Source organism: Nicotiana sylvestris, chromosome 1 (genome assembly GCF_000393655.2).
Source record: "Nicotiana sylvestris chromosome 1, ASM39365v2, whole genome shotgun sequence".
NCBI lineage: Eukaryota > Viridiplantae > Streptophyta > Magnoliopsida > Solanales > Solanaceae > Nicotiana > Nicotiana sylvestris.
In genome coordinates, this window is record NC_091057.1 from 144,915,106 (window position 1) to 144,978,845 (window position 63,740).

Here is a 63,740-nt window from a genome sequence, read left to right on the forward strand (position 1 = left end):
AAGCCTATGCCAACGGGAAGGTTTACAAAGTGGCAGATATTGCTCACAGAATTCGACATCATTTATGTGACTCGAACTGCAATGAAGGCTCAAGCACTGGCCGATCATTTAGCCGAAAACCCGGTCGATGAGGAATATGAGCCGTTGAAAACTTATTTTCCTGACGAAGAAACAATGCATATCGACGAGGTGGAGCGAATTGAAAAGCCTAGCTGGAAACTTTTCTTTGATGGAGCCGCCAACATGAAAGGAGTCAGAATAGGAGCTGTAATCATTTCTGAAACAGGGTATCACTATCCTGTTACGGCTCAATTACGATTTTATTGCACCAATAATATGGCTGAATATGAAGCTTGCATTTTGGGGTTAAGGCTAGCCGCAGACATGGGTATCCGAGAAATCTTAGTCATGGGAGATTCGGATCTTTTGGTACATCAAATTCAAGGAGAATGGGAAACCCGAGACTTGAAGCTCATACCATACCGACAATGTCTACATGATCTTTGTCAGCGGTTTCAATCAGTGGAATTCCAACATATTCCAAGAATCCATAATGAGGTTGCCGATGCATTGGCTACCCTGGCATCAATGTTGCACCATCCGGACAAAGCTTATGTAGATCCAATACATATTCAAGTCCACAATCAGCACGCTTATTGCAATATGGTTGAAGAAGAATTTGATGGTGAACCATGGTTCCACGACATCAAGGAGTATATCAGGATGGGGATATATCCCGCACAAGCCACAGGAGATCAAAAGAGGACCATTAGGCGATTGGCAAATGGATTCTTCTTAAGCGGAGGAGTTTTGTATAAAAGAACACCAGATCTTGGATTATTAAGATGCATAGATGCCAGACAAGCTACAGCTGTCATGTCTGAAGTACATTCAGGAGTTTGCGGACCCCACATGAGTGGATATGTGTTGGCAAAGAAAATCCTCCGAGCTGGTTACTATTGGCTTACCATGGAGCGAGATTGTATCAGTTTTGTGCGCAAGTGTCATCAATGCCAAATACACGGAGATTTGATTCATTCTCCACCATCCGAGTTGCACACAATGTCGGCACCATGGCCCTTCGTTGCCTGGGGCATGGATGTGATTGGACCAATTGAGCCGGCAGCATCCAATGGGCACAGGTTCATTCTGGTAGCTATTGATTATTTTACCAAATGGGTTGAGGCCAAGACATTCAAATCAGTGACCAAGAAAGCTGTGGTCGATTTTGTCCACTCAAATATCATATGTCGATTCGGAATCCCGAAGGTGATCATCACAGATAACGGTGCTAATCTTAACAGCAACTTAATGAAGGAAGTATGTCAACAGTTTAAGATTACACATCGTAACTCTACCCCATATCGGCCCAAGGCGAATGGAGCAGTAGAAGCAGCCAACAAAAACATAAAGAAGATACTTCGGAAAATGATAGAAGGTTCAAAACAATGGCATGAAAAATTACCATTTGCATTATTGGGATACCGCACTACTGTTCGCACTTCAGTAGGAGCAACTCCTTATTTGTTGGTATATGGCACTGAAGCAGTAATTCCTGCAGAAGTTGAGATTCCTTCCCTTCGGATCATCGCCGAAGCAAAGATTGATGATGATGAATGGGTCAAAACCCGTCTGGAACAGTTAAACTTGATTGATGAAAAACGATTGGCCGCAGTATGTCATGGTCAATTATATCAAAGAAGAATAGAAAGAGCATACAACAAAAAGGTGCGTCCCCGGAAGTTTGAAGTAGGTCAGCATGTGCTGAAACGTATTCTTCCACATCAGGTCGAGGCAAAAGGCAAATTTGCCCCGAATTGGCAAGGACCATTCATTGTGACCAGAGTATTATCGAATGGTGCACTATGTTTAAAAGATATTGAAGGCAAATGCATAGATATGGCGATCAATTCTGACGCGGTAAAGAGATATTATGCATAAAATTTTTGAATGTTTGTATTTAGCATTATTTCGAAGATTGGAATGACAAAGGCAATTTATTCTGCTATCCAAACACTATACCCTTTTGTTTCCCCCCTTTGAGCCATACTTGTTTCTTTCCTACCCCCTCTTGGAAGCAATAAAAATATATATATATATAAATTTATATATAAAAAATCACTATCATGTAGTGAACTACGTTTGACCAGATTCCTCAAAGAAGGATACGTAGGCGCCTCACGGCTCGGTCATAGGGTGCACGATATACATAACGTGCACAAAAAGTTATGTCAAGCGACCCCAATCAAAAACTGGGGCAGAAATTGTATTGGAAATAAGAAAAAGGTTCCAAGAGTTGTAATTTTAAACCCATACCAGAACTGTTTAGCTGTTAATACCTTTTCCATTTCTAGCCCCATACCAGAAAGACCTTTCGACCAATCTTAGAAAAATGCTGAGTCAAGCAAATGAAGATGGTTCATAACACTCTGATACAAACAAGAAAAGAAAGTAAAAATGAGAGAGTCTTATAGGTGAAAACCCACACGGGCACCATGAGGCAACGGAAGTTGAGAGAAAAGTAAAATGAGAGAGTCTTATTGGTGAAAACCTTCATAGGCACCCTAAGGCGAAAAGGAAGTGAGAAATAAACAAATAAGGAAGGTTTATCGGTGAAAACTCTTTGAGACGTCGCAAGTCCAACAGGTCTGTGAAATGAAAAATGAAGTTGGGTTATGGAAATTTTGGCAAAAACAAAAATGAGACAATTGAAAGGAGATTGATTAAAAGACTGGGTTGATTAATCCGAAATGCATACCCTGATCATTGGTGCCAGTAACTCCAATCAGATAAGTTTTTATTCTTTCTCCAACAGTCATCCAAACTTGGATTTTTCTTTTCATTCTATAATTGTCGAAATCAGCGTATGTCGTTACTAATAATCTTACTTTTCTAAAAAGTTTTGAGATAAGTTTATTTCCAAACAAAGAAGAATGAATGTCAAGATATACTACCAAGATTCAAGGTCACAAAATACGGCCACGAAAGGTGGGAGATAAAAGATATGGGTATAAGAAAGGTGAAATCGAAAGTGGATCAGCAAAGTCAGAAGGGACATATGATTACAGTTAAAAGGGTTTGAAGGAAAACATACAGAGGGGAATCCTATAGTCAAGGATCAATTACAAGAACAAAACAGTCTTTTCAACCATTCCAAGGCAATAAAGAGAGATGAGGAGAAGCCTCACCATCGGCAAGAATGCCCCAGTTAACCACCCTACTTTAAACTGACGAAGTTTTCTTTGATTTAAAACAGGGGCAAATACAATATTTGTGTCAGGAAATACCTGGGATGAGAATTAAAGAAGTCAGGCGTCCACCTGGAGAATGAGGACAAAGAAAAGAAGAAGTCAGGCGTCCACCTGGAGAATGAGGATGAGAATTAAAGAAGTCAGGCGTCCACCTGGAGAATGAGGATGAAGAATTAAAGAAGTCAGGCGTCCACCTGGAGAATGAGGATGAGAATTAAAAGAAGTCAGGCGTCCACCTGGAGAATGAGGATGAGAATTAAAGAAGTCAGGCGTCCACCTGGAGAATGAGGATGAGAATTAAAGAAGTCAGGCGTCCACCTGGATAATGAGGATGAGAAAAGAAGAAGTCAGGCGTCCACCTGGAGAATGAGGATGAAGAAAAGAAGAAGTCAGGCGTCCACCTGGAGAATGAGGATGAAGAAAAGAAGAAGTCAGACGTCCACCTGGAGAATGAGGATAAGAATCAAAGAAGTCAGGCGTCCACCTGGAGAATGAGGATAAAGAATCAAAGAAGTCAGGCGTCCACCTGGAGAATGAGGATGAGAATTAAAGAAGTCAGGTGTCCACCTGGAGAATGAGGATGAAGAGTTAAAGAAGTCAGGCGTCCACCTGGAGAATGAGGATTAAAGAAGTCAGGCGTCCACCTGGAGAATGAGGATGAGAAAAAGAAGAAGTCAGGCGTCCACCTGGAGAATGAGGATGAAGAATTAAAGAAGTCAGGCGTCCACCTGGAGAATGAGGATGAAGAATTAAAGAAGTCAGGCGTCCACCTGGAGAATGAGGATTAAAGAAGTCAGGCGTCCACCTGGAGAATGAGGATGAGAAAAAGAAGAAGTCAGGCGTCCACCTGGAGAATGAGGATAAGAATTGAAGAAGTCAGGCGTCCACCTGGAGAATGAGGATGAAGAATTGAAGAAGTTAGGCGTCCACCTGGAAAATGAGGATAAAAATTAAAGAAATCAGGCGTCCACCTGGAGAATGAGGATGAGAATTAAAGAAGTCAGGCGTCCACCTGGAGAACGAGGACGAAGAAGTTAAAAATAAAGTCAGGCGTCCACCTGGAGAATGAGGATGAAGAAGTTAAAAAGAAGTCAGGCGTCCACCGGGAGAATGAGGATGAAGAAAGAAAAGAAGCAGTCAGGCACCCACCTGGAAAACGAGGGAATGCAATTGAAGTGTTGAAGTCAAAAGACCGTTCATATAAGAAAGGAGCACATTTAGAATCAATAAAGTAGAGGAGTCCAACAGAATCCCCAGCAAGAAACAACAAGAGTTCCAAAAGAAAATACGGGACGCAATGAAAAGGAATACGGAATAAGCCAAATGCCCAAGAGTCACCAAGATATCAAGACAACAAGAAACACAAGGGCATGATCTAGATAAGATTTTTATAATTCCTGTACCATAATCTAGTTTAGTTTTTTGTATTACCTTTGAAGTAAGGTGTAATAAGGAGGTCCGCAAGCAGTAAAAACGGCATGAAGCAGCAGTAACATCACAGTCCCACGGTAGTCCCAGCTACCCAAAATTCCTGAACTACATTGACCTGATTCCTTTATAGCCAAGGATATGTAGGAAACCTTTGAAGCAGAGGTTCGGTCAAATCTTTCTAAAAATTCTTCCCACGGAGTATTCGAACGGGCAAAAATCGCTCGTATCCGCTCACTTTATCTTTGCAAAAAAACTCTTCGAGTTTCCGCACAAAGAGGGGCAGCTGTGAGCACGTGATTTTTGCCTTACGAAAACTACTCCAAAATAAAATCAAAAAATAAAATAAATTTCTTTTACTGGATAATTTTTGAATTTGCGTGGTGTTAAATATTTGTGTTATGACCATAAATGTTTACTTTGTCATAAATAAAATGAAAAATAAAATAAAATACATGTTGCATGCATATAGGATTTAATTATGTATTTAAAAGATAATTTAAATAAAATCACAAAAATATGCAATAGTTCTATTTTAAATATTTCACTGTGTGATTAATGTTTTGTCTATGTATTAATAGGAAATTTATCTATGTATTAATCAGGCCCAAACCATTTTAACCCACCCCCACAGCCCAATCCAAAATAGCCCAGGTACCGGTCCAATTCAGCTACGCCAAACGACGTCGTTTGGTGATCATTCATCAAGGGTGGTTAGATTAGATCAATTCAACGGCTGAGATACACTACCCTTACCCGGAACCCTCTACCCGACCCATCGCCCCGACTCAGCCCGACCCTGGCATTAAACCAAACGACATCGTTTGGTTTAATGAACGAATCCTGGCCACTCATTCTGATTGATCTAATGGTCAAGATCAATCCACCCCTCCCCTATATAAGTTCCAGACCCCTACCCCGGCCCCCCTAACTAAACCCCCCTCTCTACTGTTCATCGTCACCTTCCTCAGCCCCCCCCCTTAACCTTAGCCGCCCTAAGACCCCAAAGCCTGAAACCCGGCGGCATCAACGCCGCCGGTCACCACCTTAACAACCTAGAACCCCCTGAACATCCTCTATCCAATTATGCTAGCCACTTGGCTCGAATCTGCTTGAAGGTTCTCGAATCTTCATTTGAAGATTCGAGCCGAGTTTAGATCTAAACCTAACAGCCCCAAATTGACACCATAGCTTCCCCTAACCACCCTGAGTATGGATCTATTGTTTGTTTGACTCGAATCAGTTCCAAGCTTCTCGAATCTTCTTTTGAAGATTCGGACCAAACAAGAACAAACTCAGATCTGTTTTAAGCTGACACCAAATGACCCCTAGGCTACCCTCACCCTTGTATCATGTTTGGTTCTCCTCGAATCTGACCAGAAATGGTTAAATCCCAAATCGAACTTTCAAGAACCCTAAAAATACCAAACTTTTGGATTCCGTTCAGATTGAATAAAGATTGAGGTTTAATCGACCTTAGTCGAAGTATTTTCAGTGGAAAATACTTCGACTAAGGTCTGTTTGATTTCAAACAAAATCCGAAGCCGAGTTGAGTTCGAGTCTGATTAAAATTCAGAGGTACTTTTCTATTTCTGTTTGCATATTCTGTATGTATTTTTGTTTGTTTTAATAACTTGTTAATTTTTTTTATATTTTTTGTTTTGATTAATTCTGTCATTTTGTCTCATGCCCGTCTATATGATCAAAATATGAAACTGTTTCTGTTGGTTGTGATTGTTCATAATGTAAGTAATCGACTCGATTAAGTTCGTCGATTAGTTATATTATGAATTCTCATTTATGATAATGCTAATAAAAACAGTCTGCTTCTATTGTTTTAGACTGATTATGGACAAATGTTGTAAATAGTCTACTGATTAATACTTGTCAATTAAATCATGTTTGTTTGCAAATCAGTAATTTCAAATGTATGATGTGTATATATTGTTTTCTGAACAGGGCATTGTCAGTATATTGACAATGCTCCTGTGTTTGTTTGATTTATTGTTCAAAGTTAAAGCTCAGTTACTGAACTCAGTGTAATATGTTGCTATGATGATTGGTTCTGAATTCAGTATGATTCTACCAATGTTTGATTGGATGTAATTGTGTTAGGAGTTACATTTTTAATCAGAATTCAGTCCAAACTTTAGGATTGGTTATAGCTGCTTAAACAGATTTTAAAATCTGTATTGTGAAATTCTGAATTTAAGACAGTAATAACATTAATTACAGTAGAAAATCTGGGACATTTTTGGACAGAATAGTGAGGGTAATATGATATAAAAGTGAGCTGATAGTGGAGTGATAATGGCTATTAGTTAATGAGTAATAATGGGGAACAAAGGGTAATGGGCTGCTTAAAATCAGGATAGGATCATTTAATGTATTAAAAAGTAGTTTGTAATGGAACTTTCTGTTTTAAAAGAAGAAAGGGGTCCAAGAAGCACTTAAAAAGCATAGGACCAGCCCTGTATAAATACAGGAGCTGGACAGCTTAATGGGGGGGACTGGAAGAGATTTTGAGAGATTTTAGGAGAGGAAAAAAAGAAAAAATCTGAAAAATAGAAGATTTTAAGAAAGAAAAAGAAAGGAGACTGAGAGTTTTTGAGAGAGAGAATTGGGACTGATTTAGGGCAGCTTAAAAGAAAGAGTTTTCAGACAGAAAAATTAGAAAGGAAGAAGAGAGAAAATCTGATTTGAAAAGGAAAGGGGCAGATTTTGAATACAGATTTGGAAGAAAGATTGAAATCAGATTTTGAGAGGGAGATCTTATCAGTTTTCATAGAAAGAAAGAAAAAACTGAAGCACAAAAATAGAATTCTGTCTCGAAAGTCAGGATTGAAGTTGATTCTGTGTTTAAAAATTGAAATTTTTTCAGTCTGTTTTGTTCTAAGTCTCAGAATCAGAAATATCATTCTTTTCATTAAATCTGTCCGGATTTGTTCAATATCGTTGTTCAGTTAAAAATCTGAAACTTCCTAAAAGTACTGTCACTGTGCATCTGGGTTCTTCGGGTCTTATTATTGCTCAAACCTGTGGAAAGACTGCTATTCCATTGATTTTGTTACTGCTGCTACTGCTGAAATTTACTCCTTCTACCTTCATTTTCAGGTACATATCCTTTTAAATTCTATGTTGGAAAGAGTTTCAGCATGACAGATAAATGAAGCTTGAATTGTAATAATGTCTGTTATTCATTTGAGCTCTTTAATTAAAAAATTCAGTTTTGTTTCTTGATCAAATAAGTAATATATGTTGATAGGATGACTGTAAGTTAAATGTCCTTTATTGAAAATTGTATAAGTGTTGTAATAAGGTTAATTTTCTAAGTTTTCATTAAAGTATAGTTATGATTGAATTGTTAAGGTAAGGAATATGGCAGAAAGTTGGTTATTAGTTAAGTCCTATGACATTGTTAGTCAGGTATAGAATATTCTGAAATATCAAGAAAATGTATGGTTATTGTAATTCGATTGTTTGGTTGTGGATTAAGGTCAGATGTTGTTAGTTGAATAAAGATTAGTATAAAATATCAAAAACCATATTGCTAGTTTATTCTAATACCTGATTTAGTTATGGATTGAATGGTGTGAGTTATACATTCATATATGGCGTAATAACAGGTATATATATAACCATTAAGGGATGATGAATTGATGTATCTCATTATGATGCTAAGAATATTATGAATGTTTAACTATGTTGTATGTAATACAATTCGAATTGAATCAATTTTCATAATAACTCTATTCTCATCAATTTGATCATTTATCGTTATAAATAAGCGGAGTAATCATAATTCTGGATCAAAAACAAGCGTGTGAGAAGGAGGTGATATGTATAAGAACAAATCACAACACTTTATATCAATGGTAAATAAAAGTAGAATTTGCATTAATTGAATAAAAATAAATAAAAATTGTTTAAAAATACTTCTTCCCTTCATAAATCATTTTGTGAGTAACATATGTCCCTCATCCTTTGGTATATGTATATATGTTGTATTTGTGAAGAATAGTATTAATCATGTTCTTATTCTTTATTTTGAATTTGAATAGTCTTGGATGAACATAATTAATACTCGGAAATTATAGTCAACGGGCAACACTTAATAAATTGTGAATTCTTTTAAGAATTTAAAGGCATCCCTTAAAATATGAATTTTACAGGAATTTCATACAAAAAATGTGTAGATATAATAAACAATTTTGTGGAAAATCCATAATATTATTACAAAGATTATGAGCAATTAGGGATGCGTTCACGTACCCTGATTATTTTTTTAAAAAAGCAAATTCGGATTATGCGTACGTGCAATTTCGAGCGAATATAAAAAAAAGGATTTTTCCAAGGATGTTATTAAGTTTATAAAACCCGAGATGTGCGGTTCACTATTTAAGAAAGACGAATATTCTTGATTCGACACAATTGCGAAAAATCATTTTTTTTATATATTATCAAGATTATCGTGTACACGTGCGCGTGACACAATTCCGCATTTTTATAATACGAATATACGTACGCGTAATTCGTCATAAACAATAAATAAAAACGTATTTAGTAAAATCAAGATGATTAAGCCAAGAATAAAAGCAGTTGAGCGACCGTGCTAGAACCACGGAATTCGGAAATGCCTAACACCTTCTTCCGGATTAACAGAATTCCTTACTCAGGATTTCTGGTTCGCAGAATAATAAACAGAGTCATATTCTCCTCGATTCAGGGATTAAAAACCGGTGACTTGGGACGCCTTAAAATTCCCAGGTGGCGACTCTGAAACAAACAAATAAATCCCGTTTCGACTGTCCTTTAATTGGAGAAACTCCCCACGCGCCCCGCGGGTGCGATAAAAAGGAGGTGCGACACCCGCCTGGAGAACAGAGGCTAAATTATTTTGAGAAAGTTGATGAAGTCAGGAGCCCGCCTGGAGAACGGAGTCTAAATTATTTTGAGAAAAGTTGTTGAAGTCAGGAGCCCGCCTGGAGAACGGAGACTAAATTATTTTGAGAAAAGTTGTTGAAGTCAGGAGCCCTCCTGGAGAATGGAGGCTGAATTAAATTTTGAGAAAAGTTGTTGAAGTCAGGAGCCCGCCTGGAGAATGGAGGCTGAACTAAATTTTGAGAAGTTGTTAAATTCAGGAGCCCGCCTGGAGAATGGAGGCTGAATTAAATTTTGAGAAAATTGATGAAGTCAGGAGCCCGCCTGTAGAACGGAGGTTGTTGTATGTCGAAGATGAAGAAGTCAGGAGCCCGCTTGTAGAACGGAGGTTGTCGTATGTCGAAGATGAAGAAGTCAGGAGCCCGCCTGTAGAATGGAGGCTGAATTAAATTTTGAGAAAATTGATGAAGTCAGGAGCCCGCCTGTAGAACGGAGGTTGTTGTATGTCGAAGATGAAGAAGTCAGGAGTCCGCCTGTAGAACAGAGGTTGTTATAAATTCAAGATGAAGAAGTCAGGAGACCGCCTGTAGAACGGAGGTTGTTATAAATTCAAGATGAAGAAGTCAGGAGCCCGCCTGTAGAATGGAGGCTGTTATATGTTGAAGATTGATGAAGTCAGGAGCCCGCCTGTAGAACGGAGGTTGTTAAATTCAAGATGATGAAGTCAGGAGCCTACCTGTAGAACGGAGGTTGCTATATATTGAAAATGAAGAAGTCAGGAGCCCGCATGTAGAACGGAGGTTGTTGTATGTCGAAGATGAAGAAGTCAGGAGCCCGCCTGTAGAACAGAGGTTGTTATAAATTCAAGATGAAGAAGTCAGGAGCCCGCCTGTAGAACGGAGGTTGTTATAAATTCAAGATGAAGAAGTCAGGAGCCCGCCTGTAGAATGGAGGTTGTTATATGTTGAAGATTGATGAAGTCAGGAGCCCGCCTGTAGAACGGAGGTTGTCATATGTTGAAGTTAAAGAAGTCAGGAGCGCGCCTGTAGAACAGAGGAATATCTTTCAAGAGCAAGCAGTAACCCACCGGAAGGCAGAAGGTTACAACAAAAATCCCCAGCAGAATGAAGAAAGCCGCATCCTCAGCGGACAGAACAAAATGATGAATACTGGTATTCGGAAAAGCAAAAGGCCAGTGTCATCACCAGCAATTGTCAGAAAAGAGAAGCACCGGAAGAAACACCAGCCGACAAGAAAGCAAGACAGCAAGAACAAGTTTGAAGATAGATAAGATCTTGTGATCCGTAGTCTAGTCTAGCATCTTGTTTTCTTTTTAGCACGGTGTAATAAGGAGACCGGTAGAGCAGCAGTAACAGCATACAACAGCAGTAGCAGCAAACATTACAGTCACATGGTAGTCCCAGCTACTGGAACTTCCCGAACTACATTAACCTGATTCCCTTTTAGCCAGGGATATGTAGGAGACCTTTGAAGCAAAGGTTCGGTTAAATCTTTTTTCAAAAAATGCTTCACACGGAGTACTCCAACAGGGAAAAAATCACTCGTATCCGCTCACTTTATCTTTGCGCGAAAGCTCTTTGTGCTTTCGGACAAAGAGGGGCAGCTGTGAGCACGTGATTTTTGCTTCACGGAAATTACTCCAAAGGAAATCAAAAAATAAAACAAAATCTATTCGGGTACAATTTTTGAGAATTTGCGTGACATTTTGATAATTGTTCTGTCCGTAAATGCTCACCTTGCTATAGTTGAAAATACAAAAATACGCGTGGCATGCATTTAGGAATTAATGGTACATTTAGGAATTAATTAACCATAATTTGGTTAAAAGAAATTCACGAAAATATGCATGTGTGTTTCTGTGCATTTTGTGATTTTAGTTTTAATTATAGGTATTAAATAATATATGTGTAATTTTGATTGTATAAATTATTTAGGATTTTTGTTTAAGGTTTGATAATTATAAGAAAAGAAAGAAAATGGTTGAAACAAAGGAAAATAGGGATTGGGCTACCCTAGGTGGACCCAAATTCAGGCCCAAAACAGCCCCATGCCCGGTCCAATTTGGTCAAGCTTCCTGACGCCTCAAACGGCGTCGTTTTGCTCCTTTTAATTAGAGCCGTTGGATTAAATCAATCCAATGGCCAGGATCTCATCTCCCTTACCCATTCCCTGAACCCGACCCGCTGCTTGGATTCGGACCGACCCCTGGCTAAAACCAAACGACGTCGTATTTCTTTATTTCCCTTAATCCTGGCCACTGATCTTAATTGATCCAACGGCCAGGACTAAACCCCTCACCCCGTATATAAGACCCAATCCATCACCCCACGCCCCAAACCAAACCCCCCCTCGCCTACTGTTCATCCTCGTCCCCAGAAACCCCCCCCAAACCCTAGCCGCCTTAGGATTCCCCCGCCCTAAACCCGGCCACCTAGACTCTGATGGCTGCCAAAACAACACCACTGAACCTACAAACCACCCTGAACACGAATCCCTGGTCACTTAACTTCAAATCATCTCCAGGGTTCTCGAATCTTCGATCAAAGATTCGAGCCAAAACCCTAAATCACCTAATGAGTCCCAAATTCACACCAGCCACTCCCCTGACATCCCTCATACCCTAATCAATGCTGGTTTCGTTCGAATCTAGGTAGAACTCTTCGAACCACAAATCTGAGCTCAAGAACCCTAAAAATCGAATCCATAGGGGTCTGTCCAAATCAACAAAAGCTCGGGGTCTAATAGACTTTTACCAAGGTGTTCTCAGGTGAGAACAGTTCGATTAAAGTCCATTCGACCCCGAAAATGGTCGATTCCAAGTTCGAGCCTGGGTCAGTTTTGATTTCAAATCCCCAAGGTAATTTCTGCCCTTTTCTTTTATTCTCTTGTGAATTCTATTTGTTTTTCATGATTAGTTTGGTTTGATTCTGATTTTCTGTCAAACTCTGTGTTTCCTGAGGTGATGTTTAGTTTGTTTTTGTGTTTTCATGATTACCTGCGGTCCATTATAGCTTGTATAGTCATGTAAATAAGTGTCGTCAATTAATTTGTTTGAAATTAGAGGAAAAGAGGACAGTAGCTCAGCAAAGTCTGTATGCCAACTTGTAATGAACCTGTTGAATATGTTCAGTTTTGTCTGTTGAACTAGGCTACTCATTCATTCAGTGACCTCCTGATCTTCATAGAAGCATGTTCATTAGTCATCACTGCTTTGAGCTTAGCTTGTATAGCCTGTTCATTAGACCTCCTGTTCTCAGTCTTTTGCATTGTTTGGCTGTGAGTTGGTCAGGATTGGCTCCCAATATGACCAACTCTTTCCATTTTGATTAGCACCTTTGTTTGATTTTGTTGAATCATTGGTTGAACTTAGGCAGAGAGTTGGGTATAGCTGTAGAAATCTAGCTGACCCACCTAAAACCAGTATCAAGTTTAAGTTGATTAGTTAGTAATCAGGGTTAAGCTAATAGCTAATAGTCAGTAAGTATTAGCTAAATTCAGAGGGGGGTTTATATACTAACTATTAAGAGTTAGGGTAATACAGTAATATGCAAGGGTTAAGGGTAATTTTGGCATTTGACAGAGTTTAATCAGGGATTAACTTAAGAACATGTCAAGTGGTATTTAAAATACTATTAATCTAATGACAATGGGGAACAAGACATAAGGGCATGGGTTTATTTGAATACTATAACCCCTCCCATGACTCTTGAGTAAAACAAATAGGATAGACATGGGGGACAACATAGTAGGGATCAATAAAGACATTTAGGCACGGAAGTTAAGGGGCATGGGCAGAGTTAAGTTCTGAAAGTATCAAGGCAGCCTAGTGCTTGCCAACTTTGCCTATAAATAGGCTCATTGAGAACAAATAAAGGGCTGGTCTTCCAACTTTGAGAGGTCAATTTAGTTTGAGAAGCATAGGCTGGTTTTTCTAATCCTAAGAGACCAGAGAGAGATTGAAAGAAGAAAAATCTGCTTTATTTTTACTGTTGGAATCAGTATTCACCTCTGTTACTGTTGCATTGAGAGTTGTGGAAATTTGCTGAAAGTCTGTTGGTCCATCTTCTATTGCAAACTCAAGTTTTGGTCATATTGTGGTGGTTTATATTGTTGTTGGGCATTTGGGTTGTATTCTTGAATTTTCTGGTGCATTTGGTGTTGCTGCGTGGCATTTTCTGAAGCTACTGTTGGGTTTTAATCTACTGTTGGGTTATTTTTGTTACTGTTGTGTTACTGCTGTCCGTTTGCTTGTTGCTGTTGTTATTACTGCCTTACTGCTACCCAGGTGTTGTTGCTGATCTTCTTCCTCTTCTTGTTCTTGTTTCCAATCTCAGGTACACAACTGATACACTGTCAATGTAGACTGAAAATTGAAACCTGAGTATAGAAATGAAGAGTTGAAGTGCCTCTTTCGAATTTGCTTTAGTTGTATATTGAATGTTAAGCTATGTATAATAGTTCATGTATTCCATTAGAATCATGTCTGGGTTTGTTTGGATGTTGTTTCAATGGGTAATTGTCTGGGCATAGCTGTCAATATAATTAGAGTTTGTTTGTCTCAGCATTTGGTCTAAAAGGCAAGAAATCCGAAATAATGTAGATCTCATGTTGATTTCAGTTTCAAGTTGAAAGTATGTCTCCATAGCTTTAGTATTGCAATAGTGAGTTGACAAAGTCATTAACGGTTTGCTTCGAGTGTCATATAATCAGATAGAAACATAGTATGAATTCACGCCCTTAAATTTATAGAATCCGTAGGCTTGACATACTTGTGGCGCGATTCAAGAAATGTAGAAAGGACAAGAACCTTAACCCAATGGGTTATTCAAGTTAACAAGCAAGTTAAGTAACTTTCGTAACCATTAGTAATTAAGGTTGGCTTAGCTTCAAGTAGTTGAAAACAATTAGTCCCAACGGTTCATTTCGGCTAACAATGTGGGTTCAAATTAGTTATAAGATACTTTGTCCCTTTTGAATGCGTATTGCCTGTCAATTCCGTATTTGGTTATAATTTCAGCTTCAGTTGTATCGGCTTATAGAATGAGGCATGAAACAACTTCCTTTCACGCAAAGTTTGATTGCAATTTTCTGGCTGCGTTTGCTTGAATCCGTGAAATAAATAACTGGTCTTTTCAAGCATGTAAATAAAGTAGGACCTTTTCTTCTTCTATTTAGAGACGGACGAAAAAAAATAATAAAAAATATATAGCTGCTTTAGGATATCCTTCTAAAATAAAAATGAGATAGCCTCGCCAAATAAAACGCACAGATTGCGGGGCCCTCACAAAAAATGTATGTTTGAATTAGAATTCGGGACAGGCCGTCTAGCGAATTTTACAGCCTTCCCCAAAGGTAACAATACGCTAGTCGCTTTAGGTACGATTTTAATAATGTACCTCCCTAAACTCGAGTGCGCATTTATGTGACTCAAATCCAAATCTCAACGACGTTGAAATGTCTTTAATCACGGGTGCATTGATTGTGACGTGGTTCGAGATGCATTTCCATGACGTTGCAAATTCTTTAAAAGAATGACGAATGAGATGAGCCTCGTTAAACAAAACGCATAAATTGCGGGTCCCTCGTTAAATGTATATATTAAAGTACTTAGTTTTCGGGACGGGCCGTTTAGCAAATTTCACGGCCTTCCCAGAATAATAACACGATAGTCTTTTTAGGCGCGTGTTTAATAATTTACTCTCTTAAACTTGGGTGTGCATTTCATGCGGCCCAAATCCAAATCCCAAAACATTGAATAAAAATGTGTTCCGGATTAGGGGTGCATTTCATGTGACGTAATCCAAAGACGTGTTTTAAACAATGTTCACATTCTTGTAAAAATAATAATAATAATTATGAAAGCGGTAAAAAGATAAAATTTGCACATAAGTTCATATTTGTATAAAATCAGATAATCAAGCCGAATATAACAGTTGAGCGACCGTGCTAGAACCACGGAACTCGGGAATGCCTAACACCTTCTCCCGGGTTAACAGAATTCCTTATCCGGATTTCTGGTGCGCAGACTGTAATATGGAGTCATTCTTTTCCTCGATTCGGGATTAAATTGGTGACTTGGGACACCCTAAATCTCCCAAGTGGCGACTCTGAAATAAATAAATAAATCCCATTTCGATTGTCCTTTAATTGGAAAAACTCCCTTCACCCCTCGCGGGGGCGGAAAAAGGAGGTGTGACAATATTCCAAAACTATATTTTGTGGTGTTTGGTTTCAGAACCAACGAAATTGCTATCGCATTTGATTTTCTTTTTCTTTTGTCAGCCTTTAGAAGAATCCTTTGCATTTCAACTAATGTCTTGCTCTTTTTTTCCATTCGCTAAACTATAGAATTTCAAAAATTTAGAAAGAGAAAGATAAAGTAAAATACTTACCTCAAATTCAGAATTTAATCATGACGGAAGTTCATGGAAGGTTATACTCAATTGGTTAGAGTCTCGTGTTATAACATACTACTTCATAAAACAATAAAGAAGAATATTGCTTTGAGAGAGAATAACAATGGAGATAGAATTCTTATTGCTTTGAGATGAGTTACGTACAATGGAATAGGGAAAAAGTGACTTAACCACTAAGTAACAAACCCTAAAATCTCTCTAAATATAGATATTCACCATAAATAAAATATTATTTATAACAGAATAGTTAATTTAGAGAATTTGAGTTAAAATTAGAAAGTAAAATCGTGAGAACCATGAAAAAATACTATACATAAAGGAAGAAAAATAAAATTGATTATAATGTAAATATATTATTTAATTTAGTGAAAAAAATTTATTCAATTAGCTCATTCAATTTTACGTCTACCAAATATTAAAAATTATTAAAATTTGATTTTTTATTAATAATTATATAAATATAAATTATGGAGTATATATTATAGCAGTGCTTCTTATATTTCAGGCCTTAATTATTCGGGGCCTAACGCAAGGGCGGCCCTTGTCTATATAAGTAGTACTAAATCATTCATTATCTTTCATAATCTTTAGCTATGGTGTTGGTTTACACTTCTCAGCCAGACCAAGTTACCGGGAATAATATGGCCTGCGGCGGCAGAAAGAGGAAGATTTCGATTACCACCTTTGATGCGAAAAAGGAGTTGGAAAAGGACGACAACAAAAAGCTTCGGGCAGCGATGCTTAAGCAACGCTATGCTGATATGATATTGAAATCTCAGCAACAAGTTGTTGGGAAAGAGTTGGAGGAAAAAGAGATATCGATGAAGAAGAACTTGTGGGAGAAGCAGTTCCAAGAAGCAATAGCAAAGTCTCAGCGGAAGAGAGAACGAATGGCGGCCCGGTTCGCTATTGAAAACATCAGAAGGACCGTCGACTTTGACGATAATCTGCAGGCTGAGAGAGATTTCTTGATCATGACCGGCGGCGCAACAAGTTATTGGTATCCTTTCTCTTTCTTACCTTGATTGTTATTCTTGCATGTTTTCTTTATGTGTTTTCTTGCATATGTTCTTAATTTGTGTTCTTCTAGTTCCTTTTTTATGTGTTTTTAGTTGCTCTTTGTCTGTTATTTTCGTTTCTTGCATTGTTTTTAGTTCTTAAATCATTCTTTTTTTCTAGATCGTTCATTCTGTGGTGTTTTTATGTGTTATCTTCAGTAGTCCATTTAATTCTTGCATATTTTTTTATGTACTTCGTAATTTCGGTTCATTTTTCAAATTCGTGCTTTAACTGTTTTCTTAGTAATTCCTTTCAAAGAAAGATAAAAAAAAAAAACAAAAAAAAAAGTTCTTTAATTGGTTTCTTGCTTTATGTGTTTTTAGTTGTGCTTATGTGTTTTCTTAGTAATTCGTTTCAAAGCATTAGAAGAAAAAAAAGACCAAAAAAAAAAGAAAAAGGAAAAGAAAAAAAAAGTACTACTTTAATTGGTTTCTTGCTTTATGTGTTTTTAGTTGTGCTTATGCTTTTTCTTAGTAATTCGTTTCAAAGCATTAGGAAAACAAAAAACAAAAAACAAAAAACAGAAAAAGAAAAAAAAAAGTACTACTTTAATTGGTTTCTTACTTTATGTGTTTTTAGTTGTGCTTATGTGTTTTCTTAGTAATTCATTTCAAAGCATTAGAAAAAAAAAAAACAGAAAAAGAAAAAAAAGTACTACTTTAATTGGTTACTTGCTTTATATGTTTTTAGTTGTGCTTATATGTTACTATATCTTTATGGCTTAGAGATATATACTTAAGATGTGATCAGTTTAGACGAGAGATTTTTAGGCTAATATGAAAAACTATCTGAGGGTGTTTAGATTGATGCTACACTAGTATAGGCTTAAAAAGAGTCTAGATAGATTTTTGATTTTTTGGGCTTTTGCCATGTTAAGATTAGATCTGTTTATATTAAGAATTCTCATAATCAGTTGGGTTGTCATCATGGAGCTGCATTAGAATAACTGTGTACTTTCGGGAAACATAATGCTTCTTATAATTTCTTAGGCTGTGATGTAACGAGATTAAAGAATCTGATGGGAATAGAAAAAATGGAGATTCTGATGGCTACTTTTAGCTATGGGCTGTAATGAATTAGGTTGAGCAATGAGGTTGTGTTGTTCTTGATGTTTGGTACATTTTAGCTTGGTGGAAGAATGATGATATGATAGAGCTTGTTTTAGGTTTGATACAGAGAATTCTACTTGGAGGTTGCAATTAAGGGCTTCAATCGATTTAACATAATTTTTGATGTCTTAGGCTTTTGATGCGCAACTTGTTTGGGACTGAGTCATAATTGTTATTGTTGTTTAGGCTTTTAATGATGTGTGATATGAGGTGACTAGGCATTTTGAAAATATGAGAGGTCTGAGGGTGTTTATTATTGATGGGCTGATTTTTTTGTTTGTGCTGATTTGGCCTATATCCTTACTGGTTTAATATTAGGATCTGCATGTCTTCTTGATGCTTTGAATTTCTAACTTTGGCTATGAGTTTCTAACTTTGGCTTTTAAGAGGGAATCTGCTATATGCCTACTGATTAATTGATTTTTTTTTACTGTTGGGTGCATTTATCTATTACATCTGAGGTTTTAGTCACACAGGTTGCTCTTGACTTGTTGAATTAACTGGAGATTTCTATGTCAAGCCTTCTTCTTTTTTCTGATTTTTGAGCAAAAGATGAACTTTCTTCAAACATCTACTTACATTTTAATTTCTTAATCTCAGTTTGTTCTATAGGAGTGCAGTGTATTCAGACGTGAACTCCTTTTTTTGTGTATGCTGGCGATCTGTTGGAGGTTATTACACACACTTTGCACTCTCTCAACCCCAAGTCTACGTGATGGTTTAGTGCTGCAATCGTTTTAGTCATTGACGTGGGTGAAGTAGAAATCTGCCCTGCTTTATTATCCGTTACAGTCTGAAGAAGGTTTTGGTTTTAGATTGGATGTTGGCGCCTCGTGATTGGATATAGAGTTGATAGTATAGATCAATAAATTGGCAAGGGACAGAAATGAGTGTATGTGATTGTGGTTCCCCAAGGGTCGTACGTGAGTAAGCCTTTTGGACCCTCACTAGACTGAATAAGGATGAGTCCCTGTTTTGGTTCGAGGGTGATGTATGCTGAAACAGCCATCTGCATTTGACTACGGTCTAACAAAATAATAAACGAATAAGGCAACTTTCTTACATGCATTGCCAACGGATTGAACTTGGACACACCATGTATATTATCTGGGACAATGGGATATGAGTCCACCACAACAGAGGCAGCGTATGAGCTAAAATGTTAAATCCATATCCGAATGCTAAGCCTTCTGCACCCATTCGTTCCTCCAATTACTTGAGGACTATATTTCTACTGTTAAACCAGGAACTTGGTTGCTTAATTGAAAGTCGACGATTGAGGCCTTTGAATGACTTTTTCAAAATATCCATTCTCACTCATAGCTGGGGCAGGTGATACCTAATTCACGTACATGTATTATACTTTAGCAGTACACTTTCATTGGACTTGATCCTCTTTTGCCCCCTCGCACATTCTGAAGACAGAGAACTAGCTACATTTCAGTTGATCCGGCCTGATCCAATGCCCTTCTATGGAACATCTGAGATTCTGAATATTTTTTTCAAGGAGTGCATACGTCTTTGCAAATCAAATCCAAATACATGAAGGCTTGTCACGTATGCTTCAATCTTTAGTTCAACTATTCAAGATGACCTGGTTGTGCTAAGGTGACTTGTCTATGATCGCAATGTGATGGAAAGTCATGCTGCTCCGAACCTCAAAAACAAAAAAAAATATTAAGTTTTTATCTCCGCCTGTGTTTGAGTTCTCGTGTAACACAGCCGGTCCCAAGCCCGGACAAAGGAGGAGGGTTTTATTGTCTTTTAGAAGTTACATCCTTCATAAATATGAACCAGGTAACCTGTAATGTTGTGGCCTGCTATACTGTTAGATGTTCAGAAAGTTTTTTGTCTGATCAATTTTTAATCTTGTTGCATACTGTTCAGGCTGAAAATTCTTGTGCAGGTATGCTTTTCTTCTTCCAGCTTCTCTACTTGTAGTTTTGGACAGAAGATAATGCTGAGTTGAGAAGTCATACAAATGCATATATACATGTGTTTTCCTATTTTATGTTTTATTTATTTTAACAGATAATAGTAAGAAGAAAACTTACTGATGTTGCTCAACTGTGTTAAAGCATGCCTACCTGGTGCCTTCCTTCTTACCCTTACAACAACAAAGCAGATGAGTTTTCTTGTTTGGAAACATCTCTTCAACTCTATTCCTCTGAATGAATTTTTGATGTTCTTACTTTCAGTAGATATCTGGTTAATAGTTGGTTTTGACCCTTTCTATTTCCTGTTATATCTTTAAACTGAGAATCATTCTTCTGCTATTTTTGATATTCTCTGTATCATGCTAATCTTTCCGACCTGTTACTTTCAGTCGGGGGTCTAACAATTCTCAACTTGGAAACTTAATAATGAGGCATGTTATACATTGGATGGCAGAGCCATGAAATGATCAGTTAAAGTAAACCACAGTGGCAGATCATGTTAAAAATCAACAGCTAAGAAGACTGATTAGTGAGACAGTGGAAGATTATGAATACAAAGGCTAGAAAAGGTCTAACTACGACACTTTAAGGTTAAACTGATTAACTTGTGTTAGTCGTAAGCACACCGTTAATGAAACAGTAGAAAGTAGAAGACTGAAAGAATACACTGTCTCAAGGATGTTAACAGAGCAGAAAAATGAGGCTTTGATTTATCTATCAACTCTTCCGACTTGTTCTTTAACTAAATGCCCTATATACTACCTCAAGCTTTATAACTTATGTTAGGCTTATACTTTGTGTTCGTTTAGGCTCAGCACTGAACAAGGATATATTTGGGACAATATACTACCATGCTTTAAAAGCTTGTATATGGAGTAAAACATGAAATAGAATTGTATTTTTTGGATAAATTCAACATCACTCAAGGATGAACTATGTACCAGCCTTCATGCTTCTGCTTTTCTATTCACACATAAGACATCCAAATTGCAAATCCTGCAAATGGAACTGCTCGGCTATTTACTATACAATAGAACTGCTTCTTGGTTTCCTTCACTCGTTCTGTTAATCTCAGAAAGTTAATTTCTTTTATACATCTCCATTCTGGCAACAAAATTGGCGTGCCTTCTAATCTAAAATGATTAGTCAAACATCTAAACTCCAATCAAACTTATGTTTTTTCTCCTTTTGGACATTCGCAAGTTCACAACAATATAGAGTTGCTTCAAAACGGTAAAATGGCCATAACTTTGTTTGGAAAACACACAACTATTTGGCGAAAAACCTTGTTTAAAAGTCCTCACATTCTACAATTTCTATAAAAGATTAACTGACAGAGTACAAAAGTATACTCCACAACCTTTTCCGATAGAAATTTATTCATGAACCAGCATGAAGTTCAAGTATTCTATTCAACATGGAAGTCTCCCAAAATTGTCTAAAATTAATAATTTAACTTGCATTGCCATTTTCCTCCCCTACTTAATAAAGTGGAATTCAGAACTTCCACAAATAAGAAAAATAATGCAAAGAGTAGAAGAATGAGAAGAAAAAAAAAATCTGAGACAAACTTAAAACTTGAAGGGCACACTGCGTACAGTATGGTGTGCTTCCAATAAAACTATATGCTAACATGGTTAGATTTTCAAGCTTCTTAATGTTGAACTAAGCACAGAGAGATTGCTGGGAGCTCTCTGCTTATAGTCTTTCTCCAATGCCATTGCGGACAAAGATTGCAGCTCTGAGCTCTCCTTGTCCTCCTTGCTTCGCCCTTTACTCAGCTGCGCAATGGCAGACGTACACTGGAAACAGCAATATATAAAGTGAGTTCTCCAAGACTGTGTATGATAAAAAAACAAGAACCTTCTTCGTTAACTAGTACGAGTAATTAACAGTTGATGAAGTTTTAAGAACTCTCAGTATTTAGAGAATTCAATTAATGTAAAGAACTAGCAAAAATGCAGGGTAAGGCTGCGTACAATAGACCCTTGTGGTCCGGCCCTTCTCCGGACCCCGCACATAGCGGGAGCTTAGTGCACCAGGTTGCCCTTTTCTTTAATTAATGTAAAGAACTAGGGACATACAGGACCGGAGTGCAATTCTGGACTCCCAAGTCGGAAAACAGCGTGCAGAGTGCAATGATGCCTAACGTCTTCGATTTTTTCTGTGATTTTTTTCCGGATAAGTAATTTCTTATTTATTTTTCCAAAAATCTAGAGCACTTTTATTTATTTCTTTACATCTAGAGCATTAACATATAAGAAAACTAGTAATCTTAATCAAGGACTATTTGATCAAATTTTAGAAAAAGAGAGACAAACAGAAAGACTGACCAAACATATGCCAAAAAGTGCTCTGGTACTCTTGCCACCAGTCAAGTCAATGGTAGATGCATAATATTTCTTTGCCATCTGAAGGTTTTCTAGTCCACCAAGTGTATAGAGCACCTGTTCCACCCAGAAAGAACGATGACGAGTGATTATTTCCGGCAACTATCAGAAAAATGGAACAGTAATTCCAGTCGACATTGGGGAAGCACGTTCTTCATGAAATCAGAAAATTAACATGCAACCCAAAACACACTTATTCTTTAACCCTGGAACCCAGTTGGTCCAAGAGAGCACGCAAGTAATATGAGCCAACGTTTCCCTTAAAAAATTACTGAAGCAGATATCAGAATCCTTTCCATTTTTAATCCATGAGAAAATACATTGAAGGTACTTTAAGTACTTCCTAGGTTCACCATTTACATCATATCAGCCTTTTCATCACTATTTTCCTCGATCTATAAGAACACCTTTCTCAGGTCTTACAAGATTCAGTAGCTAATCTATTACCTCACTATAGTTCTAAGCCAGGCATAGATACAGTTCACATAGAACCTGAACAGGAACTAATGCGGAAATCATCAGGCAATAATAACCACCAGCATCTTATAGCCTGTTTGGCCAAGTTTTTTTTTGGGCCAAAAGTGCTTTTTTTGGCCAAAAGCACTTTTGGCCAAAAATTGAGGTGTTTGGCCAAGCTTTTGGAAGGAAAAAAGTGCTTTTGAGGAGAAGCAGAAGCAGTTTTTGAGAAGCAGAAAAAAGTAGCTTCTCTCCGGAAGCACTTTTCTGAGAAGCACTTTTGAAAAAATACACTTAGAAGCAGTTTTCAAAAGCTTGGTCAAACACTAAATTACTGCTCAAAAGTGTTTTTCATATTAATTAGCCAAACACAAGCTGTTTCTTACCAAAAATACTTTTTTAAAAAGTACTTCTGAGAAAAGCACTTCTCAAAATAAGCTGATTTTAGAAGCTTGGCCAAACGGGCTATTAATGACCCACTCACCCCCAATCAAGAGTGACATACAACGAGGGTAATAAGTTCAGGTGCAAGCAGACAGGTACATCGTCCAGCTTCTTATTATTTCCTCTTTTTTCCTTTATTTTTTCTTTTCTTCTCCTTCAGATTTCTCTGAAGGATTTGGACCAAATCCACATTTTCCCTAATTAACTATCATATCTAAAGACTTGTCCATTTAATTTCAAAAACAGACGCCCTCAGCTTCTTCTATCAAAGAGTGGAGGTCTTAGGTATTTCTCTAACTAGAGAAAGATTCATTTTGTTCAATAAACTAGGTCCACATAACTGTCCCATGATAAAGCCACTTGTCCTGATATTTTTGTGCCTAAGCAAGCAAAAGGGAGGGAAACTAATCTTTCTTTCAGTGGGCAACCAAGAAGTTGGAATTTGAAATTAAAGTGAAGAACGAATCCGCTCCAGGGTTCGCAAGTCCAGAGTCAGCACAATGGGAAAATCTCTACAGAATCAGATTGAATTCTAGAAAATTCCTCCTCTCATCTTCTCCCTATTTCTACACATTGATAACTTCTTAAACTCCAAATATCACTTTGTTACTGATTTCTAGTAAACTTCTAACTAAGCAAAATAATGTGCTCTGACAGCTTCATTAGTTCATTACTGACAGAGAGAGACAGAGACAGAGAGACATGAAAGGGCAGCCCGGTGCACTAAGCCCCCGCTATGCGCGGGGTCCGGGGAAGGGCCGGACCACAAGGGTCTATTGTACGCAGCCTTACCTTACCCTGCATTTTAGCAAGAGGTTGTTTCCACGGCTCGAACAACTACTAGCCACACTGAACAGCTACTCCAGTAAGATTGGGAATTTGAAGAGCTAGTCAGACTACTAGCCACACTGAACGGCTACTCCAGTAACAACCTAGTATCAGACCAGCTCAGATGGGGGAATGCACATGCGGGAAGGTACTCCGTGAAAGCAGCCTACAAGTTATCAGAAGCTCAAAATGCAATCACCGACCACTGGCCTTGGAAGCTAATATGGAAAGTTAAACTGCCGCCTAAAGTTGCATGTTTCAACTGGACTGCTCTCCATGGATCATGTCTAACACAGGACAACTTAGTCAGAAGAAATTTTCAGATTGTCAATAGATGCTACATGTACCAGAGGAAGGCAGAATCACATAGCCATCTCTTCCTACACTGCCCAGTTGCAGCAGACCTCTGGAATATGTTTATTTCTCTTTTTGGACTCAGATGGGTCATGCCACATAACATCAGGGAGGCTTTTGAGAGTTGGAGCTTTTGGAAAGTTGACAGCACCATCAAGAAAGTATGGAAGATTGTTCCTGCTGCTATCTTTTGGAGTATCTGGAAGGAAAGGAATAGCAGATGTTTCGATGGACTATCAACTACTTTCCAATCTCTCAAAGCTAATTGTATTATGTTTTTATACACTTGGGTTTATTTATCCCCCATAGATTCCCCTGATAGTTATTTGAATTTTGTTAGCTCCTTAGTATTAGCCTGAACATCTGTATTGGAGCTGACATTATTCCTTTTTGCTATATCTCTTTTGTAACTATTATGCATCTTCTTGATGCCAGCAATGAAATTAATTACTTCATAAAAAAAGGGCTCGAACCCGTGACCTCTTGGTCACATGGCAAAGAGACATGGAGACATGGAGATAGAGAAACTGGTTGGACAGCAACCTAGATTCCCAAGCCTCCCTCTTGATAATAACTTTTGCATTTGGTAAAAATAGCTGCTAGAAAGACCAAATATGAATCAATCTACTTTTTTTTATCCACTGAACTAGGTGATAAATGAAGCTTCATGAGCAACTTACGCAAGAACAAATACCAATACCTCTCAAAAATGGATGCAAGCTCACAAGGATTGCAAGCTATTATTAAAGCACCTCTAATACAACAACAACAACAACAACAACAACAACATACCATACCCAGTAAAATCCCACTAGTGAGGTCGGGGAGGGTAGGATGTACGCAGACCTTACCCCTACCCCGGAAGGGTAGAGAGGTTGTTTCCGGGAGACGCTCGGCTCAACAAAAGAGTTAATAATTTCAGAAAAGAAACGAAATAAGAGATAGGTAACAACAAAAGAAGCAAGAGAAGTGATAATAATATCTTAAAATAAACCAAATATATTAAAGCACCTCTAATAGTTTTATTAAAAAGCAATGATAAAATATGACTTGAGAAGTCTCTTACATCAGCGTAGGCTAGGTGATATAAAGGAACTGTCGGCTGAGATAAGATCAGCTCCTCATAGCAGAAAGCTGATTGCTTGTACCTAGATATGATATGACAGACAAAACACTTTCACTTAGCTAGTTAGGGTAAACTGCAAAGCATGGATGAAACAGCAGCTAAAGAAGGTATCAATGGAATAGAGTTGCCTCCAAGCCATTAGTATTCCACTCTGAACACTAGAATAAAAAATCTTACATTTGCAGGGAAACATATATTTCAGCAAGCTCTCTCCAAGCTTCATGATCAGCCATGAATCTACCAAAACCACGAAGAAAAGAACAAGGATTAACGTCGCAACATATTTATTACTGTTAAGATGCGATGCATATTAGATTCTTCTTACAAGTCAAGATACTTGTTAAGCCAGTCAATTGCTGCTGACGTATTGCCTTGCGCCTTTGCCATGGCTGCCCTCCTCTTATGTACAACCTAAAGGATATCAATAAGATACAGAAAATATATGGCTTCAGCTTTGAATTATTCTTCTTCTTTTCCAAATTAAATGAATGTAATCACATATATTTCAGATGTTTTATGTCTATAGCACATTAAGTTAAAAACCATGTCAATAAAGTTAAAAATCACTTTTAAATTTTTTATTCACAAGATGCAGCTCTTTTATTATAACGGTGGTTTCCGGGCCAACTTAGAGTGCACCTTGACTATTCCACCAGGTACTCACCCACGTAACTTTGCCACCAAGACGTAAGACAGATGGGAAGAAATCGCCTAGTGTTTTTGTCTATATTGGAATTTGAACCCTTATCTCCAAGGTCCCACCTACTTCATTCAGAAGATACAGTTTTAAGTATCTATTTCAAGTTCAATGACCAGTTTTCATATAATAAGTTCCAAATTCCTATTTCTAATCACTAACATTTTCATGCATTAAATTTTCTTTTTCTTACATAATAGGATATGACTTTACCAACTCTAGTTATTAGCACGTTAGGACAATAATAGGTTAAAGTTACAAAAATGAGATTACATTGGGTTGTTGTTGTTGTTGTTGTTGTTAGAAAAATGAGTATTTGAAGTTGAAGTTGAAAAAAAGTACATAGTTGTGTTTGGACATGAAGTTCACTTGGAAAAAATGTTGAAGTTTATAAGTTAAAACCATTATTTCACTTGAAATACTTGGTAAACCAATTTTTCAACTTCAATTTCTCCATTTCTAGTTGAAATAGAAATAATGGGCAAAATTGTAAACAAATATTGATTTGTAAATGATATTGCAGTATTTGCAAATACTATGTATGTCCAAACACCTAGTGTCAACCTCTTCAAAACAATCTATGCCATAAGGTGCATGCCTCATGACCTTGGCACCCGCACTAAAAAGCCATCTAAGCAAGGATAAGCACCCATCCAATGCTACGACTAGCTTGAATGCTTAATCACACCTCAAGCACGCTTTACCAGAGGCACGCAAACCACTTTGAGCAATAACAATGAGTATCTACTGTTCCATTAGACCAGCCTTCCCACATGAGAAACACACTATTTTAGGGCACATTTCCACATAGGAAACTATGTATTTCACAAGCAAATTAATTGAGCCAAATTAACAACGGTCGGTGAAATGGTTAGTCTATCTCAGACCTGATCAAAGGGATTTTCCTCCAAAAGGCTTGAGTAAGCATTTTCTGCCTCTGACCACAATCCTCTGGCCTCTAGCAACATAGCTTCTAGCCTACCTGAGAACAAATCAAACTAATTACTCTTAGCCATTATTACAAGGCCAAGTACACATGGAGGAAATCAGAACTACACAAAGTAGGAAAAATACTCAGTAAGTGGAAAAAACGTTTAAATCTATATAGCTAAACGAATATCTTTTTAAATTCTCGGCAGTAATAATGTAATGATTGAGAGCAAAACTGATAGTCACTGCAGCAAAGGATGATATATCGAGAAAGCTTTCTGGGGTCATACAACATTTCAATAACTTCTCACTTAAACATAAGGTATCTAAGTGTGAACAGATGATCATTGTAATGGGATAGAAATATACAAATACAATCATCAAATCAAGGCAATAATGTTACATAACGCTTTAACAAAACTAAGACTAAACTACCATCTTGAAATGGATCATTACCAGTACTACCTGGCTCATAGCTACAATGGTAGCATAGAACTTGTACTTTCCAATATGAGATGGAAAGGGAGCTGCAGAATATATTCAAATAGCAGACTATCTATACTATATTAAAAGCATGAAGGCCCTTAGCGAAATGTTGTTCGCCTTTTTTACCCTCTAAAAATAAATTTCACATTAAACATAATTGCAATTTAAGTTACTTTTCAAATATTTAGGATATTTAAATTACCTAAAATTTTGGTTATTAAACATTTTTTTGTTGAGCTAATTAAGAAGTCCTAATTCTTAGCCTTCACCATAACATGTTAATTAAATAAGAAAACATGAGAATTACCATTCAATATAGTACTATTAATAAAATAATATTTACCAGAATAAAATACTAAAAGAATAAAATTTCTTTTCATTTCAAACTTAATCTTTATCACACTAAAATTTAAACTAATGCTTTTTCTTTTTCATTTCAAAATACTACTTTAGAAAGCTTCATCAAAAGTAATATGCTACTTTAACCAGATAAAAAAAAATCCTTAATCCTATAAAGCAATATGTCAACAATAACCCAGAATCCCAAGACAAGAAATAGGAGTAATTCACAGTAGATCATTATAAATGTAAGCCATAACAGCAAAGCATCAGGTCCTTATAATATCAACGCTAGTGCTTATAAGTCATTATCATTTTTTCTAAATATAAAGTAATGTCATTATCATTCATTCAATCCGGCAATAAGAATTCTTATTTCATAGCAGCTTCTTACTTTTTTCACCCGTTATACAACAAATGTGTGTGTGTGTATAATGCAGTATCAAGCTTCTAACAATTATGTTTCATGCTTTGCTTGTGCAGGATACTCTTAAGGAGTGATACATGAAACAAGAGATAGAAGCTTTACCAATCTAGTGATTCAAACTCACTGGCCACAATTGAAGAAAGTGCAAGCTACAAGAATACAAGACCACAACCATACATATATATATAGACCAAAGAGAACTCACCAACCCTTTTGCTCCCTGGAAACTTCTTTTGCAATACCTTTATGCAGTCCTGCAGAAGTTCTCATAACATAAATTCCAAATAATTTTCCACGTAATCATAGAGAAAGTGATGACAGCTTCACAAGAAAATATTCCACACATAAGAATAAAGAGTGAACATGACTTGAAAAATAGCTAATGCATTCTGGCCGATATGGTTGACCACAAGGTCAAATCACTTCATTACTCAGTATATTTAACCACATCATCAGCCAATATCACTCTACCAATGGAGTAATGGTAAATGTATCTATGCAACATTATAGGAAATAACGGTCTAACAACTATCTTTCTAAATTTGCATAAACATTGACCATTTAGTTGTAGTGACATCTTTTATATATTAGATTATGCCAGAATGTTTCTCTACATATTACATACAATCCACTCATAGCTATGATCTCGGGTACTATGAGATACATTTTACATTATTGTACTGACTATTGACATTTAGCATCTTCTAGAAATCTTTTGCTGAGTAAAAATAGACGAGCTATGTAATTTCAGATTATTTGATGAAAGTTCTATCAGCATGGATTCTGCAACTCAGGGAATTCGAAAATAAACTACAATGGAAATATCATGCATGTCTATAGAGGTAACCAAATTTGACTGAGCGATTACGAGAAAGATTTTTTTTTACCTTTGCCACATCAAGAGACTGACAATCCATAGCTGCAACAGCTACCTGCTCATAAAGAGTCCACTCTGCAATATTTTGGGTTGCAGCGGATAAAAGATTGATCAGAGGTTTTATCCAGTCACATTATGTTGGAATAAAGTCTATGGAGCAATCAATCAAAAACAAAAATTAAAAAAAGAACAAAAAAGAAAAAAGAGAGATATCCCAAAACCCAAAATCTCAACTTCTCCATGAACCAATACTTCAATTTTCCACTTTGATCGATCTTAGACTACCCAAATCAGTGTAAAAAATCTCAGCTTTTCCGGTCCCAAATATTACCCAATTGCCATTAACTTGAATCCTAGACAACCCAAATTAGTACAAGATCTCAAATTTCCAAGTTGTAGTCAAATTCCAGTTACCTGAATCCTAAACTATCAAATCAGTAAACCAAACAAAAAGATTTCGGCTGTATGGTTCAATCGGATATGAATCGATAAATTGTAGTATTATACCTTCAGGACCAAGAGCAGATCTCTTTTTAGAGTCATTGAGAATGGAGAGGCCGTGCTTCAACACCAAATCAGATCGACGGAGCTTGAGCTTATGGACAAGGCAGAGATATTCCCAAGCACCTCCTCCTCCATTCTCTACTTGATTCTCCAATCTGTTTACCTCCTCTTCCTCTGTTCTCGTCACCATCTTCTTCTATTGGTTTATCAGTTTTCTCGCGAGATTCAATCGGGTTTCTCTACTGTCTCCCACTTCAACTAGTGCTGCTTCTGTTGTTGTCGTGTTCGGCTTTGTATCTTGTGTTTGTGTCCAACTAGGGAAAGCCGGTTTGTTGGATCTGCTTTTGTTTGATCTACAGTCCACTCTCTATTCTGGTTTGAAAAGACGACTTTACCCCCTTTTTACTTTTGTTTTTCCTTAACTTTCTAATTTTGCTTCAATAAAAAATGTAATTATAGTACTCCTATCCGAAATATGTACACGGTAGTAAAAAAATATTTGCACAAAGTAATCAATTACTCTCTTTAATTCAAATTTAATTTCTTACTTTTACGTTGATTCACAAGTTGAACTATTAAATTATTCATTTATCTTGTTGTTTGAACAACTTTGTAGAGAAACTTTTGAAAATTGAAAGAAAAATATTTGGATGGATGTTCAGAAAAAACTTACTTCTATTTTCGAAATCTATTTTATAAATGTGCCTCGAGATTGTACTTAAGTGCCACTTTATTTAAATTGTTCAAACAAGCATCATACGACTTTTTCCAGTAAATTACATGTTCAAATCGGATTAAAATTTGTTGACAAAATATGTAAGGTTAGCTTTTTGGTATTTTGAAAGAAAAAAAAATAGAGAATTCCTTTTTGAGCAAAGAGTATATGCGGATCTTATGACATTACATGCTTTAAAAATTTCATTATGAGGTAAGTGGACACTCAAAAGTGGATGTTGAATGGGAAGATAAAATGAGATCCATTTAACCAAGTAAATTAGAACTATTTAAATAATTTAACCAAGTTGATAAGATCCATTGGCCTGCATTAGCACAGTTTAAGAGATTAAATGGCCAACTTAGACCATAAAACTTAATATTTGTCGTGTCCAGACAGCTATCTTTTTTTCTCATAAATCCTTGAACACTATCTTCTTGTTAAGAATAAAATGTCTTGAAATTAATTTGTAATTTGATTTTATAGTGGATACGGAGTACAGGGTACTCTATTTTTGCTGTAATAATTATGTTTCTATCCCAAACTTTGCAATTACCACTCCCATTTTATTTCAGGTAATAATTTGAGCTTTAATCAATCTTTCCTCAAACTAGAGTTTGTGTCCGTCAAATAAAATATGAGCAAAATTCAAATTAACTTTGAAAGGCTAAACAAAATTTTATACATTGAAAGCCCATTTAGATACTCAAAAGTTTTATTTGAAGTGTACAAGAACCATTAGCTGACAAGCAGGTTTTAATGAAGCTGCTTAATCATTGAGCAACTTCAAGTCAGTAAAAACTCCTACCTTTAATCATTGAACCTATAAAACCATACATCCATGTAAAAGTTGGTTAATCAATGAGCTACTTTTGTTTCAGCAAGCTACTATACATTTTTGAGAAAGTCACTTAAGCGATTTAAGAAAACCTTTTTTTACCATCAAGCAACTGTCAAATTAACATGTGCAGTACCTCTACTTTTTAAATTCTGAACCTATATATTTCAAAGGAATCTGTTAGTAAAAAGCTGCTTAATCAACCATCTAGATATATCCAGCTTGAAGCAAAAGAAAAAGAATGGAAGAAAATGACCACTTTCAGCATTTTGCATGAAGAGCCAAACAATACAGTAGGTTTTTTCAGGGGCTGCACATGCTAGCTTTCTTATATATATGCAGTAAGCTACAGTGCTCCCAGATTATTTTCCTACACTACAAAATTTCGAGGTCAATTGGTTAGAGTGGAGAGGATACAAGAAGTTGGTACATTTTGCCTTACCATGCTCCGTTCTTTCATACTTTCCTTCTTAGTTCATAACTCTTCAACCAATCAACCACTATACAAAGACATGGCTACAACAGTCCACTTGACACATTCTCAGATGTGATCAAGGATTAGTACACTATACAGCTCACGTTAAGGACCTACCCTTAGATGAAGAAAATAGATTGTCGTTGCCAAGGAAACGTCATCTAGTTTACCTCTCGATTACAGTATCTTTCTCGTCATTCTTCTCACAGCATAGTTACTACTGTAATTCTCTATGGCCTCTTGTGTTTCAAGTGCATATTTCTTCTCTTTTTTTTCCTCTATGTTGATAATTGTGGTGTTCAAGCCAGCTTGCGTATCTCGACAGCTGAGTATTCCACCGGCTACCTACTACCACCCACTAGTACACTACCGAGTAACTTTGCTCACCAAGGCTTAGATAGATGAGCAGCAGTCACCTAGCGGTTTTTTGGCTCAGCTGGAATTTGAACACTGGTCTCTCATGGTTAAATGCTTAATTTTTCTCATATCCAGAGCACTTCACTTCATCTGCAAAATACAATTTACTTTAATAACTGTTCTAATACTAAAACCCATGGAATGCTCATTACAAGCTTATGAAGCAATTCCTAACACCAATAAAAGGAATTGATTGCTGGCATTAACAACAATCACAATGTGAAAACCACTGAAACATCCGAAGTACAGTCACATCATATCTATCTTTTCTCTTTACAATTCAAAGCAGGCTACCAAAGAGAATAGTATTAAGTGCTGCAATCATCATATGTTCAGGCAAGGAGAGCGTACCTAGTTTTTGGAACGAGCAGGCAGGAGTCTCGATGCTCTCGATGTTCAGAAGTGGCTGCTTGCAAGCTGGAATTCCTGGGCTTTAAGGCAAAGACTGAGCTATATCTAACAGCTTGTGGCTTGGCTCTCTTTGCTTTAGGTCAAAATCAGCTGCTGGATATTAAAAAAAAAGAAGTGAGTTTGTGCCAATATTACTAAGTACTAAACTTGGATACACTCTGCCTAATACTGTGAAGTTTTACCTTATCCAGTGAGTCCTTATTGAACGATGCTTGCAGGTTATGTTCTACCCATTTTATTGCCATGTCTCACCCAAAAAACCCTACCATCATCAGGTTCTACGAGCAAAAGCACGGAAGAAACACCACCACTCAATTAGAATCATGTCCTCAAAGATGCATATTGCAGTATTGTCCGTGTCATGTTGCCTGTATTTCGGGGTTTGGTTAGTTATCTCTCCTTTATCAGTTTAAGTTCCACACTACCAAAAGAATCGGAGAAAAGATATGAAACATGCAACCTTTATCTAGATTAAGATGAGCACTGTAGGGGTGACAGATTGACAGAAAAACAATGGCTGAATAAGTTTTAAAATCACATTCAGGAAATATGAGAAAGAATCCAATAACGATTGTTTGGAGTGTGGGAGAGTTGTATATATAAGAGAATCAAAGCCAAATATGTTTGCTTAATAAAGGGCCAGAAGATACTGTTCAACACACTTCGTCCTAATTCCTTGCCTCAATCTTAAGAAGGTGGTGGAATCATACTCTGGGAGACAAGGATTAGAACCAAAACTGCTAGGTTAACGAAGGAACCATGTGCTAGAAATATCAAAGATTACAAAGCTCTTTCATGTAAAAGGCATATCAACTCATACAATGGCAAGTTGGCAACCATGTCTACAGACAACAGTGACATGTTTTGAGATTACAGTTTAGCATACTTTAATGTAAGAACATCTAGGAAAACTAATCAGAGGCAGACAACCACTAACACATTTAAACAAGTATAGATATTTTCAAAATGGGTAAGGTAACATTCATGTGATGAGATGGAGATCATTAGTATTACTGATGGATCGGAAGGGGTCAGTAAAGTAGTACTACAGCCAAGGATTGAGAATTCTAGGATATTAACAACTTGAGAAAGGGTTTAAAAAGTAATAAAAGATGATCGTCTATTTTGATTGGTTAATTCAACAAGTGCCCTCGTATTCATAGGTGAGCAAAGCATTTTGTTCCATTAAACTTCCAAAAAGAAACCAGGTACTGGAATGCCAACAAGTGATAACTTCAAAAAGCTGGTATCTTTTCCCTATTTGCTTACTGATCCAAAAATAAAAAATAAAACAAATATGGTACCTTTTCCCTCGGCCGCTACTCTTTTGCAGCAGATGGTAGAGGGATATGGACCTGCTAACTCGTGACACCAGTCGAATTGCAAGCACCAACAGCGGCAATATTACCTGGTTTATGGTAAAGCTAATCCACATCAGAACATGGAGGCTTAAACACAAAACTAATGGATGATATTGAGAGCACTTATACATAAAAGGCAGTTTAACCCGTACAGAATTCATTTTCCTTGTTACTTTGCATTCCAAACAGTCCATCAAATATATTATAGAACTCCAAGAAGAATCAAAAATAAGTTGATAGAAAAATTCGATTTTCATTCTAACCAGCTTGGTTTTGCATTGGTTACCTCTTTAACATCTTCTATATCTTTTGAACTTTGGAACGAGATGGATATACTGCCCTTTTTCCACCATATGTCTTATTACTTCATGAGCTTTGGACAGCTTTCCAGCTTTTTTCAAGTAACTGACTAAAGTACTATACACCATAAAATTTGGATTACAACCCCTCGATTCCATTTCCTTCACCATCATGCATGCATCATCAAATTTCTCAGCCATACAGAGCCCACGAATCATGGCATTGTAAGTAAACACGTTTGGCAACTGCCCATTGACGATCATGTCACTAAATATTTCCTGTGCTTTATCAAGTTCCCCAGCCACAACATATCCTGTTATCATAACAGTGTAACACACAACATCAGGCACACAACCCTGCCTAACCATCTCTTCAAAGAAGTATTTGCATGCATCCAGATTACTCGCCCGACTTAACCCATCTATCAAAGTGGTAAAATGCAGAATGCTTGGTTCACAACCAACTTCTTTCATGTGGTTTAGAAGGTTGAGTGCTGCTAGCGGTTTGTCTCCTTTACCAAGAACATGAAGTAGGATGTTAAATGTATGAAAATCGGGTGAAAATCCATTCCGACCCATTTCATCTAACAATCTATGAAATTGATCCAGCTTTCCCAGCCTATATTTTGAGCATAGCAGTATGTTATAAGTTAAAATATCAGGAAGATGACCTTCAACCAACATTTGCTGATACACCCACTCAATTAACCTGTACTGATTTACACCCAAAAGGGAATGTAAAATTGCATTAAATGAATGCTTGAATGGTCTATAATTGAATGTCTTTGACTTAATAAACCTCTCTACTACTTTTCTAGCCAAACCTGCCTCTCCACAAGTACATATCAACAAATTAAATGTCCTAGCAGTTGTAGGGTATCCTTTCTCAATCATCTCATCTACTAATCTCCACATTGCCTTGAATTCCTCAGACTCTGCAAAAATCTTCATTATCAGATGGTACGAATTTTCCGTATGCCGGTAACTTTCTTGTTGACCAGACCATACAAAGAACTTGTATCCCAGCTTCGCACACCTATTTTTATTCGCATAATTTATTATTTTCAAGATACCTAGAAGAACTTCTCTTACAAGCAGGCTTGAAACTGTAATATGTGAATTATCTAAAGCTTCTTTTGCATCAAATCCTGGACCATCTTGTTGAAGAATTTCAAGAATCATACAAGCCTCGTTTCTCACTTTCTCAATAAAGTTGTGCCGACTTCTAAAATTTTGTTGGAAATCGCCTTCATAGCAGCCATTGATTCCAATAAAGTCAGGTGACTCCTGTATATCAGGCTTATCTTTCATATTATTATCGGAGTTCATACTCTTCCAGCTCTCATTCAAGTAATCTTCGATTTTTCCAAACCCATTTCCAGTGCCATCAGTGTCAAATTGCCGATTACATAAAAACCGTGAAAAGGTGCTAAAATAAGAGAATCTCTGAATAACTCTTTGACCAAAAAGAGCTACAGAATACATGCTAGTCCCTTGAATATAAGATAATAAGAAACAATTGTGAGCAAGCCATCACTTTCTCTGCATACAAGAAAGAAAAAAGAAGCACGACATCAATTAAGATAAATCAAACGTAATCTCTTCATAGATTTCATTAAATATTAATAACTCAATCAAATTCTTCACTAAGTATTTCAATCCCCTTATTCACAAGCATAAATAATTCTGAAATCATTTATTACTAATTTTATGTTTATGTGAATGCTTATTGAACAATAACAAATTCATGTTGCATTAATACTTAATATAAAAATTGTTTAATTATTCAATAACCTATGCATAACGCAATTAGAACAATCCTTCTCTGAGGAAAAGCAAATTCCTATTGGTCTTTTTTAAGATTAGCATATGAATTACGATTACCTATTAGAAAAAGATATCGCATAAGCATTAGTGGCTGTACCTAAAGATTATATTTTTTCTTTACGTACTCATACAAGTTTAGAAGTAATCACAACATCAGGTATAAGGTGCACACATATAGGCGACTAAAAAGAAAAGAAAAAGCTGCATGTGATAGTAAACGTAGATGGTTTGATCATGTCCTACGCGGACACGGAATGCAGGTACAACGACATGATAAGTTGATAACTGAATGTGTTAAGGGGGAACAAGGTAGACCAAAAATCATATGCAGGAAAGTACTATTGAAAGATCTACAATCTCTTGGAATTCAAACAAACTTGGTGAAGAACATAACACACGCATAATATCCATATAGGTGTCTACACTGAAGCCACTTAAGCGAGGCAACACACAAAACATATTTCGCATCTAGCTCAGGGCTGCATAACGCAATTGGTACACTTACACTAGGTCTGGTGTTTGACGTGACTATTCTTATTTTGGTAACGGATTATCTGACAGAGTTGGGATAAGTATGAAATTTAAAGAATCCTTAATGGTGTAGGACCCTTATTTTTTCCTAAAGAAAATTTATTAAGTATTGGAATGAAAAAGACATATAGGAAGCGAAATGGTTAATGAGGATCCATATAACCGATCCCAACTAATTGGGATTGAAGCATAGTTGTTGTTGTTAATAGAGAAAAGATTAGGTAACCTAAATCCAGGGCTAGAGTATGCCACAGTCCTCAAAGAGGACTTGCATTGACATAGACATTGCCAACTAATGGAGACTGTTGGCAGCGCAAATGGAACCTAGGTCTCGAAAGTATTACACCTTACCAAATTGAGCGAAGCCTACATTAGAATCTACCAATGTGAAACGTTTAAGTATTAGAATTCTCAAATCAAGATCACTTCAAACAGCAAGAAAAGCCAAGACGAAACCTTTCAGCCACCCTCACAACAACCCAAAATACTTAAAGCTACTACCTTTACCCTTTTACCAGCTCAACAACAAATCTGTACAGTCTAGATAAACATTTATCAACGATAATGTGCAAATGAAAAAAAAATACGGATCTCGGAATAAGCTCGAGACAAACGAATGATTACAACAATTGAAATAACTCAAAAGACGGCCGAAAAAGGTAGAAAAGGAAGGGAAATAACTTACAGACAGAGAGAAACAGACTGGTAAGGAGGAAGCCATGGGCGCAGCGAGGCAGCATCTACTGGCGGCGACCGGCGCCGGAATCAGCGGCCGGCGGGTACAAGTGGAAGTAGCACTGGTAATTTGGGTTCGCCGGCGGGGCTGTAGCTGTGGTGTTGGGGCTCCTAAGGCTGCGCAGAGGGAAGAGTGAAGGGAGCAAAGGGTACAGTGATTAGTGATGGTACCAAAGCGTTATTTAAATGCTACGGGTGTTTTTTGTTTATTGAATACATTTCCAGTAACTATTTACTTAAATTTTATTTTCTTGAGTTTATTCTCCTGGTATATTCTATATTATTAGTCGAGTATTACTTGATTCTTTTTAAAATAACACTGATATTAGCAATATATGTACTCCATAAGAGTAGTAAAAAAATACTATTCAGTTAACTAACTTCTTATCTCATTCATAACTATGTTATATCTTTTGACATATTTAACATAGAGAATTCCTTTTTGAAAAAGAATTGGAAAAATGATTCAGATGCCTGATTTAAAAATATCTTTATTTCTTTCTTATTCTGTTTATTTATATAATTTTATTTCCTAAATAGCTGATAAGTACAATTAGAATCCAGAATTCTGTAATATAAGTCAAAAGAAACTTTACTGCTCTTTCGATCCATGACCACGCCTTTCGACTAACATCCATATTTTTTTCTTTTTTCTCTTCTTTTTTAGTAGGTAATCAACCATTCTTGAGAATAAAATTCTCTAGAAATAATACTCTTAAATGTCCAGACTCGAGGAGGTATATGTAAAGAGCAAAGTAAAGTATTCAATGGATAAGAAATAATATTAGATAAACCGGAGATTTTTGATAAATTACACCAATAAAAGGATCTTGATATAATAAAGCCAAATTGATGGAGATCTCAAGGATCTTACTTAAAACTCAAATAATAAATATTACAATTATTAAAATAAAAGAACACACAGCAAGCAAAGTCGACCATTTTGGGGAACATACATAAAATTATGGTGGGAAGGAGGATGAAAGGAATAAGTCATGGAGACATGGAAAATGATTGAAGAGAAGGGTTGAATATTAGTAGTAGGTTGGTGGGGGAGATGTTGACGGCGGTGGAGGTGAAGCATAGGTGACTGACTACTCGTACTTCACAGGTGGTGGAGGTGAAGCATAGGTGACTAACTGCTCGTACTTCACAGGTGGTAGAGGTGAAGCATAGGTGGGTGTTTGCTTATAGTACGTGGGTGGGGAAGGTGAAGCATAGGTGGGTGTTTGCTCGTACTTCACAGGTGGTGGAGGTGAAGCGTAAGTGGGTGTTTGCTCGTACTTCACAGGTGGTGGAGGTGAAGCATAGGTGGGTGCTTGCTCGTACTTCACAGGTGGTGGAGGTGAAGCATAGGTGGGTGCTTGCTCGTACTTCACAGGTGGTGGAGGTGAAGCATAGGTGACAGATTTCTCGTACTTCAAAGGTGGTGGAGGTGAAGCGTAGTTAGGTGTTTGCTTATAGTAAGTTGGTGGTGGAGGTGAGTAATACGATGGCGATTGTTCATAGGTTTTTGGTGGAGGTGGTGAATTGTAGGTTGTAGGCGACTTGTAGTACTTTGCTGGCGACGGGGACCTGTAGTAGTACTTTGAAGGAGTTGGGGACTTGTAATAATACTTTGTGGGAGCAGGTGACTTGTAATAATGCTTTGAGGGAGCGGGTGACTTGTAATATATGGTTGCAACTGGTGTCTTGTAGTAGTGTTTTGAAGGAGCTGGTGACTTATAGTAATTCTTTGAAGGAACAGGTGACTTGTAGTAATACTTTGAAGGAGTATGTTTCTTGTAATACTTCTTTGCAACCGGTGACTTATAATAGTGTTTTGAAGGAGATGGTGACTTGTAGTAGTATTTTGATGGAACATGCGACTTGTAATAATGTGTTACGGGAGCGGGTGACTTGTAATATTTCACTACAACGGGTGACTTATAGTATTGCTTTGAAGGAGCAGGCGACTTGTAATATTTTGTTGGCAAGTGCGATTTGTAATATTTTATTGGTGATGGCGACTTGTAATAGTCGTGCTTCGATGGTGCTGGAGATTTATAGTAGTGTGACGGAGAATGGGCAGCAGGTTTCTCAGTTTTCTTGTAGTAAGGAGTGGGTACCTCATACTTGGATGGAGATGGTGATTTGTAGTACTTCTTAGAGTTGTAAGAAGGAGAAGTATAGCCATAAGAGTAATCAGCAACAACAGTGCTGGCTACTAAGCAAATTGCCAAAGCAGCTGTTAGTAAGGGCCATTGGCCCAACTTCCCTAAGCTTGTCATTTTGATTTGCAACAAACTATAGCTGGAAAAGGGAAAGATAGAACTAAGACTTGTCTTGCATATTTGAGTAGAGAGCTCTAATTTTTATAGGCAATGTGACATAATTTTGCACATTAATGTAATAGCTTCATGGTTACCCACTAAGCAAAGAGCAAAGTACAAAGAAGGACTTGATCAGTACAAAGTGGGAGGCATTATCTGGTGATAAAATAATTTAAATAAGAAATACTCAATAAAAGTATAATAAAGAGGGATAGCACAAATTAGTTAAAGATTTGACTATTTCTAAACAATAAACAGAACAAAGAAATGTGGGCATTTTCTTTGCTCTTTTTACAATGCCAAAATCTGTAAGTTGACTTATGATATAGAGTTTGACATTGTCCCTATCCAGTTGCAAAGTTAAGAATTTGGCTAAGGATATTCAAAGTTTAATATATACTAGTATTAGTACCCGTGCGATGGACGGATCACATTAAAATATTAATCATAGCAAATTATAATTTTACTTGTTTAAGCACATGAGATTATATTACTTTAACAAAATTAAACTATCTTCTTAATTTATTTCAGTATACCCAACAGATAAACTCTATGATGTCATACTTTATTCAAAATGTAATAATGAACTATTCCAAAAAACATATATATTAGAAGTTCTTGATAGTAAAAGATCTACGCCATTATTTAATTTTAACCCATATGCAGATTCTTTTCTTATATGTTTTGTTCCTAAAAACATGTATTTAGAAAACGATTGTGTTGAAGACAAACCAATTATTTTTCAAAAATTATTCTCATTATTCTAGAAAATAGAGTTTTACTTTTATGAAACAAAAGATTGGTTAATTTGCTAATGAATATTTTTTAATTGAAATTCAAAAACTGAAGATGCTTGAGACTTGACTCAAATATTTTATCTTTTAATTCAGATTAATAAATACTTACACTTAATTCAAAAATTAATTTATATCCAATTTTGTTATATTGCTAATTAATATTGACCAAAATTTACCATGTGAAATTTTTAATAGATTGTCACTTGACTTAATACTTTTATCGACTATTCTCCTCTTACAATAGTTCTTAAAGATTGGTTATGCTTTAACTCATATCTAAATGCTTAGTAGTCTATTTATGATTTTTCTGATATTTTATATTTTTCGCAATACCTTTTTCGTTAATTTGTTGAGATTAATATTAAAGGACTTATTCTTGTCAATTCATTTTCATTTATAGATTATCGAAGAAGCATCTATTTATGTATAAAAAAAATAGTTTTCTCCATATAGCATTGTGGAAGTTTATGTTGCCAGAAAAAAAATTGATTTCCTCGATGCAACCTTTACACTATTTTATTCACAAATTTTTTTGATATTGATCTCATTTTTATGATTCATTTCTTGCTACTCTATAAGAAGTGCTTGATATTCTTGAGAACTAATTTTCAAATAACTATGTCAAGCTGAAAAAAAAAAATCAACTGTAGTACCTCGTCATTTTTCTTAATATCTTTTAGCAAAATCTATAAAAAAAATTAAGATAAATGAATCGTATAATTATTGATCAAACCTTGTCAAAAAACTTCAGGCCAAAGGGAATTATTATTAGTATTTTATCCTGAATTTTTAAATATATTTGAATTTTACCTATTACTTGAAGAAAGAACAAAATATTTACCAAAAAATCATATAATTATTGAATAACTCTACGTTCATTATTTTTATATGATATTACGCACTCTTATTATTAAATTGTTAATAACTTTTTATTACCTTGTCACTTGGATTAACATTGTGTTCGTTGCTTTCTTTTTAATATAATATAAGTATTTTTTTTACTCCGAATTACTTATTATTTAAAAAAAATTATTCTTTCACAATTTTATAATTTTCTGATTATATTCAAATTATAAATATCCACATATTATTTCTATTTCCTGTTTGTATTTTATTTTTCTACATGATATTTTAATTGGTTTTTCATATTTAATAATCTACCTTTAATCAAAGTAATGTCATATTTAAAGCTAAGATTTGATTTTTACTTCGTTCAACGTATAAACAGCAATGTCATATTGAATTTTTTTTTTTTTTTGTGTGTGTGTGTGTGTTTGTTAACATAGGCAAAACATTTAGAGCAATTAGTAACAAAATCGCATGCTTGACCCAAAAAATTTGAAAATTTTAAAAGTTAAAATATTCACTAATTGATTACATTTTTTCTTTAACTTAATTTTGAAATTAGTAACTATTACTCTAAATTTATTGATTCTTTTCTTTTCATGTTTTATTAAAATGAGAAAAACATTAGATCAATTAGTAACAAAATCTTACTTTACATTTAACGTTAGATTACATTTGATTGGTATGATTTAGTGTTGATTGATGAAATGCACCATTTATGGGTATGGAATATAGGTATTAATTCAAAATATTTGTTGATATTTCTTATTAGATTTTATCCCGATTCTTATTAGATTTTGTTCAAAATCTATTTAGATTATATTTAAAAGTGCCAAGTGACATTTTCTCAATACACCACTTGGCTTAACCATATGCTTCCTTTTAATATAATATAGATGTAATTAAGGTTTGTGTACATAGTAGGTATGTTATTATCATAAATATTTTATGTGTTAAAATTATCATAAATATTTTATGTGTTAAAATTAAAAATGGTATACATGTTATCAGTTTGGTTTGGATTCAGATCAAGTACTACTTTTACTTTTTGGATTAATACCAAACCGAACCTAGTTGGATGATAAGCCAATTTCAGTACAAGAGATTTCAGGAGATTAACAAAAGCAGGAACCAAAATAAATATCAACAAACATTACTGTCAACTGATAAGGTTTGACTAACGAGATTGATCTTTTTTGCTTCGGCTCGTCTAATGACATTTTCACATTTTTTGCTCAGATATGTTTAAAAACAAATAAGACAGTAACTCATCTCTCTCTCGAGACTAGATAAAAGCCAGACAAAAGAAGTAGAGCATAGTGCAATGCCAAACATCTTGCTGAAAAATCAGTCATCAGACGACCTATGGTACATGAAGTACGGGTGTTTTCTTCAATGGTGCTCCTTATGATCATACTCCAATTCTCTAGTTACTGAAATTTTCAAAACATTGATATTTTTTCATTACATAATGCCAGCTGGGGTATACAAAATACAACAGTGTGACGACCCAAAGGGGTCATCACCTGTTTTCTTACCCATTCTGTGCTTCCGAGGCCTTGAAAACCTCATTTTTAGTCGCTTCGATGTGAGTGCGCAGCCGTGCGTATAGACGGAAAGCTTAAATATGAAATTCTGTGAAAAATGCTAAAATTTGATATTAAAATGAGTAAATTTGACTCCGATCAACATTTTGGGTAAACGGACTCGGACCCGTAATTTGACGGTCCCGGAGGGTCCGTAGGAAAATATGGGACTTGGGAGTATGCCCGGAATCGAATTTCGGGATCCCAAGCCCGAGAAATGAATTTTTGAGTAAAATTATTTTTCTGAAATTTATAAAGAAAATTGAAATAAAAATTGGTTAGAACGTGTTGGTATCGGGCCCGTATTTTAGTTTCGGCTCTGGTACATGTCTTATATGTGGTTTAAGATATTTCTGTGAAGTTTGGTTGAAATTGGACGTCGTTAGACGTGTTTCGGACTTAAAACTCTAAATTTGAAAGTTTATGAAGTTTGAAGAAAAACTAGTGATTTTGAGGTTTGATTGGTTGTTTTTGATGTTATTTTGGCTATTTGATCGCACGGTTAAGTTCGTAGAATATTGTTGAGTTGGTGCATGTGTTTGGCTAGTAGCCCCGAGGGATCGGGAGTGTTTCAGAGTGGTTTCAAACTTAGAAAGATTGCAGATTTTGGCTTCAGCAGTTGCAGGTCATTCCTTCTTCGTGTTCGCGACGCATCCTTCGCGTTCGCGAAGCTTCCCAGTTTCCTTTCATCGCGTTCGCAGCATTGGCTTCGCGTTCGCGTAGGGTCAATTGACCTAGGGGGCTTAGCCTTCTTTCCCTTTGCGTTCGCACTCATAATCTCGCGTTCGCGTAGTGTCCAGGACTCCCTTCATCGTGTTCGCGTGAAGTCCCACGCGTTCGCATAGAGCAACTTCTGAACCCCTGCACTTTTATTCTACGCGTTCGCGATACCCTTTCCGCGATCGCGATGGCCTGTAAGTTCTACCCTTCGCGAATGCGACCAGCCTGTCGCGAACGCGATGGGCAATTTCACCCAGTTATAATTTTAATTCCAGAACAGTGTATTACGGGATTTTTCACAAGTTTCACGAGCTCCTTCTTCTCCAAGGTCCTTAGGCGTCCATTGAAGCTTTCTTTCACCAAAACTTCGTGGGTTAGTAATCCTTAACTCGTTTCCTTCATTTTTCATCAACATTTAATGAATTTCTAAGCTTAAAACATGAAATTTTAGGTAGAAAATTGGAGATTTGGATAGAGTTAGGGCTTTTTGATTTTTCTTGATTTAGACCTCGATTTGGGTCGAATTTGAAAATAAATGATATATTCGGGCTCGTGGGTGAATGGGTGATATGAATTTGGTCCGAACCTCGTGTTTTGACCAAGCGGGCCCGGGGTCAATTTTTGAAATTTTGGGAAGAAAGCTTGGAAATCTATAATTAGGCATTGGGTTTGATTTGTTTAGAATATATTGATATTATGAAGTCATTATTGTATAGACTTGATTGAGTTGGAGCCTAATTCGAGAGGAAAAGCGGTTGTTGTGGATTGATTGTGATCTTTGAACTTCGAGAAGATTGAAGCAGTCAAGAACTGGCCTAGACCAACATCAGCTACAGATATTAGGAGTTTCTTGGGATTGGCAGGCTACTATCGTCGGTTCGTGGAAGGGTTCTCATCTATTGCAGCCCCGATGACCAGGTTGACCTAGAAGGGTGCCTAGTTCAGATGGTCGGACGAGTGTGAGGCGAGCTTTCAGAGGCTCAAGATAGCTCTGACTACGACACCGGTATTGGCTTTGCCCACAGGTTCAGGGCCTTATACAGTCTATTGTGATGCTTCCCGTATTGGGCTTGGTGCAGTGTTGACGCAAGATGGCAAGTCATTGCTTATGCTTCGAGGCAGTTGAAGATTCATAAGAAGAACTATCCAGTGCATAATTTGGAGTTGGCAGCCATTGTTCACGCATTGAATATTTGGAGGCACTATCTGTATGGTGTGGCGTGTGAGGTGTTCACTAATCACAAGAGTCTTCAATACTTGTTCAAGCAAAAGGAGTTGAATTTGAGGCAGATGAGGTGGTTGGAGTTGTTGAAGGATTATGATATCACTATCTTATATTACCCGGGGAAGGCCAATGTAGTGGCCGATGCTTTGAGTAGGAAGTCAGCTAATATGGGTAGTCTTGCTTTTATTCCGGTCAGTCAAAGGTCGCTTGCTTTGGATGTTCAGGCCTTATCCAATGGATTCGTAAGGTTGGATATTTCTGAGCCTAGTCGGGTATTAGCTTGCACGGTCACTCGTTCTTCATTGTTGGAGCGTATCCGTGATCGATAGTTTGATGATCCCTATTTGTGTGTCCTTAGAGACACGGTGCAGCGTGGAGGTGCCAAGCAGGTTACCTTAGATGCTGATGGAGTTTTGAGACTGCAGGGGCGAGTTTGTGTGCCTAATGTTGAGGGGCTTCGAGAGTTGATTTTAGAGGAGGCCCATTGTTCCCGGTACTCTATTCATCCGGGCGCCGCGAAGATGTATCAGGATTTGCGACAACATTATTGGTGGCGTAGAATGAAGAAGGATATTGTGGTATATGTGGCACAATGTTTGAATTGTCAGCAGGTTAAGTACGAGCATCAGAGGCCTGGTGGATTGTATCAGAGGATTGAGCTTCCCGAGTGGAAGTGGGAGCAGATCACTATGAACTTCGTTACTAGACTTCCGTTGACTCGGAAGAAGTTCAACGCAGTTTGGTTCATTGTTGATAGGCTAACCAAGTTAGCGCATTTCATTCCTGTAGTAGTCTCCTATTCATCCGAGTGGTTAGCTGAGATCTATATCCGGGAGATTGTTCGCCTTCATGGTGTGCTGGTATCTATCATTTCGGACCGAGGTACACAGTTTACTTCGCGTTTCTGGAGAGCAGTTCAGCGAGAGTTGGGCACCCAGGTTGAGTTGAGTACAACATTTCATCCTCAGACGGACAGGCAGTCCGAGCGGATTATTCAGATATTGGAGGATATGCTCCGAGCTTATGTTATTGACTTTGGAGGTTCGTGGGATCAGTTCTTGCCTTTAGCAGAGTTTGCCTACAATAACAGCTACCAGTCGAGTATCCAGATGGCTCCTTATGAGGCTTTATCTGGTAGGCGGTGTCGAACTCCGATTGGATGGTTTGAGCCGGGAGAGGCTCGGTTGTTGGGTACAGATTTGATCCAGGGGGCCTTGGACAAGGTCAGGATTATCCAGGATAGGCTTCGTACAACCCAGTCCAGGCAAAATAGTTATGTAGACCGCAAGGTTCGAGATGTGGCGTTCATGGTTGGTGAGCTGGTATTGCTCCGAGTATCGCCTATGAAGGGCGTGATGAGATTCGGGAAGAAGGGCAAGCTTAGCCCTAGGTTCATTGGCCCGTTTGAGATTCTTGATCGAGTGGGAGAGGTGGCTTATAGACTTGCATTGCCGCCTAGCTTATCAGCCGTGCATCCAGTTTTTCATGCATCCATGCTCCGGAAATATCACGGTAATCCATCCCACGTGTTAGATTTCAGCACTTTCTAGTTGGACAAGGATCTGTCTTATGAGGAGGAGTCGGTAGCTATTCTAGACCGGCAGGTTCGTCAGCAGAGATCTAGGAGTTTCCCTTATGTTCGTGTTCAGTGGAGAGGTCAGCCTTCAGAGGCATCGACCTGGGAGTCCGAGTTCAATATGCGGAGCCGTTATCCCTATCTATTCCCCGACTCAGGTACTTCTTTCTTTTGCCCGTTCGAGGACGCACGGTTGTTTTAGAGGTGGAGAATGTGACGACCCAAAGGGGTCATCACCTGTTTTCTTACCCATTCCGTGCTTTCGTGGCCTTGAAAACCTCATTTTTAGTCGCCTCAATTTGCGTGCGCAGTACGGGCGTGTAGCCGGAAAGCTTAAATATGAAATTCTGTGAAAAATGCTAAAATTTGATATTAAAATGAGTAAATTTGACTCCGGTCAACATTTTGGGTAAACGGACCTGGACCCGTGATTTGACGGTCCCGGAGGGTTCGTAGGAAAATATGGGACTTGGGAGTATGCCCGGAATCGAATTCCGGGATCCCAAGCCCGAGAAATGAATTTTTGAGTAAAATTATTTTTCTGAAATTTATAAAGAAAATTGAAATAAAAATTGGTTAGAACGTGTTGGTATCGGGCCCGTATTTTAGTTTCGGCTCTGGTACATGTCTTATATGTGGTTTAAAATATTTCTGTGAGGTTTGGTTGAAATTGGACGTCGTTAGACGTGTTTCGGACTTAAAACTCTAAATTTGAAAGTTTATGAAGTTTGAAGAAAAACTAGTGATTTTGAGGTTTGATTGGTTGTTTTTGATGTTATTTTGGTGATTTGATCACACGGTTAAGTTCGTAGAATGTTGTTGAGTTGGTGCATGTGTTTGGCTAGTAGCCCCGAGGGATCGGAAGTGTTTCAGAGTGGTTTCAAACTTAGAAAGATTGCAGATTTTGGCTTCAGCAGTTGCAGGTCATTCCTTCTTCGTGTTCGCGACGCATCCTTCGCGTTCGCGAAGCTTCCCAGTTTCCTTTCATCGCGTTCCCAGCATTGGCTTCGCGTTCGCGTAGGGTCAATTGACCTAGGGGGCTTAGCCTTCTTTCCCTTTGCGTTCGCACTCATAATCTCGCGTTCGCGTAGTGTCCAGGACTCCCTTCATCGTGTTCGCGTGAAGTCCCACGCGTTCGCATAGAGCAACTTCTGAACCCCTGCACTTTTATTCTACGCGTTCGCGATACCCTTTCCGCGATCGCGATGGCCTGTAAGTTCTACCCTTCGCGAATGCGACCAGCCTGTCGCGAACGCGAAGGGCAATTTCACCCAGTTATAATTTTAATTCCAGAACAGTGTATTACGGGATTTTTCACAAGTTTCACGAGCTCCTTCTTCTCCAAGGTCCTTAGGCGTCCATTGAAGCTTTCTTTCACCAAAACTTCGTGGGTTAGTAATCCTTAACTCGTTTCCTTCATTTTTCATCAACATCTAATGAATTCCTAAGCCTAAAACATGAAATTTTGGGTAGAAAATTGGGGATTTGGATAGAGTTAGGGCTTTTTGATTTTTCTTGATTTAGACCTCGATTTGGGGTCGAATTTGAAAATAAATGATATATTCGGGCTCGTGGGTGAATGGGTGATATGAATTTGGTCCGAACCTCGTGTTTTGACCAAGCGGGCCCGGGGTCAATTTTTGAAATTTTGGGAAGAAAGCTTGGAAATCTATAATTAGGCATTGGGTTTGATTTGTTTAGAATATATTGATATTATGAAGTCATTATTGTATAGACTTGATTGAGTTGGAGCCTAATTCGAGAGGAAAAGCGGTTGTTGTGGATTGATTGTGATCTTTGAACTTCGAGAAGATTGAAGCAGTCAAGAACTGGCCTAGACCAACATCAGCTACAGATATTAGGAGTTTCTTGGGATTGGCAGGCTACTATCGTCGGTTCGTGGAAGGGTTCTCATCTATTGCAGCCCCGATGACCAGGTTGACCTAGAAGGGTGCCTAGTTCAGATGGTCGGACGAGTGTGAGGCGAGCTTTCAGAGGCTCAAGATAGCTCTGACTACGACACCGGTATTGGCTTTGCCCACAGGTTCAGGGCCTTATACAGTCTATTGTGATGCTTCCCGTATTGGGCTTGGTGCAGTGTTGACGCAAGATGGCAAGTCATTGCTTATGCTTCGAGGCAGTTGAAGATTCATAAGAAGAACTATCCAGTGCATAATTTGGAGTTGGCAGCCATTGTTCACGCATTGAATATTTGGAGGCACTATCTGTATGGTGTGGCGTGTGAGGTGTTCACTAATCACAAGAGTCTTCAATACTTTTTCAAGCAAAAGGAGTTGAATTTGAGGCAGATGAGGTGGTTGGAGTTGTTGAAGGATTATGATATCACTATCTTATATTACCCGGGGAAGGCCAATGTAGTGGCCGATGCTTTGAGTAGGAAGTCAGCTAATATGGGTAGTCTTGCTTTTATTCCGGTCAGTCAAAGGTCGCTTGCTTTGGATGTTCAGGCCTTATCCAATGGATTCGTAAGGTTGGATATTTCTGAGCCTAGTCGGGTATTAGCTTGCACGGTCACTCGTTCTTCATTGTTGGAGCGTATCCGTGATCGATAGTTTGATGATCCCTATTTGTGTGTCCTTAGAGACACGGTGCAGCGTGGAGGTGCCAAGCAGGTTACCTTAGATGCTGATGGAGTTTTGAGACTGCAGGGGCGAGTTTGTGTGCCTAATGTTGAGGGGCTTCGAGAGTTGATTTTAGAGGAGGCCCATTGTTCCCGGTACTCTATTCATCCGGGCGCCGCGAAGATGTATCAGGATTTGCGACAACATTATTGGTGGCGTAGAATGAAGAAGGATATTGTGGTATATGTGGCACAATGTTTGAATTGTCAGCAGGTTAAGTACGAGCATCAGAGGCCTGGTGGATTGTATCAGAGGATTGAGCTTCCCGAGTGGAAGTGGGAGCAGATCACTATGAACTTCGTTACTAGACTTCCGTTGACTCGGAAGAAGTTCAACGCAGTTTGGTTCATTGTTGATAGGCTAACCAAGTTAGCGCATTTCATTCCTGTAGTAGTCTCCTATTCATCCGAGTGGTTAGCTGAGATCTATATCCGGGAGATTGTTCGCCTTCATGGTGTGCTGGTATCTATCATTTCGGACCGAGGTACACAGTTTACTTCGCGTTTCTGGAGAGCAGTTCAGCGAGAGTTGGGCACCCAGGTTGAGTTGAGTACAACATTTCATCCTCAGACGGACAGGCAGTCCGAGCGGATTATTCAGATATTGGAGGATATGCTCCGAGCTTATGTTATTGACTTTGGAGGTTCGTGGGATCAGTTCTTGCCTTTAGCAGAGTTTGCCTACAATAACAGCTACCAGTCGAGTATCCAGATGGCTCCTTATGAGGCTTTATCTGGTAGGCGGTGTCGAACTCCGATTGGATGGTTTGAGCCGGGAGAGGCTCGGTTGTTGGGTACAGATTTGATCCAGGGGGCCTTGGACAAGGTCAGGATTATCCAGGATAGGCTTCGTACAACCCAGTCCAGGCAAAATAGTTATGTAGACCGCAAGGTTCGAGATGTGGCGTTCATGGTTGGTGAGCTGGTATTGCTCCGAGTATCGCCTATGAAGGGCGTGATGAGATTCGGGAAGAAGGGCAAGCTTAGCCCTAGGTTCATTGGCCCGTTTGAGATTCTTGATCGAGTGGGAGAGGTGGCTTATAGACTTGCATTGCCGCCTAGCTTATCAGCCGTGCATCCAGTTTTTCATGCATCCATGCTCCGGAAATATCACGGTAATCCATCCCACGTGTTAGATTTCAGCACTTTCTAGTTGGACAAGGATCTGTCTTATGAGGAGGAGTCGGTAGCTATTCTAGACCGGCAGGTTCGTCAGCAGAGATCTAGGAGTTTCCCTTATGTTCGTGTTCAGTGGAGAGGTCAGCCTTCAGAGGCATCGACCTGGGAGTCCGAGTTCAATATGCGGAGCCGTTATCCCTATCTATTCCCCGACTCAGGTACTTCTTTCTTTTGCCCGTTCGAGGACGCACGGTTGTTTTAGAGGTGGAGAATGTGACGACCCAAAGGGGTCATCACCTGTTTTCTTACCCATTCCGTGCTTTCGTGGCCTTGAAAACCTCATTTTTAGTCGCCTCAATTTGCGTGCGCAGTACGGGCGTGTAGCCGGAAAGCTTAAATATGAAATTCTGTGAAAAATGCTAAAATTTGATATTAAAATGAGTAAATTTGACTCCGGTCAACATTTTGGGTAAACGGACCTGGACCCGTGATTTGACGGTCCCGGAGGGTCCGTAGGAAAATATGGGACTTGGGAGTATGCCCGGAATCGAATTCCGGGATCCCAAGCCCGAGAAATGAATTTTTGAGTAAAATTATTTTTCTGAAATTTATAAAGAAAATTGAAATAAAAATTGGTTAGAACGTGTTGGTATCGGGCCCGTATTTTAGTTTCGGCTCTGGTACATGTCTTATATGTGGTTTAAAATATTTCTGTGAGGTTTGGTTGAAATTGGACGTCGTTAGACGTGTTTCGGACTTAAAACTCTAAATTTGAAAGTTTATGAAGTTTGAAGAAAAACTAGTGATTTTGAGGTTTGATTGGTTGTTTTTGATGTTATTTTGGTGATTTGATCACACGGTTAAGTTCGTAGAATGTTGTTGAGTTGGTGCATGTGTTTGGCTAGTAGCCCCGAGGGATCGGAAGTGTTTCAGAGTGGTTTCAAACTTAGAAAGATTGCAGATTTTGGCTTCAGCAGTTGCAGGTCATTCCTTCTTCGTGTTCGCGACGCATCCTTCGCGTTCGCGAAGCTTCCCAGTTTCCTTTCATCGCGTTCCCAGCATTGGCTTCGCGTTCGCGTAGGGTCAATTGACCTAGGGGGCTTAGCCTTCTTTCCCTTTGCGTTCGCACTCATAATCTCGCGTTCGCGTAGTGTCCAGGACTCCCTTCATCGTGTTCGCGTGAAGTCCCACGCGTTCGCATAGAGCAACTTCTGAACCCCTGCACTTTTATTCTACGCGTTCGCGATACCCTTTCCGCGATCGCGATGGCCTGTAAGTTCTACCCTTCGCGAATGCGACCAGCCTGTCGCGAACGCGAAGGGCAATTTCACCCAGTTATAATTTTAATTCCAGAACAGTGTATTACGGGATTTTTCACAAGTTTCACGAGCTCCTTCTTCTCCAAGGTCCTTAGGCGTCCATTGAAGCTTTCTTTCACCAAAACTTCGTGGGTTAGTAATCCTTAACTCGTTTCCTTCATTTTTCATCAACATCTAATGAATTCCTAAGCCTAAAACATGAAATTTTGGGTAGAAAATTGGGGATTTGGATAGAGTTAGGGCTTTTTGATTTTTCTTGATTTAGACCTCGATTTGGGGTCGAATTTGAAAATAAATGATATATTCGGGCTCGTGGGTGAATGGGTGATATGAATTTGGTCCGAACCTCGTGTTTTGACCAAGCGGGCCCGGGGTCAATTTTTGAAATTTTGGGAAGAAAGCTTGGAAATCTATAATTAGGCATTGGGTTTGATTTGTTTAGAATATATTGATATTATGAAGTCATTATTGTATAGACTTGATTGAGTTGGAGCCGAATTCGAGAGGAAAAGCGGTTGTTGTGGATTGATTGTGATCTTTGAACTTCGAGAAGATTGAAGCAGTCAAGAACTGGCCTAGACCAACATCAGCTACAGATATTAGGAGTTTCTTGGGATTGGCAGGCTACTATCGTCGGTTCGTGGAAGGGTTCTCATCTATTGCAGCCCCGATGACCAGGTTGACCTAGAAGGGTGCCCAGTTCAGATGGTCGGACGAGTGTGAGGCGAGCTTTCAGAGGCTCAAGATAGCTCTGACTACGACACCGGTATTGGCTTTGCCCACAGGTTCAGGGCCTTATACAGTCTATTGTGATGCTTCCCGTATTGGGCTTGGTGCAGTGTTGACGCAAGATGGCAAGTCATTGCTTATGCTTCGAGGCAGTTGAAGATTCATAAGAAGAACTATCCAGTGCATAATTTGGAGTTGGCAGCCATTGTTCACGCATTGAATATTTGGAGGCACTATCTGTATGGTGTGGCGTGTGAGGTGTTCACTAATCACAAGAGTCTTCAATACTTGTTCAAGCAAAAGGAGTTGAATTTGAGGCAGATGAGGTGGTTGGAGTTGTTGAAGGATTATGATATCACTATCTTATATCACCTGGGGAAGTCCAATGTAGTGGCTGATGCTTTGAGTAGGAAGTCAGCTAATATGGGTAGTCTTGCTTTTATTCCGGTCAGTCAAAGGTCGCTTGCTTTGGATGTTCAGGCCTTATCCAATGGATTCGTAAGGTTGGATATTTCTGAGCCTAGTCGGGTATTAGCTTGCTCGGTCGCTCGTTCTTCATTGTTGGAGCGTATCCGTGATCGATAGTTTGATGATCCCTATTTGTGTGTCCTTAGAGACACGGTGCAGCGTGGAGGTGCCAAGCAGGTTACCTTAGATGCTGATGGAGTTTTGAGACTGCAGGGGCGAGTTTGTGTGCCTAATGTTGAGGGGCTTCGAGAGTTGATTTTAGAGGAGGCCCATTGTTCCCGGTACTCTATTCATCCGGGCGCCGCGAAGATGTATCAGGATTTGCGGCAGCATTATTGGTGGCGTAGAATGAAGAAGGATATTGTGGTATATGTGGCACAATGTTTGAATTGTCAGCAGGTTAAGTACGAGCATCAGAGGCTTGGTGGATTGTATCAGAGGATTGAGCTTCCTGAGTGGAAGTGAGAGCAGATCACTATGGACTTAGTTACTAGACTTCCGTTGACTCGGAAGAAGTTCAACGCAGTTTGATTCATTGTTGATAGGCTAACCAAGTTAGCGCATTTCATTCCTGTAGTAGTCTCCTATTCATCCGAGAGGTTAGATGAGATCTATATCCGGGAGATTGTTCGCCTTCATGGTGTGCTGGTATCTATCATTTCGGACCGAGGTACACAGTTTACTTCGCGTTTCTGGAGAGCAGTTCAGCGAGAGTTGGGCACCCAGGTTGAGTTGAGTACAACATTTCATCCTCAGACGGACAGGCAGTCCGAGCGGATTATTCAGATATTGGAGGATATGCTCCGAGCTTATGTTATTGACTTTGGAGGTTCGTGGGATCAGTTCTTGCCTTTAGCAGAGTTTGCCTACAATAACAGCTACCAGTCGAGTATCCAGATGGCTCCTTATAAGGCTTTATCTGGTAGGCGGTGTCGAACTCCGATTGGATGGTTTGAGCCGGGAGAGGCTCGGTTGTTGGGTACAGATTTGATCCAGGGGGCCTTGGACAAGGTCAGGATTATCCAGGATAGGCTTCGTACAGCCCAGTCCAGGCAAAAGAGTTATGTAGACCGCAAGGTTCGAGATGTGGCGTTCATGGTTGGTGAGCTGGTATTGCTCCGAGTATCGCCTATGAAGGGCGTAATGAGATTCGGGAAGAAGGGCAAGCTTAGCCCTAGGTTCATTGGCCCGTTTGAGATTCTTGATCGAGTGGGAGAGGTGGCTTATAGACTTGCATTGTCGCCTAGCTTATCAGCCGTGCATCCAGTTATTCATGCATCCATGCTCCGGAAATATCACGGTAATCCATCCCACGTGTTAGATTTCAGCACTTTCTAGTTGGACAAGGATCTGTCTTATGAGGAGGAGTCGGTAGCTATTCTAGACCGGCAGGTTCGTCAGTAGAGATCTAGGAGTTTCCCTTCTGTTCGTGTTCAGTGGAGAGGTCAGCCTTCTGAGGCATCGACCTGGGAGTCCGAGTTCAATATGCGGAGCCGTTATCCCTATCTATTCCCCGACTCAGGTACTTCTTTCTTTTGCCCGTTCGAGGACGCACGGTTGTTTTAGAGGTGGAGAATGTGACGACCCAAAGGGGTCATCACCTGTTTTCTTACCCATTCCGTGCTTTCGTGGCCTTGAAAACCTCATTTTTAGTCGCCTCAATTTGCGTGCGCAGTACGGGCGTGTAGCCGGAAAGCTTAAATATGAAATTCTGTGAAAAATGCTAAAATTTGATATTAAAATGAGTAAATTTGACTCCGGTCAACATTTTGGGTAAACGGACCTCGACCCGTGATTTGACGGTCCCGGAGGGTCCGTAGGAAAATATGGGACTTGGGCGTATGCCCGAAATCGAATTTCGAGGTCCCAAGCATGAGAAATGAATTTTTGAGTAAATTGTTTTTCTGAAATTTATAAAGAAAATTGGAATGAAAACTGGTTAGAACATGTTGGTATCGGGCCCGTATTTTGGTTCCGGCGCTCGATATAGGTCTTATATGGTTTCAGATATTTCTGTGAAGTTTGGTTGAAATTGGACGTCGTTAGACGTGTTTCGGACTTAAAACTCTAAATTTGAAAGTTTATGAAGTTTGAAGAAAAAATAGTGATTTTGAGGTTTGATTGGTTGTTTTTAATGTTATTTTGGCGATTTGATCGCACGGTTAAGTTCGTAGAATGTTGTTGAGTTGGTGCATGTGTTTGGCTAGTAGCCCCGAGGGATCGGGAGTGTTTCAGAGTGGTTTCAAACTTAGAAAGATTGCAGATTTTGGCTTCAACAGTTGCAGGTCATTCCTTCTTCGTGTTCGCGACGCATCCTTCGCGTTCGCGAAGCTTCCCAGTTTCCTTTTATCGCGTTCGCAGCATTGGCTTCGCGTTCGCGTAGGGTCAATTGACCTAGGGGCTTAGCCTTCTTTCCCTTTGCATTCACACTCATAATCTCGCGTTCGCGTAGTGTCCAGGACTCCCTTCATCGTGTTCGCGTGAAGTCCCACGCGTTCGCATAGAGCAACTTCTGAACCCCTGCACTTTTATTCTACACGTTCGTGATACCCTTTCCGCGATGGCCTGTAAGTTCTACCCTTCGCGAATGCGACCAGTCTGTCGCGAATGCGACCAGCCTGTCGCGAACGCGAAGGGCAATTTCGCCCAGTTATAATTTTAGTTCCAGAACAGTGTATTACGGGATTTTTCACAAGTTTCACGAGCTCCTTCTTCTCCAAGGTCCTTAGGCGTCCATTGAAGCTTTCTTTCACCAAAACTTCGTGGGTTAGTAATCCTTAACTCGTTTCCTTCATTTTTCATCAACATCTAATGAATTCCTAAGCCTAAAACATGAAATTTTGGGTAGAAAATTGGGGATTTGGATAGAGTTAGGGCTTTTTGATTTTTCTTGATTTAGACCTCGATTTGGGGTCGAATTTGAAAATAAATTATATATTCGGGCTCGTGGGTGAATGGGTGATATGAATTTGGTCCGAACCTCGTGTTTTGACCAAGCGAGCCCGGGGTCGATTTTTGGAATTTTGGGAAGAAAGCTTGGAAATCTATAATTAGGCATTGGGTTTGATTTGTTTAGCATATATTGATATTATGAATTCATTATTGTATAGACTTGATTGAGTTGGAGCCGAATTCGAGAGGGAAAGCGGTTGTTGTGGATTGATTTGGCCGTGGAAGTTGAGGTAAGTGTTTGGTCTAACCTTGGCTTGAGGGATTAGGAGTTGAGTTTTATTTGCTACGTGCTAATTGTCGAGTACGACGTATAGGCATGGTGACGAATATCTATACGTTGGTGTCTAGCATGACCGTGAGTCTTTATATTGCGGATATTCTGACCTTGTTGTGTCTTTCATGCCTAAATGATGATTTCTATATTTTGTTGAAAGCATGTGCAAGAAATTGTAATCTTTGAACTTCGAGAAGCATTGGCTCGAGTGTTAATACGAATTGTGAAAGTATATGAGATAAATGAAACCCTTTGGAGCATTGGCTCAAGTGGTAAAGTGAGTTATAAAGTAAGAAGTGAAAGAAAGAGAAAAAGTTATTAAATTTTTCCCTTGCCGAGATGCTTGTTGCTTTGTTGATTATCTCCCTTGCCGGAATGTTGAGATTTATTGATATTGTTCCATTGTCGGGACTTGGCTGTTTAATTGTATTCCCTTGCGGGATTTCTATTATTATTATTATTATTATTATTATTATTATTATTATTATTATTATTATTATTATTTGTTTAATCCCTTGCCCCTTGTTTGTGATTGTTGTTTGGGTGAGGAAGAGCGATAAAGCATGAAAGGTGATGTCGTGCATTATTTGCTATTGTGAGGAAAGAGTGTAAAGCACGAAGGGTGTTGTCGTGCCGTATGATGTACCATTCCGTACCGATATTTATTGTTTATATGGTGAGAAAAGAGTGTAAAGTACGAAGGGTGATGCCGTACCGCACGATGTACCATTCCGTGCCGATTTTATTGATTATATGGTGAGGAAAGAGAGTAAAAGCACGAAGGGTGATGCCGTGCATTTGTTGATTTCTAATTTCCTTGTTGATATCTGAGTTATGCCGTTTCTTTCATTACCTGCTGTTATTTGATTATTTTGAGGTATTAGATTTCCTTACCCTATTTGCCTTGTGATTGTTGTTTGGGTGAGGAAGAGCGTAAAGTACGAAGGGTGATGCCGTGCAAATTGTTGATTTCTGCTTCCTTGTTGATATGCTAGTTATGTTGTTTGCTTCCTTACTTGATGTCTTTCTATTCGGAACTGTATTCACCCTCACATCATGTTTCCCCTACCCGCATTGACTGGTTATTCCTGTATCTTTTCCCGCTGTATATATATATATATATATATATATATATATATATATATATATATATATATATATATATATATATATGAACTGTACAGGTTTATTTGGAGTCTGGTCCTAGCCTCGTCACTACTTCGCCGAGGTTAGATGCATATGTTGATTTCCGCATTATTGTTCAGTTTCTTTAATTTACATCTTATGCATATTTATTTAATTTCGTTGTTTTCATGATATTACTGATAATTGTCAAAAGAAGTAATTTGTTAATGAAGTAGCAGTTAAGAATTGGCTTGTCTAGCTCACATTAGTAGGCATCATCACGACTCCCGAGGGTGGGAAATCCGGGTCGTGACAAACATAAAAATGAATGTGCAAATCATATGGTTTCATACTGTACTTCTCTACATGATTACAGATACATGTTTTATAGCACTGGTAATTTGGGTTTGCTAGCGGGGCTGTAGCTGTGGTGTTGGGGCTCTTAAGGCTGCGCAGAGGGAAGAGTGGTGGTACCAAAGTGTTATTTAAATGCTACGGGTGTTTTTCGTTTATTTAATACATTTCCAGAAACTATTTACTTAAATTTTATTTTCTCGAGTTTATTCTCCTAGTAAATTCTGTATTATTACTCGAGTATTACTTGATTCTATTTAAAATATAACACTGATATTAGCAATACATGTACTCCATTCGTAACAACGTTGTATCTTTTGACATATTTAACATAGAGAATTCATTTTAGAAAAAAGAATTGGAAAAATTATTCATATGCTTACATTTAATCTCTATTTTAATCAACCATTCTTGAGAAGAAAATTCTCTAGAAATAATACTCTTAGGTTAGGTGGTCCCTCTTCAACTAAATTATTTGAATAGATGTCTGATCCAGGAGTTATGTGTAAATACCAAAATTGTTATGAAATAAAAGCAATTTAGTAAAATATGAACAAGAAATAAAAGCAATTTAGTAAAACATGAACAAGAAATAGAGATAGAGAGAAGGAAGAGATTTTCTTCTTCAATTGTGTGTATTTTCCTATCTATTACAAGGCCTTTATATAGGCATGAAAAGTGAAGAAAATATGTCATGGAATATGTCATTGAACATAGAAAATATGTCATTGAATATGTCATTAACCATTTGAGAGAAAGATCATGGAGGAAGAGTAGACATCCACCATATTTTGATTTTTATCATAACACTCCCCCTTGGATGTCCATAGATAATGTGCCTCGTTAAAACCTTACTAGGAAAAAACCCTATGGGAAAAAATCCTAGTGAAGGAAAAAGAGTACACATGTTTAGAAATAGCCTTTTGGTTGCCTCGTTAAAAACCTTGCAAGGAAAAACCCAGTGGGACAAAACCTTGTAAGGAAAAAAGAGTACAACGCGTATTAACTCCCCCTGATGAGAGCATCAATTCACATCCTTGATCATTCACATCCCAATCTTGTACACTAGTTTCTTGAAGGTTGACGTCGGTAGAGATTTGGTGAACAAATCAACCATATTATCACTTGAACGAATCTGTTGCACATTGATATCACCATTCTTTTGAAGATCATATATGAAAAATAACTTTGTGAAATGTTGTAGACCTCAACCAAATACATTCTCGGCTTGCTTCATGAATAGCAATTATCTCAGCATGATTAGAAGAAGTAGCCATGATTGATTGCTTAGTCGATCGCCAAGATATGGCAGTGCCTCCACATGTAAATACATAGCATGTTTGAGATCCAGCCTTGTGTGTGTGTCAGATAAATACCCCACATCGGCATAACCAACAAGATCGGTATTGCAATCATTGCCATAAAATAAGCCCACATCGGTAATCCCCCTTAGATAACACAATGTGCTTGATTTCATTCCAATGTTTCCTTGAGCGGAGCTATATCTTGCTAAGACATTAGCTGAAAAAGTTATGTCAGGCCTTGTAGTGTTAGCAAGATATATTAGCGCGCCAATTGCATTAAGATATGGTACTTTAGGACCAAGACGCTCTTCATTATTTTCATGAGGTCGGAGTGGATCTTTATTTATATCGAGTAATCTTACAACCATCGGGGTACTTAATGGATGTACTTTATCCATATAGAATCGCTTTAAAATATTTTCAGTGTATGTTGATTGATGGACAAAAATTTCATCTTTCATATACTCAATTTGTAGACCAAGATGAAATTTCGTCTTTCTAAGATCTTTCATTTCAATTTTTTTTCTTTAAACAGTCTACTGCTTTATGAAGTTCCCCGGGAGTTCTAATGATATTTGAATCATCAACATACACAGCGATTATAACAAATTCAAATTCGGATCCTTTTATAAGGACAAATTGAATTATTCTTGTACCCTATTTCAACAAGTACTCTCTCGGGCGATTATACCACATGCGCCCTGATTGTTTCAATCTGTATTAGGATTTTTGAAGCTTTATTTAATAAATTTCTTGGAAACCTTAATATGCTCCAAGACAATTTAAATCTTTCAATGATATCCACTATACACATATCAAGTTTTTCATATATTGCACGATTAAAACCTGAAGTGACTATATCCACTATAAGAGAACATGTCTCCATATAATCAATGTGAGGATATTTACTAATTTTCTTGTGCCACAAGTCGTCTTTATGTCTATCGACTTGAACCTTTCGCACAAGAACACATTTATACCTCAATTGACTTTATACTTTCAGGTGTTGGACTATCCGTCCAACTTCACATTTTTCAAGTGAAGTCAATTAAATTGCGTATTTTTTATTTGGCCAATCTTTTATCCGTCTAAATTTCATGACAGATTTGATCTTAAGATCCTCGTCAATATTAATAATATTGAGCGCTACATTATATTAACAATATCGTCGACAATCATTTTATGTCAGTTCCATTATTACCAATAAAGACATAACTTATTGAGATCTCTTTATTTCATTATTTTCAAGTACCCGAGCCTCTCCCATGAGGTCTTATGAAGTGTTATGTCGTGGTGCTCTTCTAGGGCACTTGCCTCCTTATTATGACCATTTTGAATATTTGCCCCTCTCCTTCTTCAAGGAGTTTTATCTTTGGAACCGATTGGTCTGTTACACTTCATGCGTGCCATAGACTCTGTCCCTCATGGACTTTATTCTATTTGGAGCATTAGCAGCTGAAATATGACATTTAGCTTTGGGTCAGCAAATGCGTCTGGCAATAATTTGTAAATGAATTATCACTTGAACTTCAAGTTTATATTTTCTTGTACGAGGATCTATATGTATTCATAATAATTCATTTCACGTATCACTTTCTCAGCTGCCCATTTTCTCCCCCTAATGTTGGGATCACCAACACATTTCCCAACCATCTTTGGGAACTCATCTTTGTGCATTTTGGTGGCATAATTAAATCATATAGCACATCCATATTTCTATATAAGAATTATTTGGTTCCTGACCCTGAACCGATTGTGATAGGGAGAAACTTTTATAACTTGGCTAGATGCGTACAAGTACTGCTGTATATTAAATAATAAATCTCATACCAAATTTCGTTTTTGGGAGTTTTGTTCTCATAACCAATGATTTAGCTATAATTGGAGGCATACAATTTCTGCTAAACCAACTTGGATTTAAACCAGTATTATTAAGATAAATCATCATAATTTATATTCTGGAATTGTGCTCTAATAATTTGAGCAAGCAATCTTGCAAAAACCAAACTGCAATTGATAACAAATGCACATGTGACCATAAAATAAATGCATCTATTAAAATCATATAATAGTAAATGGTCCACATGGCAGGTGACTGAGCCCATATATATCACCTTTTATTCCTTCGAGAAATCAAGTGATTCAATCCCAACCATTAACTGGTATATCATGAGAATAAGCATCACAAGAGAATTCTTGAAGAATCTTCTATTCTTCAATATATGTCAATGTAATTCTAAATTTTTCGCATCATAATTGAACCGAGATGGTCAACTGGTCATGCCAATTAATATTTGTTTTAGTAAACCTCTAGTTTACTTGTGGCATATGATTCCAGCATCATGCTTATATTTGTATAGTACAAATTAAAAGAAGATCGGGTAACCTTTTATATTTACCCGGTATGATTATAGAAATATGAAGATATTCAATCTTCCTTTCATTTATAGTCTCAATATGATAATCACTTTGACTTATATATTTGAAACTCAAAAAGTTTCTTTTGAGACTTTACAATATCAATGTCATGAATAAATTTATTCATCCTGGTAGTAACAAATTAGTTTTTCCGGAGTTTTTAATAACTTTTATACAACAAGATCTTTTATCATACCATTCATATGGTAAATGTCTCCTTCACGGATAAAATTATATCATAATAAATTGTCATGGTCAAAATCATCATAAGCAAAATCATTTCTTGCTTTAACTTTGCCTTTAATAACTTTTATAAGGCATGACAAAATAATATTTGGCGTATCACATGTACGCGACCAATGACATATTCATGTAACCACACAATAATATTTATTCTCTTTATTTTACTCAAACCTCCCTTAGAGATGAGTTGTGTGGTATTCATATAATCATGAATTGCATGTCTTTATTCATTGCTTTTATCACATATTGCCACATTCAACTTTAGGAATGAGTTTGCATTCTCAATGCTCATCACAAGTCACATTCTCTTCAAGGAATGGATCATAATCAGCGATGTGCTTTATTATTTTCATACCAATTTGATGGTAAGCATTACCTTCACATTTTACAGGACTATTTTGAGAACCCTTATTGTTCTCCTTTTATAATCATAGTGATGATTATTATTATTTTGATATTTGGAACGCTCACGTTCATTGTTCAACCCCTTGTCTTCATTGAAACTTATTATGCACTGCTATCACATTCACTTCAAGAATGGAGCAAATCAAGTGGGACAATTTCATGCATTTTCATGAAAAATATATTATTTTTCTTTAGTCATCATTATATCATCAATATGGTACATTGAGACTCAAACCCAATGTCTTACCAATATAAAGGCATGTTAGGCCATAATAAATTGGGACTCAAACTGAACTCTTATCATTATGGAGCATCAGGACTTGATCCCGATGTCTTACCCTCAATTAATGATATAATAGGCTAAACAATATTGAGATTCATTCTCAAGCCTTAATTTCAATCACATGCCAAGAAAGTTATACACAACTAATTTGCAACTTAGCAAATCAAATTTGCTTTCTTAAATAAGTGTACAAATCTCAAATCAGCGTAAAGCTTTATTAATTATTTGTAGCATCTATATGAAATACAACCGTTTGTAGTCAGAATATTTCTTCTAAATTCTATTAGAGTTTAAAAGGATCATAAAATCATTGTCATAATATTTGTTGAGTCTCTCTAAAAAATATTATTGTTTTCGGGGTATACCCTACCTATTGGATTTGATTTAACGCAATGACTTTCCTTCACTCAATTCAACCAAGCAATTAGTGAATAAATTTATCAAAAGTATATCATATAGGTAACAACACATATGTAGTACTAATACATAAATTCAGCATTTATATTACCTGAAAAGTGACATTATAGGTAACAACTTACCAGTTGTAGCTTCTGCATCATTCATATAAAATACTTGAAAATGGTAAGTCAGTAGCAAGCATCAAGTAGGTCATGGATACTCGAAAATACCTCTTCTAGTAGTCATACTAATCACTATTTGCTTTCAAATGATACGACCATAAATTATGAAGTATACTTTCTCAGTAGCTGATTTGTTTTCCAAATTTCAAAGAAGTAATTAATCAACCTAGATAAAGATGTGAAGTATTTCTTGTTTTCTTCAAGATGATTTATTCTTCTAATCAGTATGACAATTTTTTTTATTCTCATTTTTTTTTACTATATGCAAGTGCAAAAATCCAAAAGGAAAAAATATTCATCCAAGTAAAAGAAAATGTTAAAAGCGGTAGGACAGATTTAAGATAGTTAACACACAAATATGCATAAGACAACTTATATAAGATATCCTTGGTTACCATGATATGCCTCATATCAACAATTAATTACTACTATGATTTTCACATATAGAACTTCGAAAATTTTATTCCATTCATGTGATATAAATGATGTAATATTAATATGTGATTATGCAATACATGTATGGTACGAAGTTGTGTGCATATGAGATATTAAAGGATGACAAGTATAACATAATTATACCTTCTTACGGTCCATTACTTACCATATGTAGTTTCTCTTTACATCTAACCATGAGATGATATGTATGACTTCTAATTGCAATCTTTCCGGATGTAGGAAATATTTTGTAGATATATATACAATTGGTTAGAGACTCGTGCTGATAACGTGTTATGAAATAAAAGCAATTTAGTAAAACATGAATAAGAAATAAAAGCAATTTAGTAAAACATAAACAATAAATAGAGATAGAGAGAAGGAAGAGATTTTCTTCTTCAATTGTGTGTATTTTCCTATCTATTACAAGGCCTTTATATAGGCATAAAAAGTGAAGAA

General features: G+C 37.6%; 4 protein-coding genes across 7 annotated transcripts; 1 reads left to right on the plus strand and 3 right to left on the minus strand.

Moving 5' to 3' along the window:
* The first annotated feature begins 16,542 nt into the window (after positions 1–16,542).
* On the plus strand, positions 16,543–20,400 carry LOC104217157 (transcription factor GTE11-like). Of its 3 annotated transcripts, XR_011405958.1 has the most exons (4): positions 16,550–16,997; positions 18,766–19,962; positions 20,053–20,071; positions 20,197–20,400. XR_011405958.1 is itself a non-coding variant. In XM_009767315.2 (2 exons), the coding sequence occupies exons 1-2, from the start codon at positions 16,591–16,593 to the stop codon at positions 18,887–18,889; spliced, it is 519 nt and encodes a 172-aa protein (XP_009765617.1). In that variant the 5' UTR covers positions 16,543–16,590; the 3' UTR covers positions 18,890–20,400. The 3 variants fall into 3 exon arrangements, 1 of the variants encoding a protein (XP_009765617.1); XR_708690.2 differs by lacking the exon at positions 20,053–20,071 and having other exon boundaries at positions 20,072–20,400; XM_009767315.2 differs by having other exon boundaries at positions 16,543–16,997; positions 18,778–20,400.
* A 1,051-nt stretch (positions 20,401–21,451) lies between these two features.
* Positions 21,452–30,292, minus strand: LOC104213092 (uncharacterized). Its single transcript, XM_070168690.1, has 9 exons — positions 29,964–30,292; positions 29,467–29,531; positions 28,785–28,833; positions 27,285–27,379; positions 26,026–26,111; positions 25,878–25,937; positions 25,641–25,722; positions 22,436–22,549; positions 21,452–21,904 (listed from the first exon to the last, which is right to left on the minus strand). Exons 1-9 carry the CDS (start codon positions 30,148–30,150, stop codon positions 21,740–21,742), a joined length of 903 nt encoding a protein of 300 aa, XP_070024791.1. The 5' UTR covers positions 30,151–30,292; the 3' UTR covers positions 21,452–21,739.
* Positions 30,293–31,755: 1,463 nt separating this feature from the next.
* Positions 31,756–37,752, minus strand: LOC104213093 (pentatricopeptide repeat-containing protein At3g60050-like). 2 transcript variants are annotated; one of them, XM_009762510.2, is made up of 6 exons: positions 37,520–37,752; positions 34,464–36,018; positions 34,121–34,224; positions 32,999–33,184; positions 32,757–32,906; positions 31,756–32,495 (listed from the first exon to the last, which is right to left on the minus strand). In XM_009762510.2, exon 2 carries the CDS (start codon positions 35,959–35,961, stop codon positions 34,468–34,470), a length of 1,494 nt encoding a protein of 497 aa, XP_009760812.1. In that variant the 5' UTR covers positions 35,962–36,018; positions 37,520–37,752; the 3' UTR covers positions 31,756–32,495; positions 32,757–32,906; positions 32,999–33,184; positions 34,121–34,224; positions 34,464–34,467. The 2 variants fall into 2 exon arrangements, with proteins under 2 accessions (XP_009760812.1, XP_009760811.1); XM_009762509.2 differs by having other exon boundaries at positions 32,757–32,909.
* Positions 37,753–38,418: 666 nt separating this feature from the next.
* Positions 38,419–39,873, minus strand: LOC138868169 (extensin-1-like). Its single transcript, XM_070160574.1, has one exon. It carries the CDS (start codon positions 39,837–39,839, stop codon positions 38,664–38,666), a length of 1,176 nt encoding a protein of 391 aa, XP_070016675.1. The 5' UTR covers positions 39,840–39,873; the 3' UTR covers positions 38,419–38,663.
* Positions 39,874–63,740: the final 23,867 nt, after the last annotated feature.

Bases quoted from the DNA above. Each gene is read 5' to 3' on its own strand.
- LOC104217157 (XM_009767315.2), top strand. From the start codon at position 16,591: ATGGTGTTGGTTTACACTTCTCAGCCAGACCAAGTTACCGGGAATAAT. The intron at 16,998-18,777 runs GTATCCTTTCTC...TTTGTTCTATAG, and splicing joins GGCGGCGCAACAAGTTATTG to GAGTGCAGTGTATTCAGACG.
- LOC104213092 (XM_070168690.1), bottom strand. From the start codon at position 30,150: ATGGTGACGAGAACAGAGGAAGAGGAGGTAAACAGATTGGAGAATCAA. The intron at 29,532-29,963 runs GTATAATACTAC...AAAATATTGCAG, and splicing joins ATCTGCTCTTGGTCCTGAAG to AGTGGACTCTTTATGAGCAG. The intron at 25,723-25,877 runs GTAAGATTTTTT...TATCATATCTAG, and splicing joins ATATATGTTTCCCTGCAAAT to GTACAAGCAATCAGCTTTCT.
- LOC104213093 (XM_009762510.2), bottom strand. From the start codon at position 35,961: ATGTATTCTGTAGCTCTTTTTGGTCAAAGAGTTATTCAGAGATTCTCT.
- LOC138868169 (XM_070160574.1), bottom strand. From the start codon at position 39,839: ATGACAAGCTTAGGGAAGTTGGGCCAATGGCCCTTACTAACAGCTGCT.